Genomic DNA, 72,089 nt, shown 5'->3' on the forward strand with positions numbered 1-72,089 from the left:
TTTCTCTTTTTCTCATTTTCTCTTTACCATGATCCTTCCCTCCTGTTTTGGTCAGGGCACAAGTCCTAACATAGGAAGTGGAGAGACTAACCAATTAAGCATTATGCAAGGGACATCATGGTGAGTGACATCAGTGCATGTGACATCGCAAATGTCATCACAGGAAGTGGCATCACAACCCATGTCCTCACAGGAAGTGACACCTCAAGAATGGACATCAGATCTTATGATGACCTCACTCATATGTTTAGCAGGTCCGTCATGGGTAAATGTTAGAGCTTTGCAAAAGATAACAAATGTGAGTGTATGTTGGGGTTGTGCCAACTTATACATCTATTTTTTTTTTTTTAAATCTGCCACAAAGAAATTGGCAACAAGGAGAAACATTGCAGTAGATCTGTTTGTTTAATTGAATGCAAGTGTGGATTTTAAAACATCTTATCAGGTTACGGACCTGCTGCAGAGATCTTTGTGTGTCAAGTATCTCGGGGAATAATAATAATGGCAAGATACCTCTGATGGTTAACATATTTGCTGGAGAGATCTGTGTTTTGCCTAATCCCAGTTTTGATTCAAAGTATCATAAAAGGTGTATATGTCTCCAGTAAAGCACATCATGTAAAACACAAATGACGTTAGTATTTTATGCAGATGGGTAAGTGGGTTACTGCTTTTAGAACAGAGATACTGTTCATAAATTTGTTATCTTTCTAATATGAAAAAGTGATCTATGGAGTACATGTGACTCCTACATCTTGTAACCCTCACTGTCTTATGTAACACATCCTATGATTACTAACATATGATTTATTGTCATTGTATAATGTGTGTGTGATGGAAAGCTCTTTGACACCCTCAATTGGGATAGGCAGCACTATAAATGAAACAAAATCAAATAGTGATATTTCAATTATTATTTGTGTAAATTCTGGGACAGACCAACACATTTCACATTCTTACAGCGCATGCATATCTCCTATATACAGAAACTGGAGAAAAAAAAACATGACTCTCAGAAGCACTTGTGAAGTGAAAACAAGCTTTGAGCCTTTGTTTCCTCTCCATTCCATTTGCAGGGTGATGGGTATGAGGTGCCAGATAGATAAGCTGCCAGGCAGGGTGCTTGAACAAAAGGAGGTCTGATGGTCCTTTAAATTCGGCCTTTGTTTGGGGCCTAGCTGGAATTTAAAATAGCAAATCCCTTATGTCTACACATTACTTCTCCTAATGAAGAAATACAATGTGCAAAGGCTGCTGATTATGTCCCGTGTGTCTGAAAATGACACCAGGCGATTTAATCATATTTATGTGGGGCTCAATGCCTTGGCAGGAGTGGAAAGTGGGTAGTCACTGATGCCGTGTAAAATTGTTCATTCTTTACACAACATTTAAATACACAATGAGAATGAAAATCGACATGTAAATAAAATGTGCACATTGCCCACCTTTTTAGAAGAATGTTAATGAATATCAGTAAATGAAATACGTGTACCGTGAATGAGTGCTTATATAGTGTGTTACTAAATATGTCTAACACTTAATTTTCATAAAGGTTTTGAATCATGCTAAACATTCTAAACAGCTATGCATTTAGGTGAGTAGCCAAAATATCGAGTTTAAAATATCGATATACAACAATATCGATGTTTTAATTTCGATGGCACAGAATATCGATGTGCAGTAATATCGTTGGACAGAATATCAACTTTAAGGTAAGTAATAGCGAAGTTAGTAATATCGATATCAAATATATCGATGTTACTAATATCAAAATTTTGTTTAGTGTTATGTAGTTTTATATGTATTTTATATGTTTGTTAAACATGTTTTTTAATGTATGTTTAGAAATTAGTAATTTTGTTTACATTTTGCGTTTTAGTATCAGAGCAGGTTGTGGGTTTATAGGGGAATAGGGTGGGAAGTAATTTAAACATATTTAATTAATTTTTTTTATACTATTGATTAATAGTTAATTGTTAATTAATATTTAATTGGTAATTAATTATTATTAATTAGTTAATTAAATTAATTAGATTTAATGTATTAATATTTTTAATTTTTGTTATTGTTAAACAATAATTAATTGGTAATTAATTATTATTAAGTGATTAAATGATAATTACATTTTTGATGTGATTTATTTATGTGTAGTGGGTTTTGTGTTTATAGGGGAATAGGGTGTGAAATGATTAAATTTAATTAATTAAAGAAAATTGTATTAATATATTGGTATTTATTAGTAATTAATTGTTAATTAATTACTTGGTAATTAGTATTTTTTAATTCATTTTATAATAATAATTATAAATAATTTATTAATAAATATCGTTTATTCGTATTGTAAATTTCTTGTTAAATAATTATTTGGTCATTAATTATTAATTGTTAATTAATATTTGTTAATTACCAAATTTATATTTACATCAATGTAATAATATTAATTGTAATCAAGTGATTAATTGATATTTTGATTAATTGTGTTTGTTTGTCTGTGTAGTGTGTTGTGTGTTAAAGGGGGAGTAGCGTGGGAAGTAATATTCTGTTATTTAAGTAAATATTACTTATAAATATTTGGTATTTAGTGATATATTTTTGTAAATAAAATATTACATTTTTTTTTTTAAATATGTAATTGATAAGTATGTTAATATAATGCCTACGCTATCCAACGCTTTACCTACTGTTGCACCCTCTGGAGTGGGAATAGTAATTTTTAACCCTACGCTATCCAACGCTTTCCTTACTGTTGCACCCTCTGGAGTGGGAATAGTAATTTTTACCCCTACGCCATCCTGCCCCTTTCCTACTGTTGCACCCTCTGGAGTGGGAATAGTAATTTTTCCCCCTACGCCATCCAACGCTTTTCCTACTGTTGCACCCTCTGGAGTGGAAATAGTAATTTTTACCCCTACGCTATCAAGCGCTTTCCCTACTGTTGCACCCTCTGGAGTGGAAATAGTAATTTTTACCCCTACGCTATCCCGCACTTTCCCTACTGTTGCACCTTCTGGAGTGGAAATAGTAATTTTTACCCCTAATCTATCCAGCGCTTTCCCTACTGATGCAATATGTGGAGTAAGTATATATATGTATAAATTTATATGTAGAGTTTTTAATTTATTTTAAATGTATTTGTATTAGTTATTATTTTTTAAATATGTCTCAATGTTTATATCTATAATTATTTTAATTATATGTATTTTTATATTTTACATTACTATTAAGATATTTTTTAAAAACTATACTTTTTACTTCGATATTTTTTACTACGATATTTTTGTTGTTGATATTTTTGTACTTACCTTTATGTAGATACAACTTTGATATTTTTGATGTCGATATTTTTGTGTCGATATTTTTGTATGTCTATATTATGTCTGTTGATATTATGTCATACAACCGTTGAAGTTGGTGCAACTTTGCTGTGCTTAAAGTTAGAAAGCTAAAACTTTCAAGATCTTCCATGTACAAGAGGACTCTCAAATTTCCTAAAACGTAAATTATTACTAAATGTTGTTACACATATGTGTTTTCAACTATGTGTAGCAGCAGTTTAGCAAGCCTCTTTTGAAAATCGATGACATGTAAACCGAATGGAAGATTTCATTATTTCATGATTTACTTTTTTCCAGTGAAACGTATATTAATACTGTTTTCCATGTGAATTACCTTGACTTCATTCTTTAGGCCTGCACTTTTTGATGATGTCTAGGAGAAGGGATGTTGCTCTAGTTTACACTCATGTAGCTTTCTTGTTCGTTTTCATGAGTCATGAAGAGACTTGATACTTATGGCTTTAAAGTTATTGATACTCCTTCTAGAACAGGACATCTACGATAAGCACACAAGAAAGATTTAGAAAGGAATGGCCTTTTGTGATTTAACCATGTGCCTGAAATATATTTCCCATGTCATCTCATGAGTGGATGATTGCCTCATGGATGTTGGACGATGGTGGTGTGACAACGGGTGTTACATCTGGACTGATGAACTAGAATGTTAAAATACACCCAGGAGAAGGGGGTTCTTTCTCTCTGACTGGCTCGCTCCCTGGCTCTCTGATCTGACTCTTCCCTTGCTGATTTTGATGTGGTTGGCCTGCTGGCTTGCTGCCTACCTCGCTTGAGACAGCCAAGAACTTACAAAACTCTTTCTGGCCAGGAAAAGGCAGGAACCTCCTGCCAAGCTGACTTTCTTTGGACTCCTGGCTGAACCAGATCCCAAATGTCTTGTCGTTATTTCATTTTTTGAACTTGCCAAATTAGAGATGCTTTCTTGATTTATCTACTATATGGACTTTGAGAACTTTACTTTTAGACTCTATGGGCCCACATGCATCATTGTTACATTTTGCACTTCCTAATTTGCGAAAAATAAGGAATCGCAAATTAAGAAGTGCAAAATGCTATGCATCATTGTTTTCGGTATTCATTTGGGATTCGGTAAAAATCGCAATTTTTACCGAATCCCAAATGAATACCGAATTCTTAAGTGCATTTTCGCAATTCCTATTGATTCCTATGGGCCAAAAGGCCCATAGGAGTCAATGGGAAGGCATCAGCAAATTGCGAGTCGCACTTTGAAAATTTCATGGGTGCAGGGGGGGTCCAAAGGACCCCCCCATGCACCCCGGAAATTTATTTTTCGCATCATGTTTCACAAACACATGTCCTAAGGACATGTGTGTGTGAAACATGAATGTAGAAAAAAAACCATTTGCAGCATTTTAAACACTTTTTCCAAATTTACTGAGTGGTTCAACCACTCAGTAAATTTGGCACCCTAATTGCGACTTTGCACTTGTGAAAGTAATGATGCATTGCTTTTAAGAAATCGCACATCTGCGACTTCTTAAAAGCACCCGCAATTTTAGAACTCGCAACAATGTTACGAATTCTAAAATTGCTTCATGCATCCCAAAAAGCACTTTTGCATTCGCAAACGGCCGATTTTAAGTCATCGCACTGTTTGCGACTACAAAAATGCTTGATGCATGTGGGCCCATATCACACTACACCTGCAACTGGCTTATTTGAATTAATTAACTAACTTCTTAATGATTGTTTGATGCATTGATTATATGTACTAATTGTTTTTGTTGCATTTTCTAATTGTTCTTTTCACAGGTGCTGTGCTTCAGATAATAAGTTTCTAAATACATAGCAGAATTCATCCTAAATTATTTACAGAACAGCAGGTTCTGTTATTACTGTTTTACATTGCAGTAGCCAGGTTATTAGTCTGTGTGTTGTTGCTCCATTTAAATTTCTTTAGGAGATTTGGACTTCCTGTTACCGTTCTGTATATTTACAGTATGATAGAGAGAGTAATTTATTTGAACCTGATTACTAATGTATTAGTTAGTTACCAATTCCTGGTCCTCGTTAGGTAGCCAACATTGACACCCTAGAGTCGTTCACCCTTCAATTCGATGAGTAAGACCTTTCGAAGGACCAAGTGAAGAAGAGCAAATAAAATAAGGTTAAGGATATATTGATATTTAGGCGCATTGCGAGAAGAGAGAAAAAATTCTGCATCAACGCTGTCTACCTGCATGTACCCTCATCTTGTGCCTTACTTTTGGTTTGCTCAGCAGAACCGTGTTTTCCTCAAGGTTTTTAATGAAGCCGTCACTGGATAAGGCTTTTGTGCATGGTTGCATAATTGTGATGCTCTCAATAGAAACGCGTTTTAACCTTACCTTCAGTGTCCTATCACAAAATAATGGGCCCCCAGCAGAATGTGATAGGGGGCCATGGGTGTCTCATATTTCACAGCTAATTATTGGCCTTGGGCTGAATGGAGCTACTTTTGAAAGTGGTGAGGGCTCACTTGAATGATGGAGGTCCAGCTTCTCCACAAGAGCTGCAGGAGCGAGCGTTATGCCCCTGCTTACCTATTAACTGTCTTTGCTCCATACAACAGAACAATCATTTCCTCTAATGACAGTGACAACTTTAGAAATGTGTTTACAGAATGTGGTTATGCATGTTGGTGTTTCCTGATGATAGTTTGTCCCATGCATATGACACTGTGGAGGACAGAAATCGGAGGCATTCAAACATGTGACATGACGCTGAACACTTTATCAAGTCATAAAAGTTCTTTTTGAGGTATACCCCTTTTGTCGTTAGGATCAGTACTATTTAAAAACGTCACTTAATTGTGGCTCAACAAACATAATTCAGCAACACTTACATGTTATTGTAAGTGTTTTTTAATGCTTATGTGGCATGTTAGTATTATGTGTTAACAGTAAAATCTTTTTCAGATTATCTGTTCTCACCTCCAGTGCCCTAAGAATGTCAGTTTGTCATGTGCCCTGTATTTATGGACAGTGTTGTTGTCATATGTGGCAATAGGGGTAAAACCCCAAAACCAGTCACAGGATGCTTGTTGACAGTCCAGGGAGGACCTGGCCTGGCAGTTTGGGCTGGACTGTTCCCATGAAGAACAATGTCAAGACTGATTTCCATGTAGCTGGATTTGAACTGGGTGCCATAATGAGCAAAAGAACGATGTATTCAACTCAGATCTCTTGACTAAGAGTGAGAGTTTGAAATGTTTTAGCACTCAGTCCATGATCTTGTTGTGTTTGCTATGTTTGTTCTAAGTGGCCAATTGTATGCCCAGGCATCTGTCCCTTGCTCTCTGTGCTACTGGATTTAAGCTAGCCTGGCTGATGAGGGGCGAAACCCCTAAACTGGTGCCAGAATGCTTGTTTATGGTCCAGTGAGACCTGGCCTGGCCTAGCAGCTTGGGCTGGACTTTTCCCATGAGGAGCAGGGTCAAGACTGATTTGCATAAGGCTGGATTGGAACTGGGGTGGCATAGTGAGCACAAGAATGATGGATTCATTCCAGATCTCTTGACTGGGGGTGAGTGGTTGAAAAGTTTCAGCACTCCATCCATCATCTTGTTGTGTTTGCTATATTCGCTCTAATGTGGCAGAAGGTATGCCCTGACATGGCTGCCTTGCTTGTTGTGTGACTGGATTTAAGCTAACTTGGCTGATGACAAGTGAAACCCCTAAACTGGTCCCAGGATGCTTGTTTAAGGTCCACTGAGGACGTGGTCTGTCAGTTCGGGCTAGACTGTACCCATGAGGGGCAGGGTCAAGACTGAATTGCATATGGCTGCATTTGAAATGGGGTGACATTGTGAGCAAAAGAACAATCGATTCAACCCAGATCTCTTGTCCAGGGGTGAGTGGTTGAAAAGTTTCAGCACTCCATGTATCATCTTGTTGCATTTACACTATTTTAATACGTCACTAATGAAACGACCTCCAAATCAACACTCAGAGAATTCAAAGGAGTTTTTCCGCCATCCATGTACAACTTCCTGGAACCATAATTTGTTGTTTTGATTTGAAGAAAATGTGTGTAAATACTGGGGATAGAATGTGCTGATTATTCGCACAACTTTGTCAACTTTGACTCACTAAGACTGCATGTGTTTTGTGCTATTTTGACCTCCTTACAAACAATAGGCCCAAACATGCTTTTCCTCATGGTTTCCACATGAACCCTCTATTTTCAGAAATTATAAATAAGGGTGTAAGTAGTTTTTGATAGTTGTTTCTTTAAACTGGTACCATTAATCTCTGACTTCAGGAGATTAATTATACGGGTCATCCCATAAATGTTGCCAGCATCCATTCTTCCCTGCAGTTAACTTTTACAGCACCATTCTGTGAAACATGATCTTCTCATGCTCTAGCACATCAGGCTTTCTGGTGCAAGTTCTCCAGTAGGCAAGGGGGTATCCTGAACAGACCCTACACATATGTCCAGGAAACCCCTTTTTGTAACAAATCATATGGCATAAATCTTTAAGTAGAAGGCAGCAACAGCTCATACATAATGCAAGGATCTACCTTTCTTTGCTTTTGTCTGAAATGCTGGGCTGGACAGGCCTTTTATTCCCCAGGGCATTTTTCTGGAGGGCTGGCACCCTTGAAGGCTGGTTTTGAAAGTCCAGAGCTGCTCTTGGTGCCTCTCTCATTTTCCTCAGCACCCAGAATATATTTTACAGCAAGCTTGGGAAATTTCAAGACAGAGAAAAGGAGAAGGAGGGAAGGTGATATGGAGAGTAATAGATCAGAGAGGGAATGGGGAGAGAGGAGGCACGTAGGAAAGGGAGATTAAGAGAGCAGATTGGCAGGAGCATTAATGGGAGTGCTGCTTTTGGTTCCCCATGCAAAAACCACAGTTGATGGACAGAATGCAGAACAATTTCATACATTCACCCCATTACAAAGATCTGGGCCAAAATCCATCATTTTTTGCACTCCACACCACCCCAGTTCAGACATGGCCATATGCAAATCAGTCTGACCCTGTGCCTCATGGGAACAGTCCAGCCCGAACTGCCAAGCCATGCCTTCCCTGGACCGGAAACAAGCTACTGAGGACCGGTTTCTGGCATTCCAGCCGTCTTCAGCCCGGCTTGCTTGAATCCAGTGGTGTGGAGTGCATGGGACTCATGTCTGAGCATACCCATCCCACTCGGGGTTGACAAATGCAAAAACCACAGTTGATGGACAGAATGCAGAGCAATGTCATACATTCACCCCAGTAAAAAGATCTGGGCCCAAATCCATCATTTTTTTGCACTCCACACCACCCCAGTTCAGGCATAGCCATATGCAAATCTGTCTGACCCTGTGCCTCATGGGAACAGTCCAGCCCGAACTGTCAAGCCATGCCTTCCCTGGACCGGAAACAAGCTTCCGAGGACCGGTTTCTGGCATTCCAGCCGTCTTCAGCCCGGCTTGCTTAAATCCAGTGGTGTGGAGTGCATGGGACTCACGTCTGAGCATACCCATCCCACTCGGGGTGACGAATGCAAAAACCACAGTTGGTGGACAGAATGCAGAACAATGTCATACATTCACCCCAGTACAAAGATCTGGGCCCAAATCCATCATTTTTTTGCACTCCACACCACACCAGTTCAGACATGGCCATATGCAAATCAGTCTGACCCTGTGCCTCATGGGAACAGTCCAGCCCGAACTGCCAAGCCATGCCTTCCCTGGACCGGAAACAAGCTACTGAGGACCGGTTTCTGGCATTCCAGCCGTCTTCAGCCCTGCTTGCTTGAATCCAGTGGTGTGGAGTGCATGGGACTCATGTCTGAGCATACCCATCCCACTCGGGGTTGACATATGCAAAAACCACAGTTGATGGACAGAATGCAGAGCAATGTCATACATTCACCCCAGTAAAAAGATCTTGGTCCAAATCCATCATTTTTTTGCACTCCACACCACCCCAGTTCAGACATAGCCATATGCAAATCAGTCTGACCCTGTGCCTCATGGGAACAGTCCAGCCCGAACTGTCAAGCCATGCCTTCCCTGGACCGGAAACAAGCTTCCGAGGACCGGTTTCTGGCATTCCAGCCGTCTTCAGCCCGGCTTGCTTAAATCCAGTGGTGTGGAGTGCATGGGACTCACGTCTGAGCATACCCATCCCACTCGGGGTGACAAATGCAAAAACCACAGTTGGTGGACAGAATGCAGAACAATGTCATACATTCACCCAAGTACAAAGATCTGGGCCCAAATCCATCATTTTTTTGCACTCCACACCACACCAGTTCAGACATGGCCTTATGCAAATCAGTCTGACCCTGTGCCTCATGGGAACAGTCCAGCCCGAACTGCCAAGCCATGCCTTCCCTGGACCGGAAACAAGCTTCCGAGGACCGGTTTCTGGCAATCCAGCCGTCTTCAGCCCGGCTTCGTTGAATCCAGTGGTGTGGAGTGCATGGGACTCACGTCTGAGCATACCCATCCCACTCGGGGTGACAAATGCAAAAACCACAGTTGATGGACATAATGCAGAACAATGTCATACATTCACCCCAGTACAAAGATCTGGTCCCAAATCCATCAGGGGGTATCCTGAACAGACCCTACACATATGTCCAGGAAACCCCCTTTTGTAACAAATTATATGGCATAAATCTTTAAGTAGAAGGCAGCAACAGCTCATACATAATGCAAGGATCTACCTTTCTTTGCTTTTCTCAGAAGTGCTGGGCTGGACAGGCCTTTTATTCCCCAGGGCATTTTTCTGGAGGGCTGGCACCCTTGAAGGCTGGTTTTGAAAGTCCAGAGCTGCTCTTGGTGCCTCTCTCAATTTCCTCAGCTCCCAGAATATATTTTACAGCAAGCTTAGGAAATTTCTAGATAGAGAAAAGGAGAAGGAGGGAAGAGGATATGGAGAGTAATAGATCAGAGAGGGAATAGGGAGAGAGGAGACACGTAGGAAAGGGAGATTAAGAGAGCAGATTGGCAGGAGCATTATTGGGAGTGCTGCTTTTGGTTCCCCAGTCTGGTCCTGCAGGGGTGTTCTGGACATCCAATGATTTATATTTGGATTTAAGGAAATGTTAAATATTTGATTTATGGTTGTCCCGAAAGAATCCATAGAAAATCCCTACAGTTTCCAGTTTAACTTGTTAAAAAATAAGCTGCTTTTCCTCCCCTGATGGAGTAACATATGGTGCAAAACTTTTCAAGCATCTCAGTGTCTGTGTGCAGTTTGGTACTGCCATGTCAAACTGGCAAGTGCTCCCACTTGTCAGGCCCTAACCTTCCCTTTCCTTATATGTATGTCATCCCTAAGGTAGGTCCAAGGTAATCCTGTGGGCAGAGTGCTGTGGATGTAAAAGGTAGGACGTGCCCTGATATGCATGGCATGTTCTGATAGTGAAATACTGCCTATTTTGTTTTTCACTATTCTAAAGCTATCTGTCTCACAGGATAGAATGGGGAGTTTGCTCATACCATCTTGCGAGTATTGCTACCCATGGGAACAAGATTGGAAAATAAAGTTTGATATGCCTGAACTCAGAATGTTAAGATGCCTCTTTTAGTGAGGGGGATTTTTACATGCTGGGTTTGAAAATACCACTTTTAGAAAGTAGGGATTTTTTTAACTAACGATTCAGTGTGCATTGGCAAAGAGACCTAGGGAACCACGTCTGGGCATCGACTGCCAACTTAGGGCAAACAATGCAAACACCCCAAAACCGGTCCCAGGATGCTCGATCCTGGTCCAGGGAAGACTTGACTTGGCAGTTTAGGCTGGACTGTTCCCATGAGAAACAGAATAAAGACTGATTTGCATATAGCTGGGTCTGAACTGGGGTGGCGAAGTGAGCTAAAGAAATATGATGGATTCAACCCAGATCTGTGACTGGGGTTGAGTGTCTGAAAAGTTTCAGCGCTCCATCCATCATCTCCTTGTGTTTGCTTTGTTTGGCCTTAGTTGGCAGGGTATGCCGCGACATAGGTCCCTTGCTCAGTTTGCCACTGGATTCAAACTAGCCTGGCTGATTAGGGCTGTTACCCCTAAACAGGTCCCAGGATGCTTGTTTCATGTCCAGGCTTGGCAGTTCAGGCTGGACTGTTCCCTTGAGGCACAGGGTCAAGACTGATTTGAATATAGCTGTGTCTGAACAAGGGTGACAAAGTGAGCTAAACAACAATGATGGATTCAACCCAGATCGAATGGTGACTAGGGGTGAGTGTCAGAAAAGTTTAAGGATCACTCTCTATATGCCACCCATATTAGTTATAACCAATCAATGCTTCCATGCTCCAGTACATTTTACTTCCAGCTCTAGTTAATGTTATCTTTTTCATTTTTTAAATGATTTTTTCTATAATTGAAAATACCAAAGAAGGAAAATAATATTTAATAAAAGAACCAAAACAAACTTTTAAGAGAGTAATTCAAGTGCCATAAAACATCAGTAAGTTACTATCTTCCCTGCTTGCAGCAGATGATCTTTCCAGACCTCATATACCTAGGAATGTGTCGTATTTTGGCATCCAAAAGATACCTTTCTCTTGGAAGCAGAGTTAAAATTTCTTAGCACTATCTCTGGAAGGACTGTGATTGCAATTTCAGGTGTGCTCTAGCCGATATGAACCCTCTAACTAAAACTAGATAGATCAATGGATGCAGATCCGACATGACTTTATATCAAATTCCATAATGTTTGCTTCCAACTGTGAATTAAATTGAAACTCTGGATGCTTGCCCAAAGCTTTCTTATGATGTCTTGCAGAATGGTGTAGCTTTGCATGCTCTGTAAAACAGTGTGCCTTTGTCCCCTAATCATTGCTTCTCTTGCTTTAGATCTGTCTAGGTTCTATTAGAACACTAAGCTGTCACTGAGACAAGTCAAAATAACTTACTAGTTTCAGTATGTATACAGGAAAGACTGCTCTGGTGCTTAAGAGCCAGGGTGACAAATGTGGTACAGGATAAATCATGCCAAATTGTTGAACCTGATCCTCCCTCAGGGGCAAAACCAAACTGTTTTCTTCATCTTCTACTTATTGCTGAATGCCTTTTTTCTGGCTTTAGAACCCTGCACACTTTAACTCTGCTAGTCCCTAGTGATCTAGCACTACATGTTCCCAGGCCCTGAACGATAAATGCTACTATTGTGCCACCCACTTAAGTAGCCTTTAAGTAGGTCTCAGGTCTGCCAAAGCAGGCTGTGTGTGTGGAGTTTTAAACTGCTGTTTCAACTTGACAAAGTAACCCTTTTGTCAGGTTCAAACCTTCCTTTTTAATACATGTAATTCACCCTTAGGGTAGGCCTAAGGGTAGTCACTGGAGGTCAGGTTGCTATGTGTTTAAAAAGTAGGACATATACTTTTAAGGTTCTCCTGTAGTGAAAAAATCATAAACGTATTTATCACTACTACTAGGCCTACCTCTCCCATAGAATAACATTGGAGCTATATTATTACATTTCATAAGTGCAGTTTCCAAATTGGAATAGGGAACCAGTCCATGTTTGGTGTCTCTGGGAATCAGATTTTAAATTACTTTTTTGAAAGTTTTTTTTAGAAAGTTGGCATTTTCCTACCTGAGCCATTTAGGGGCCACATGCAAAGCCTTTTTTGCCCGTCTGTGTACGCAAAAACATATTTTCAAATGTACAAAGCCCTAATTATGATTCAGCAACTATTATTGAATCACAATTTGGGGTTGTGAATAGGAAAAGGAAAGGGACTCTTTACAGTGCCCCTTTGTGTTCGACCTGGCACCATTTGAGTGGGTCTTCCTCCCATTTTTGCTGTTGCCTCATGTATTTTTGCTGGTGTTAGATGCTTTGGGCACTGTGCCACTGCTATTCAGTGCCGCAGTGCAAGTGCTCCTTTTTGTAAATTCAGGTGTTAATCAGTGGTTCCATGTTTGGCTATTTGGTTTACTTGTCAGACACTAGTCTAGTGCACTGAGTGTGCCCTGGGCGTGTAAATCCAAATGCTGCTGGTGGGCCTGCAGCACTGGTTGTGCCACCCACAAAAGCAGCCTTGTAAAATGGGTCTAAGGTCTGCCCTTGCAGAGCCTGTGTGCAGTCTGGTAATATCACATTGATAGGGGAAGTGCACCCACTTGCCAGTCCCTACACCTTCCCCTTTCTTCATATCAGTCATCCCTATAGTAGACCCAATGGCAGGGTGCATTGTAAGTATAAGGTAGGACATGCCCTACTGTGTTTGGCATGTCCTGATAGTGAATTACAGCCATTTTCATTTTTCACTATTGCAAGGCTACCTGTTCTCCATAGGCCAGAATGGGCTGTCAGATTATTACATATTTATAATCCTAACTGTCTAAGAGAACATGGTAGAAATACGAGTTTAGTAGGCCTGAACTCAGAATGATAAAATACATCTTTTAGTAAAGTTGGTTTTAACATTCTGTGCTTGCAAATACCACATTTAGAAAGTAGGTATTTGCTTGCCTAACCTTTCAAGCTTGCCTCTGCTAGATTGTGTATTCCTTCGTCTGGTTTTGTGAGTGACAGGGCTGGGGTATTCCAAGAGACGGGATGTGAATAGAGAGATCTGCAACTAGATGGGAGGGAGGAGTTGCACCTGAACCTCGAATAGGGCTGTGCCTGCCTTCCACAATGCTGGCACCACCTCCTGGGGAGCGGCTGATGTTCTCTGCCCTGCACAATGTAAGAAGAGAAGGAGTCCTGTAAACAAAGTGCTCCAGGACTGTACTTGCCTTCCACAATGCTGGCTCCACCTCCTGTTGGGTGTCTGATGTTTCTGCCCTCCTCTGTGAAAGGAAATGAGAAGTCTGGTAAACAGAGTGTTTCAGAACTGGTTTGGACTGGGCAAAGGCCTCTCCCCCTCAGAGAACAAGGGATTTTGGGGTATAAATATTGGAACCCTTATCCCATGGAAGTAGATCACTTTGGACTAAGAGAAGAAACCTTTACTGAGGAGAGGAACCTGAAGAAACTGAGGAGAGACTATTCCCAAGCTGAAGTGCTGCTTGGGGGATTGGCCTGCAGTGGTTGCCTTAATGCCAAAAGAAGGAGAAAGCTCCCCAGAGTTCTTTTGGAAGTGTCTGCTGCTGTTTTGGGCCTTCTGAGGAACTGCGTGTCGCAAAGAGATGGAAGCGCGACTCATCGTGAAGAAGCGTGTTGCTGTGCCTACTGTCGTTACTCCGAAGGAGGGTGTCGCCGCTGGAACTGTCACACTGCACCGCATCGGTGAGAAGCGTGCCGCAACGAAGAGGAAGTGTCGCCATTGCTGCTGCTGCCGTCACAACTCCAAAGGAGGTTGTTGCAGCAGTAGCTGTCGCATTGCACCGCATTGAGAGAAGAGTCTTGCAAAGAGGTCGGAGCGTGTCGCCATCACTGTGCCTGCCGTCGCAACTCGGAAGGAGAGTGTCGCCGCTGGAACTGTCGCACTGCACCACATCAAAGAAAAGCGCCTCGCATCCCTGAGAAGTGCGCCACCGTCGGAGCTGCTGCTGTCGCATCGTGGATGTCACCGCTGTAGTTGTCGCATTGCGCGGAAGCTCCACGCATCATTGGAAAACAGTGTCGAAGTTGGAGCTCTTGTCATCGCATCGCTAATTAAGGGTGTCACCGCTGCAGTCCACGCATTGAACAGAGAACTTCCCGCATCCCCGGAGAAGCGTGCCACATCTGGAAGATCTTCACGTCTTTATTTCTTTGTACTTGAACTTTGCCGCATTTCCCTCGCTGCAACATCGCTTGTCGTGGAAGCGCAACACAACCTTAGGTACATTGACGCAAAGTGTTGCATCTTAAGAACTAAACTAAACTAAGATAAATCTACCATCTTAAAGTAACAGTGTTGTGTATTTTTGTTGTTTATGGTCTTGTGGTAACTCTATATAAAGTATACTTATTTTTTATATAAAAACCTTGTGTGGTATCCATCTGTAGTGTTGGCACTGGGTTACTGTATGTAGTCATAAATGTTTTACTCACTGCCTCTGAGATAAGCCTGTCTGCTCGTGCCAAGCTACCAAGGGGGTGAGCAGGGGTTATGTAGGACTGTAATCCCCTTATCCTGACTAGAGGCAAGGGTCCCTATTTGTCACAAGTACCCACCTGTGCCAACTAGAGACCCCAAATCTAACAATTCTGAATACCGATTTGCATTGCCATGTAAAAATGTTTTGCAACTGAAATGTGGTTGCAAAGCATTTGTACTTTACCACTAACTCAAAGTTGGTGGTAAGCCATTCGCAAATGGGTCCTTGGGACCCCTTCTTGGCTCCTTGGGACCCCTTCCCATTTGAGAATTAAAAAAAAACAAATTTAAGAGCAGGAAGTAGTCTTATAGACCACTGCCTGCTCTTAAAAAATGAAATGTAAACATTTTATTTTTTGCTTTTACAATGCATCCCATTTCATGTTGAGAAAAACAGGCTGTGTTTGAAAAAAAGCTTAATTTAAAAATAATTACAGACATGATGGTCTGCTGCCCCATTAGGCCACCATCCTTGTGATTTTTGTGATTCCCAATTGACCGAAGACTGAGACCTACCTCGTTAATATTCATGTGGTAGGTCTATTTGCAACTCAATGGGAATCTCAGAAAGTGCAAAACAAACTTTAATGAATTAGTGTTTGCAGTTACCGAATAGCGAATCACAAAAATTCTTTATTTCGTAATTGCAAACACTAAGCTTCATATATTTGGCCCATAGAGCCTGTAGGCTGTCTCTGGTCACATGACTGGGTGTAGCTGACTGTTGGGCTTTGCGTATTTCTCCTAGAAAGCCTCACACAAAATAGAGCTTAGGTGTGCTTTGATGGACCATCCCTGGCAGGATGGGAGGGAAAAGCAGGGCACAGTCTTACTTACACCTTAATAAAATATGTCCTGCCTCCACACAAAGGGCTGCATACTACCTGCAGTTTGTCTGGAGCCAGGACAGGGAAAACAGGATGTCTGGGGATTTCAGGGGATCCTCTCAGGGGCATAAAGGCTTCCCACCATCCTACACCAGGCCCTGGGTTGAGCTGTAGTGAATTACTGGCCTCTAAGTTGTGCCTTCCAGATACTGGATCCTTGGTGTGGCTCAAGGAAGCTGTAGTAAGAATCCTTTAGAATTAATAGTTACAAGTTCTGTGTATACCACTTTGTATCACAACTGGACATACCAATATACTCACGTTTCCAAAGTGATATTTTGATTTTCCTCTCTTAAGAACAATTCTTGCTGGAAGAAGCTTGCTGTAAGGTATAGTATGTTATGAGAATGTGCTGGACTCAAAGAGGGGTGCTGTCTACAGAGAACCCCGAACTCAGTGACTTAATGCAGACAAATTAGTGATGAATCTGTGCAAATCTGCAATTATCCTTTTTTTAATTTGCAAAACAATATCTACAACTTCTAACCAGGACGTGCATTGACATTTAAGCTATAAACCTTGCTTCAAAATGTCACTGTGGATTTTGCAACTATAGGTCAGGGGGTGCATGTGTTGTGGGGCATTGTAGCCCTTGTACTTATTTCTATCAGATGTATGCACTTCATCGAGTACCCCTGCAAGACATGTCTGATCGTCTTACAGCTCTTATCAGATAGAGCCTCTGGGTTGGACCCATGTGCCATAACTGATGTTAAGTGAAAAGGCGAAATACTTCACGGGGACACCAACAAGCATGCAAGTGTGAGCGCTGAAACCATTGTAATATGAGGTTCCTAAGTCCCTGTCAACTTTCTCCCATACACTTTGAAATATAATTAATTTTACATGTTCTCTCCTCCGGGCCTCTCCCTTACCACTGCTGCCTCTCGGTTAACATTCTTGTGTATTAAAGGAAGCGTGAGCTTGATCAGTACCGCGTTATGTGTGAAGGGTGGGGTGGTAGAGTCATGAATTGCTTGAATGTTTTTTTTGTGTTAGGGGAGTTTGCATTGCTCTTTGGAGTTACATGGCCATATAAGACACTCGGCCTGCAGCCTTGTGCCTCTCTCAGAACTTGTCGTTGGTTTGCAACATTTTAATGATATAATAATGGGGCTACTGATCCCCTGGATTTACACTTAAAAAACGAGCAGTTTGATATGACAGCATGGTTTATGTCATGCATGTTAACTAATATATTAATGGTATTTCAAAATAATATTTAATGAATCCTTTAATTTTAAAACTGGTACATTTTTAGAACCTGCCCTCAAATCAGTGAACTTTTAAAACGGTGCAGGTTGAGAGGGTCGAGACTCTTCACACATAGGTGTCACTTTGTATGTCAATCGTAACATGCCTGGAAACAATGTATATATGAGTGCACAACGTAAGATTCTCAAAAGTATTTAACTTCAATTAAGAAGGTACGTGTACTCTACATATGTGTAATATATGAAACACTTGCACATGTCATGCTAAAGTAGTCGCTGAATACCAGCCGCGCCTCTCACAACAACCCCATGGAAGTTTAGCAACAATGTACGTTTCACCAAACAACATAGCTGTCCCGCTGCAGGTGGGGAAGGTTTGAACCAACAGCACAATGCATTCCGAAACTTGCATTTTCGATGGTAACTTAAGTATGACCTCAAAAATCCCAGCATGCTTAGAACGCATGTCTATTCGCCAGGGCAGAATAAAAGCTTGCAGCATGACACAAAGTCGTTATGTAACTAGGCAAATGAACCTCGTGTAAATCGTGTAGAGTGCACCAATTCCTCATGGATTGCTTTCTAAATGTGGAAGGAGAGGACCGCTCATATGGCGAACTTTAATTGCTTTTTGAAAATCAATGCAAATTGAAAATTACCTTAATATTGGTCCAATTTCCTAGAATTTGATTGCATAACGTACACCGTAATGTGCAATGTATAGCTTTACACGATCTGATGCTCCTTCAGCACGCTTACGCATCTCGTTGAATAGAAACACTTTAAAAAATGTGGTACATATTTGTTTACGCAGTCTCTGGACTCTGTAACGTGATGGCAACACGATGATTCCGTTCTAGCCACTGTTGGCAGGCTGCAGGCAGAAGGAAGGGGGGATGTATAATGAGGTGCAACTAAAGTGATTCGGAGATGAGGAGCCCGGCTCATCATGAAAGATTAGCCCGACTTGGCCTACAGCTCAGCAAAAAAGCAAACCAAGGGGAGATTTCATTGATGTGTGTAAGAACCTGAAGGGAACAGAGCGGATTGATGCCAATAAGCCAACCACTCAAAAAGGAGAGGTCACGAAGCGAAGTTACACAAGGGACGAAGCCATAAGAAATGCAAGCAGAAGTTCAGAAGTGTACTTGAAGGATGGTTGGAATATATAACAAGTTGCCAGAGGCAACAAAAGAGGCGAGCGGGAAAAGTCAGTTCGTGATAGACAGTCGCTCTTCTTTCAAGGAACAAATCCAAGGATTCGGATCAGAGCCTCGCTAGCCTTTTCTCCCGTGGGTATTCGTATTCGACTGGGGAAATGTTTACCCTTACCTCGGGTCATGTGAGATGACTAAAAGGTGAACTCATGCCATAATGAGCGGCGCCAAGTTACCAGCAATGATTTAACAGCAGTGCATGCTGCTCAAACTCCAGGGTCTGGTTACATGGGCCCTCATTAGTCCATTACTTTCACTGCACATATCAAAACGATCAGTTTGGTGATAAATATTGGCACGTCAAATCTACAGATAGATGTAGGGGGGAAAAGCCTGGTACTTACCCAAAGATGTTATGTTATAGTCATTTATAGAGCACGCGTACATGGGACGGTTTCTTGGTGCTAAACATAGATTCTGGTGCTGCAAACAGCAAAATATGCATCATATTCCCCACATTTTGGAATTGGGTGGTAAATATCACACCTTATATATTCCGACTCAGCAGCTTGATTTTTTCAGGTGCGATAAGTATCACACCAATTACTAGGCTGCGCCTATTCAGGGAAATGGATTACACAGCTGTCCCTGCAATTGTTCACCAATATTTCTGTAATTCACGGGTTACACTGGTCTACGTCCAGAATTTCACTTATAATTGTATGGAACATACGAACACAGCAAAGTATCTGTTTGGTGAAAACTACTCCAGCACCAATGTTACCTCTGAAGTCAAGAACTGTCTTCCAAGTTTTGCACCAGAACCTGCACAATCTATGTACTGAGAACTGAGGTGAGTATTGCAATTTACCGATTAGTCTCAGTGGCCAACACACATGGCATAACCATATCCAGAAGTAGGCACTTAGTGAATGAGGGATGTCCATGCAAAGAATGTGTCAAGAGTGTGATGGCATGTTCACCAATAAAAACTGAATGGACTTGAAAAAGTAATTTAGCACCTGGCAACATGTAGCAAAACAAGGTTGTATAAGTGGTACCAATTATTAAGAAGTAAGCCTTGGTTGTGCAACCTGATGTGATGGGTGTTATTATTTGATCTTGAAAGCATACGTCACAGAAATAAAAAGAAGAAAAAAATAGAAAGCGTACTGCTGCCTAAAATTGGCGACCATATGCTTTCATAAACGTTTTGTATGTGAAAATGAGTCCAGGGTCAATGCCTGTCCAGCAGAAGGTGATCGCACCTCCTCCATCAGGATGGCTAATAAATTAGCATCTCAAGGCCATAAAAGATTAGTGTTGAAAATTAGTATAGTAAAATATGAAAGTAATTTGAGTGGTGGATATTAATCAGTTATTTGGAGTGAGAAGGATAGCGGAGGGATGGAAGGGAAAAAAAGGTTTGCATTTATATAGCGCTTGTAAACCTGATGAGGTGTTGAAAAGCTTTGTTGGCGAGTAGCACGCTACTCTGGAACCCATAAAGGATTAGAGGTGAATTAGATTGAATCACAGACCCAGAAACCAATCAGAACCCTCAAATACCCAACTAATGAGGACACCAACCCTAATCAAATAGAAACATCAGATTCAAACACCAATCAGTGTACACATGTACTAAACAATATCAGACTATATAAGGTCCCAGCTACCTCAGACAAGGTTTGGCGGACAGGGAGTTGGAAGCTTCTCCTCTTTTCAGAAATCTTCTAGAAGACAGACCGGCTCACTTCACACTTTGGACTTCTCCAGGTAAGGCCCCAACAAACTTGTCCTCAACAAACAAAGTGCACAGTCCCTATTAAGCACAGTTTAAACAGCTTACAGCAGATGGATTACTGCTGTCTCTGAGGGGAAGGAGCGTTTGGTTTCACTGACTTGTTAACACAAATTGGTTCCTGGGGGTGCACTGCTTAACATACAGGTCTTAGCACAGAGCAAAGAAGACATTTGTGGGGAAAACTGATAGTCACAGGGAATGAGAAGGAAAAATGACAGAGTTTGGACTGCAAATCCCACAATTAAACAGGCTAAATGGAAGCAGTCACAGGCAGGAAAAAACACAAGTTTAAACACAAAAACATGGGATAAATTATGCAATCACTGGCAGGTTAAAACAAAAATGTTATACTGTAACAACCACAGGTAAATACAGGTTAAGACATTTAAAAATAAAAAGATAAGATGACACACTCACAGCTAGGGAACATCGTTTATTAAACCTTTTTAGGAAAGAGACAGCACTAGTCTGCCTCCTTACCCCTTCCTGGACTCTGCTCACCGCAATCTGGGGCACAGGTAGGCTGCAACTCACAAGATGGAGGAGAATGATTTGGGGTGCACCCAGCAAAGCCTTAAGGGGCCTGGGTAGGTGTGAGAAGAGGGCTCACATTTGCTTGGAGTTTGGGAAAACCAATAGCAGTTCTAGGTCTATTGGCCTAGGGGTGGGGATGGAACTGGGGAGCTGCTCTATTCACAAATCTCTCTGGAGACAGACAGTCTCAATCCACACTTTGGTGAGGCCCCAACAAACTTGTCCTCTAATAAAACTAGTTGTATAAAACGTTACTCCCTCTCCTGGCCAAAAATCAAAGTGCACAGTCCCTATTAAACATAGTTTAAACAACTTACAACAGATTATCGCTATCTCCGGGTAAACGGGGGGCTGGTTTCACTGACTTGTTAACACAAAATGGTCGCTGGGGGTGCACTGCTTACCATACAGGTCTTAGTGCAGAGCAAAGGAGACATTTGGAGGGAAAAACTGATTGTAACAGGGAATGAGAGGGAAAAACTACAGAGTTTTTTACTGCAAATCCCACAATTCAACAGGTTAAATCGAAGCAGTCACAAGCAGGAAAAACCACAAGTTTAAACACAAAAACATTGGATACATTATGCAATCACTGGCAGGTTAAAACTACAATTTTACACTGTAAAAACCACAGGCAACGACAGTTAAAGAAATTTTATACGAAAAAAATAAGATGATGCAATCACAGGTAGGGAAAATCGTTTTTTAAACTTTTTTAGGCAAGAGACAGCACTAGTCTGCCTCCTTACCACTTCATGGACTCTGCTCACTGCAATGTGAGGCACAGGTAGGCTGCAAGTCACTAGATGGAGAAGAATGATTTGGGGTTTACCCAGCAAAGCCTTAAGGGACCTGGGCAGGTGTGAGAGGAGGGCTTACATTTGCTTGGAGCTAGGGAAAAACAATCGCAGTCCTAGGTCTACTGGCCTGGGGGTGGGACTGGGGAGCTGCTCTATTCACAGATCTCTTAGGAGACAGACAGGTTTAATCCACACTTTGGAGAAGGCCTCAACAAACTTGTCCTCTACCAACACTATTTGTGTAAAACGTTACTCCCTCTCCTGGCCAAAAAACAAAGTGAACAGTCCATATTAAACACAGTTTAGTATTAAATCTGTTTTATTGACAGAATAAAGAGCAAAGAACAAGCTTAAAGTTGCATACAACCCAGCGGGCCGGCCAGAGAAAAATATAATTGTGCAGTCAATCAGTAATAGCAACAAAGCTCCAAACGTTAAAGACAGCAAGCCGCCTACAACCCCGCAGGGCCGGTCGCAAATGAAAAAAGAGGAAGGGTGTTGAAGAAGCTAGGTGCTAACACTACTATTTGTTAGATCGGCTGAGGGTCGTCAAATGTCGCTGGAGGCGATAATCTTTACATATCAGTCCCAGTGCAATGATAAAGCCCCTGAAAGGGTAAAGGGAGTATGCCCTGTCCGAACGTCCATTGCAAACACTGATGGCACCCTATTAGGCACCTCTTAGGTAGGGAACAAGAGCGGCCAGGACATATGTTGGAGTGCCACTGTGGCGCAACTGAGACTGAAACATGCGCTCTTGTAAACTCTAGAAAACAAAATAAGAACACATAGAAAAAAACACATAGCCAAAAACAACCCGCCCTACCCCCCCCTGACCCTCCCACCACAGTTTAAACAGCTTACAGCAGATTACTGCTGTCTCAGGGAGGAAGAGGGGGCTGGTATCACTAACTTGTTAACACAAAATGGTTGTTGGGGGTGCACTGCTTAACATCCAGGTCTTAGCACAGAGCAAAGGAGACATTTGGAGAGAAAAACTGATAGTCACGGGGAATGAGAGAGAAAAACTACAGAGTCTGGCCTGCAAATCCCACAATTCAACAGGTTAAATGTAAGCAGTCACATGCAGGAAAAACCACAAGTTTAAACGCAAAAAACATGGGATAAATTATGCAATCACTGGCAGGCTAAAACTATAATTTTATACTTTAACAACCACAGGCGCAGAGTGTGGAAAGTTGAATAATTGAAGCCAACAGTTTTTAGCAGAGTAGGCTCCCTATACAACGGTGGGCTATGGCTTAATAGTTAAATGGTTCCCTATAGGGGTCTAAAGAGAGCTGACAATGAAACTAATGCCTGTTCATTGTAGATTGGACTATAGCATCAAGACTACAAATATTGAACTTGACTAGAAAAAACACAACACTGAATATTAAGAATGGAAATGAGAAGTCATAAAATAGTGATAAAATGCAGACTTAGGGCCTCATTACGATGTCGGTCAGAAAGACTCTGAATTCCATTCTGATTTTCCTAACCCGTGTCTCCGAACCCATGTTTCCGGCCGACTCAGAAACATTTCTGTTGGACTCGGCCTTGTTGGCTAGAGTTCACTTAAACATTTTGCTTTTCCCTTAGACTGATACCTGACAGAGAGCTGTGAAGTTAGTTGCTGTAGGTACTTGCCACTGCTAATCAGTGTGCAAGTAAAGATGTTTCCTGTATACATTGTAGTGGTGTTTGGTTGTCTCTGATTGGTATGTTTGCCTTACTACCAAGATCCCTAAGTGATGTGCACTGTGTGTGCCAAGGCTAGTACTAAAGATATGCCCAGAGAGGGAACATAGGTCTTCAGGCAGGGCCAGCACACATTATGCTAAATTAGCATGTTGTCCTGACAAGTGCTACCACTTGTCAGGCTTCCTTTCCCTTTTGCATACACATGGGGCACCCCTGTAGGACGTCCTGTGTAACCCCTAGGCAGGGTGTAGTGTAAGTAAAAGGCAGGACTTGTGCCAATAGGGGTGCTAGGCCCTGACAGTGGAAAATGCTCCATTTCATTTTCCCTGGTGAAAGGCCATCCTGCCCATAGGACAGAATGGGGGAGGCTGGGTGTAGTATTGTTAGCTTATTTTCCCAAGAATTGGAAATGGAACAGTGAAGTTTGGTATGTCTGAACTCACAGTGTCATAACACATCTTTTTGGGTAGATGTTTTTTTAGCTGTTTGTCCAGAAACGGCTCTTTGAGAAACGGCTGAGTTTGTGCTTTAGACCTTTTTGCGTGTCTCAGCCGAGTGTGAATTGCCTGCCTGGATCTGGAAGAGGTGAGAAAGGCTGAGGGAGGTCATGCCCCAGGGGAGGGGTGGAGATGGCGCCAGGCTGCCCTGCACCTGAAGCGGGGAGAAGGAGATGCCTTGCGAGGTGAAAAGGCCTGGTTCAGAGCCATAAAACAATAGACCCATCTCCCTCCGACTAGTTAAATATTCAGGCCCCCAGTATCACAGAGAGAATGGACACTGGCGTGGAGATATGCAAGACTGATTTAGGGAAGGGTCGTGGACCCCTGAGCACAAGGAAACCTCAAAGACAATGAGGGTTATAACTGGAAGAACTGTAACCCCAGGACTTTGATTAGGTTTTTGTCATGTTGATGATGTTGTTGAGAATGGTATCGGAATCGTTCAGAGAAGTGTTGGGAGCACTTTGAAGACACCATGGACTGGTCCAGTCTCTGGCTGCTTTGACCTGTCCACGATCGGGAAGAAAACCTCTGCCTCAGGAAGAGTTGCTGAATAGGCTGCGGGAGACACTTGACCCTTGCTTCATGATCTGGGGCTAGTGGGCAGTTTGTAGCTCTTGACCGAGGAGAGACTGAAGGGACGCTGCAGTGGGTCATGCTCCCTCTTCTTCCTGAGCAGGACTTTGCTGTAAGCTGCGTCCTGAACTCCAAGGGCCCGAGATGAGCTGGCTCCCTGTTCAGAAACACAGGAACATAAAAGTTTTTAGGAAGTCTCAAGAGACAGGGTGGTGGGACAATTTTGTGGCAGCCTGAGACCTCCGAAGGGGTGTCTAAGGTGACCGTGGGCACCTGGAGCGAATCAAGACTCTGACGCGCAGGGTGCGTGTCTTAGTACGGCTACAGGTGTTGGAGTGCCTGTGGATTGTGGGCATCGTGGAAGAGAGCTGAGATTCAGGACGTGCAGGCGGTGCATGTCGCAGTGCAGTCCGGGACCTCCTGGGCACTAAGTAGGAGTGAGTCTCTGACACGCGGGTCAGCATGTGGTGGTGCATCTAGGGTATTGGTGGAGACCGCCTGGTACCTAGTGTGCACCAAGAGGAGAGGTGAGACTCAGATGCGCAGTGTGCATGTCATGGTGCAACCCGACCATTAGTGGAGAACGCCTAAAGACCAGGTGCACCAGGAGACGGAGAGGTCCTGACAGCACTGGAGAGGGGGGCCAAGTGATCGTGCCCTTGAAGGCAGCGTGGGGTAGCCCCAGCATAATGGGAAAGGCTTTGTGTAAGACGTTTGTGCTGAACATTGATGGCCCGGACCTGCAGCCTTCACAGGAGCTGAACTACCGGCCCGAGCGCACCTTGCCCGTGGTGACCTGGTTCTGGAATGAGGCCAAGCCGCTGCAGCAGGAGAGGAGAGTGGGTTCGCACCCCCACAGCTAAAGTGGATCATCGCTTGAGTCGGGGTGCAGGCCCGGAGGTACACTCTCTCGGCCTCTCACTGCTGGCAGCTGTGTGCGCATATTGCTTTGGCCCAGATCTCGGTCCGTGCTGGTCCCGGATGGGGCAGTACAGGGGCCAGGGCCCTGAGTGGATCTTGTGTGTTATCGTTGAAACAGTCAAATAACACTTTGCATATTTGCTGCTAATGAACTATGGAACTATTGGACAACGTTTGACACTAGAGGTGCTTAAAAATCTCAGGGGTTAGTGCGCTACACACTACGTTATGTTTCTCTTGCAGGATACGGGATCCTGGCGTAGCGCATTGCATTGGCTATTTACTGAACTGTACTGAATTGCACTGTGATGCATTACCTTATTCCTTCCTTGCACAGGGCATGCTGGTGGTGATACGCATTGCATTGTTTTCCTATCGCACTGTGCGTAATTGCAGCGTGACGCATTGTTGTATTCCTTCCTTGAACAGGGCATGCTGATAGTGAACCGAGTTGCATTATCTTGTGTTGACTCAGTACATGATCTAGGCGCTTCGCATTGCATTGTTTCACTGTGGCACTGTACAGGAACCCATTGTTAAGTAGGGCAGTATTTCTTGTATTTTGCAACATGTGTGAATCTAGTGGTACGATGTACCTAACCTGTTGAGAATGGTTAAAAGTCAGCGTAACTGTTGGTTAGAAGTGGTGGTTGGGGGTTAGGACCCCCAACGCACCGGAAACAATATTACCCAGTGTATATATGTGGGAGTTGTATCGTCTGGCCATTTTGTATATCTTTTTATATAAAGTATACTCGTTTTATACAAACTCGTGTGGAGTACATTTGTGGTGACATAATTGGGATTGCTGTGGGTGTGGTTGCACATACTGAACACTCGTGCATTGGACGGTGTCCTTTCTTGGCCTATCCTGGGAGCAGGGGGGTCCTGGTCATGCACTTGACCACAACGGTGCACACAGGAATGCCGGCTTCTAACAATTTCCGACCGACTGATTATGATAGAAAGCAACAATTTGGTCTTTCTGACTCGGTTCCTACTAGCATTCAGAGAAACCGGGTCAGTCAGAGCCGAATCGTACAGCTATATGGACTACATTTTGATGGACGTATTACGGGGTCGGATTCGGACAGACTTTCCGACTCTGTTTGTCTGTCACAGAACGGCTGTTGGAAATTGAATTTCTGGGCCCCTAGCAGGACCCCCTTCACCCAGAGGCCCCCGGTTGAAGTCCATGGGGATACCCATGAGAACCCTCTTCACAGCCATGCACAGTGTGGCAGGCACCATTGACTGCCTGTTACAGGGTGCAAGGCCTTTCACAACCACACCTTTCTTCAATAGGAGCCTGTTTTGTCTCTCGGAACACAGGCTCCCATTGAAGACAATGGGAATACAACCGAACTGTGTTCAGAACCATCTTAATTTGACGGTCGGACTCCCCGAACTCCAGTCAGTTGGAAACGATTCCGACAACGGGTCGGTCGACATGCTTTCTGACCGACATCGTAATGAGGCCCTTAAATGGTCACAAGACTCCAGCGAGGAGTCTGCCATCTTACCATATTTTCATTTCCCTGCTGTGTTGATGAGGAATTTCATCAAGCATGCTCCTGCAAATAGAGAATGAGCACTTTCAATGAAACTTCATGGCAAGTGGGTCAAGAGGGAAAGGTTTATGCCTGAAGGCATGCTTGATGGAAGAGGACCTTCTGGAGCTATGAAGCTGTCTTATCTGTGTTGAATGGGCTGTTTGCAAAAAGAAGACTTTTGACTGGCTGAATTAACTTATGCCATGTGTTTGGATACATGTCCTATCCTTTGGAATAGATCAGGGGTGGGTGCAATGTTTCATTCTGCCTACAGAACTGGTGGAATTTGGCTACTCCACATTACTCTTATTACGCTGAGTTCCAGCCAAATTACGCCAACTGCTGAATAGCATAATGTTTTCCCACAAGGCTCCAGAAATATGAGCAAGATTTTACTTACCCCAGTGCAATTTTCTAACACAGGCAGTCACAAGCGGTCAGAGGACGTCTTCTCGAGTAGATTTGCTGGCACTTGAGTAGATTTTCTACATGAACGGTAGCAAAATCAACTCGTATGGCCACAAGCTCTTGAGCATGACATGGTGCTATTTGTGGTGATTTTCATCGCTGCTTGAGATACTGACACTAAATTACAGCTACAGCCGCATAACATGCATATTTTCTGCCCATGGTGGAACTCTGCAGAATCATGCAAAGTTTATATGTAACCCAGAAGAAGTCTATGGAGTGAAACTCGGCGAGTTACACCCACCCCTAATTTTGGTATAGTGCTCAGGTGTGTTCAGTTGGTTCACTACACTCTGTTTATACAATATACACAGTTTTTGTGTTTTGAGTGAATTTAATTATAGCAGCTGGAAAGAACAGAGATCTCTCAGAGGAGATGCCAGCATCTATCAAGGGTTCTTAACAGAATCTGCAAATATAGAGCAGAGCAATCTTTGCAAGAAACAGTTTTCTCATGGGACAGAACACAAATACTTCCATGGCACCACAGACATGTGGAGACACATGTGAAGCATCTATCCATGACACCTTGCCAGAGCAGAGCTGGACCTTGTTGCTTCACAAGCATCAACATAAACAGATGGGAGTACCAGAAGCTGTGGGAGACACTGTTCACCGCATGTGTCACAGATTGTTCCAAAAAATGTACCTTAGTACCAAAACATGATAATATATTGTTTCAGATGTGGCAAAATCATTATCATCGGGGAGCAGTCTACTTCTACCCGGATTAAAATGATGCTTACACACAGGTGTGCAAAGAAACAGGTTTTGTTTTTGTTGAAAGACCTGGGATTTGATGCACTTTGTTCTGTTTTTGCTAAAGTCCCTTTCTAAAATTACAAAAATGAACCAAAAAATTATAAAATATTTCATAAAAGAATAACATTGGTTTTTTTTTAGTTGCTTATTCTGGATTATAAATAGACAGATTGCATATGTTTGCCCTTATGTTAGTATATGTTAAAAGTCTGCAATAGATTTGTCTCACAAAAATGAAGATTTGTTCAGGTTTGTGTTCTGTTCTTAACCCCTTGGACGCTGATGACGGAACCGCTCCATCATCAGATGCGGGTGCGCTGTGCTGATGACGGAGCGGTTCCATCATGGCCCGCTCGGCGCGCCTGCGCGGTGCGAATTTCGTGCCTGTGCTGAGCGTTCCATTGAGCGGGGCGGGCCATGACGGAACCGCTCAGTCATAAGCACAGCGCAACCGACGCTGGTGACGGAGCGGTTCCGTCACCAGCATGCGGCCGCTGTGCAGCCGCCCCACCCCCTTAGCACTGCGGCGGAATAGCTGCCGCAGTGAAGGGGTTAATTAAGACCTGACACAAAATTTAAATCTGTATTTATAAACTTACAGAAATTACTTTTTCTATTGGTTTACAAGTAACAGTAATTGAGGGCCTGATTTGAAATATGGCAGAGTATCCATTCTACCGTACTAAACATCTGCCTGCCTCATTTAGAGTTGGGCGAACCTTCAGTATGAAAGTGATAGAGACTGTTCTGTGTCCGTCGCTGACATACACCTCAGATGGAGAAAGGACCGGGCCATACAAGATTTTGCCATTTCTTCAACCACCCGATTTGAGTTAATGAACCCATAGCGAACCAAGCTGTTGTATATAGCATTTATGGACCTGTCCTCGGCCTTTGACCGAGTGAACAGATCCAAGCTATGGGGTTTGCTCCTAATGATCGGTACCGATTAAAACATAGAATATTTTTTAGCCGATCTCCATAGGGACCTCACAGCCACAGTGAGATATGATCGTAAGAGGAATTGTACGGGCAAGATAGGTATAACCAAAGGGGGCAGGCAAGGCTGTATTTTAGCCCCCCTATTAGTTACCTTATACATCAACGAGTTGGCCAGTGTGTTAGGAGCAGCTTGCAAGGATATCAAAAGGGCAGGCAAGTTCCCCATTCCCGCATTATTATATGCGGATGATGCCGCTCTTTTAGCGCGCATGTCAGTAGGGCTACAAAGTCTTTTAAACTCATTTTATGAGTTTATGTCGTTCTTGGATCCTAGCGTTAATTATACCAAATCTCATGTCATGGCTGTGGGTACAAAGGGCAGGCATAGGAAGCTGATGACACTCCACTGTAATGGGAATAAGATATCGAGGGTAACTAGATTCCCATATCTGGGGGTGGTTTTTGATGAAAGTTCCACCTGGCTTCCCCAATTGTCTGAGAAAAGAAATGCTTTTGTCCGGTCCATTTTTGCAGTTTTGGGTTTTTCCCGTAAATTGGGGGTAAAACCGTTACAGGCAGTGTTAAAGGTTTATGCCGCCAAATGTGTTTCCATAGCCATGTATGGCGCAGATCTATGGGGTTTTAAGAACACTAAGTTGTTACAGGTGGCAGAGGATAAGTTTTTGAAGGCCATTTTATCAGTACCACAATCGACCTCAGGTTTCATAGTGCATCAAGAATGTGGGGTGGAATATCTAGAAGACCGGATTGCCATTGCACCCCTATTAAAGTGGATTGCGGTTTGGATGAATCCGGATTGGAGGTGAACCATGAGATCCTGAGGGACTGTCTTACTTTAGAACATTGGGAATCCATTCCATGGCTAAAATATGTCAAAAAGCTTGCAGCCTCACTAGGTCGCCCAGAATTATTTGATGAGCCGTCCAAACTGGTTAAGGGAGACATGAAATGGGTCAAGACCGCATTCAGGCTGCATAAAGGGATGGATAGAGAAGGCCATGAGTTGACTAAGTCAACCGTGAGAGCCCATCAGTTAGTTGTAACAACAGACCATGACCTAGAACCATATCTGAAGGTTGTTAATAATGCTAATCACAGATATCTACTAACCAAGTTTAGGCTGAATAAACTCCATCTCCTTCTCTCTGGGCGCCCATGTTGGACCAAGGTATCAGAATTAGAATTGTGTACTTGTGATGGATTTTCGATAATGGACACTGCTCACTTCATGTTCTTTTGTGGTTATTTTACGGACATCCGGAAAAAAATCATTGTACCCCTATAAAGGATAAAGGGTTTAGACAAGTGAAACCGGCCCTATTGTATCTTCAGCTACTGTCCAATACGTGGGAAATCATTAATGTTGCTACATTTTTAACCATAGCCATGAGATTAAGGAAAAAACTAGTTAGTCTTAGATAAAAGTCTGGCATGGTCTATTTTTAGAGTTTGTAAATAATGAATTTTAAGTGAATTTGATGATCTATGTATGCCTTTTAAATTTGCACATGAATTTGGTATATATTCTGTACAGTTTTTATCTTTTTTTATATATTTTGTGCTGTCTGTTAACCATATTGTAATTTGGTACCTCAGCCCTTCTTTTCTTTGGGACTTTATATACTTTTATGGTTTTTGTTATGAACCGAATAAAGTATTTCTGACTGACTGACTGACTGAGTTAATGAATAGCAAGATTTTACTTTTACAGGCCACCATACAAAACATGGCGCACCATGTGAGAAAACTACCATCACATGAATATTCAATCATTATTTCATTTTAAAATATGCAATCCCACTTTGGGATTTTCCTTTTGGAAATTAAAAAAGACATTGAAAGTGTGTCATATAACCCTAATACATTGACAGAGCTGAACAATACACTTTCAATGCATTTAGAAGAAATTATATGATAGTGGTCCCGGCTAATTTAAGAGACGTTCACTGGGAAAATGAATATCCATAAATATTTGGCATGCAGACTACCTGTGGGATGGCAATTGTAAAGATTTCAACCATAACGGCAGACTATACTGCACCCACCATAGTCTAAATTAGGCCTTCAATGCAGTACTGTGAAGTTTATTCCATTACTTTACATCACATAATGGGACCGAGTGTAGTGATGGACTTTCTTCTTTCTATAATTTGGTGAGGGATTGGCCTCTCTACAAATCCCTCTGTTCTGGCGGCTGTGCATAGTGGATTTGGGTGAGGTAATGACCTATCTGCAAAGACCTCTATAGAGTGTGGAGGCTGTGCATACTTGGGTTTGGTGAGGGACTGATCTGTCTACACGACCTGTGACCTGTGTACACGACGAAGGCTGTGTGTATTAGGGTTTGGAGGGAAACTAGCCTGTAAACAAAGATCTCTTTGCTGGGCAAAGGCTGTATACTATAAAGTTAGGTGAGGGCCTGACCTCTCCACAAAGATCTCTGTACAGACAAAGATTGTACGCAATAGTGTTTGGTTAAGGACTGGACTATCTGCAAAGACCTTTGTTCAGGATAAAGGCTGTGCATAATAGTGTTTGATGGGAGACGGCCCTGTCGCCAAAGACTTGGTGTAGGGCAAAGGCTGTGCGGTGAAAGGTTTTGTGAAGGACTGGAATGTCTGCAAAGTCCCCTATACAGGGTGAAAACTCTGCTTAGTAGTGTTTGGTGGGGAAGTGGTCTGCCTGCAAAGACTTCTGGGTAGGGCAAAGGCTGCTTGTACCAGTACCTGGTGTGTGGCAGGCTGTATGCAATCACCTTTGAGCAGGGTGAAACCGGTCAGTAAAAGGGTGTGGTGTACGACTGGCCTGACCGCAAGCACCATTGTGCAGAGCAGGGTTGTGTATGTTAGGGTTTGATGCGGATTTTCCTGTCCACAAAGATCTTTGTACTGAACGATGACTGGGCATAGTAGGCCCTGTCCACAAAGACCTCAATAGCCGGTGCAGGCGGTGCCTAGTAGTGCTTGATGGGGAAGTGGTATTCCTGCAAATACTTCTGTTTAGGGCAAAGTCTGCGTGTGTCGGGTTCTTGTATGGGACTGGCCTGTCTACAAACATTACTGTGCAAGGTGAAGGCAGTGCATACTAGGGTTTAGCATCTGGTCTGTCCACAAATAAATTTGCGCATGGTAAAGGATGTGAGTTAGAGGGTTTGTTGAAGGACTTGCTTGACCGCAACCAACTCTGTGCAGGGCCCAAAGGTTGGGCGTTGTGAAGTTAGGTGCGGACTGGCCTGTCGACAAAGAACTTTATAGAGTACAAAAGCTGTGCATATTGGAGTTTGGGTAGGGACTAGCCTGTCCACAGATACCTCTGCACAGAGAAAAGGATGTGCATACACGGGTTAGGTGTTGAAGACCCTAAGGGCTTCTGTACCTTTTTGTATGCCTTTCTGGAAACAAACCGGCCTGATCCACCTTAGTTAAATGTAAATGTATAGGCATTTATATAGCGCACTACTTACCCGTAGGGTCCCAAGGCGCTTCGACCGCTGCGAAACCCTTCCTGGCTTCCCTGAGAGATGGTCCCTTAATGGGTATCTCCAGGATGAGACCAGGCATCCCCGGCAGTCTGGTGGGGCCGTTAGTGAAGATGAGGCAAGCTAATGCCCAGAGTTGCCGAGTGTGATCGCTGATCAGAGTGGGCACCGAGGCGAGAGAATTATGGAGTCCGCTGACCCTGGTCCAGAAACCTGCCGCGCCGGGAATCGAACCCTGGTCCCGGGCCGTCCTCTGCTCTTGGGTCTGCCGCCTCTAACCAGTGAGCCACACTACTTCACTTGTGGAATTTTATACACCAGGCAGATAAACAGGATGTGAACAAGGCTTTCCAGTTGTGTAATGCAGAAGGGGCACATAGCACCCCCACCAGTGGACCATTTGCATTAAAAAGGTATTAATTGGCAGAGTGCCCACCCTGTATTGGTGAAACCGTTTCCTGTCCTCAGGGATTGTGATAAGGTCTCAATAGGGTTCATAGGCTGGAAGGTGTTTACGCTCAAGAAACTCACATTGTAATGAGGGCACAGTGCATCTTCGAAAGTCTTGTGAAGAGACCATCGACCAATACAGTACTTTAAGGATCTTGCGTTAGGGAAAATTGTTTTGCGCTGGGTTTTCCCATAGATCACCAAGGCCCATGGCGATGTAGATGGCCTTGGAGTCTCGGAACCATTTTATTCTCTTAGCTGTGTCCGAGTCCCTAACCTCAAGGAGTGCCTGTGCATTGTGGGTGAGTTCTGGGGTGACCCAAATCCTCCGCCAGTATGCAATAGGTCTGAATTGCGCTACATCCTCTATCCGCTGACAGCCCAGATCTATATATAGAGGTAAAAGTGGGGTGGATGGAGGTAACCTCACTAAGCCTCTAATACATTTGTTTTGGGCAGTTGCCAGAGCAGAAATGTTACATTACCCCCATATTTCTGCCCCATACAACACAGATGCTCGAATTTTTGTGAAATAGATTTTAAGCACCGAGCTATGGGTTGGGTGGCCGAGGAGCGCAATTCCCTTAAGAGCACTTCTGCCAGCTGGGCGTGTCTGGGGTTTCCATTCGAGCCTTGAGCCTAGTGTAATGCCCAAATATGTGAATGATTGGGCTTGCTCAAGTGGCTCCCCATTCATTATTACTCTTCCTGTCACATACTTATGCCTATGCATTACCATAAATTTGGTTTTAGATACATTAATGACAAGGCCATAGTCATTACAGAAGGTCTCAAAACGCCCAATTGCTCTTTGAAGGCCTTGCTGGGTCTCGGAAATCAGAAGGGTGTCATCTGCGAACATCAACAGGGGTATCGACACACCACTAAGCTTAGGAGCATCAGTTGGAAAGTCCTTGTAGTAGTCGATAACCCTGTTGATCTACAGAGAAAGCAGTGTTGGAGCCAAGACACATCCTTGTCTTACGCCTTTCAGAATCGGGAACATATCTGTTACCTGTCCTTGTTGACCCCACCAAACCTGGGCATAGTTATTATCATGAAGTTTAACTAAAAACGCAAGTAGTTCAGGTGGCATGCCTTGTTCCGGGAGGACTTGCCACATCTTCATTCGGGGCACTAAATCAAAGGCCGATTTTCGGTCGACGAATGCAGCCTATAAGGTGCCCCCTCCAAGAACTACCCACCTCCAATAAATAGTGACAAATCTAAAAACCTGGTCCACCGTGCTTGTATGTGCACGGAACCCAGCTTGCAGAGGTGACAAGGCTTCAACATCATCAATCCAGCTTTGAATCCTCAATAGAACTAGCCTGGTCACCACCTTTTGAATCTGGTCTATTAGGCTAATTGGCCTGTAGTTGGCGGGGTCAGAGCGGTCACCTTTCTTAAATACAGGAATTATCTCCGCTCCCTTCCAGGTATCTGGAATGGGGGAGCCTTTGGCAATAGCGTTAGCAAGGTGCATTATATACTTTGCCCATACATCCATCGCATGAATGAAAAGGTCCGCTGGTATGGTATCCAGACCTGGCGCTCTGCCTTTCGGGACAGTTTTTAGGACGTTAAGTTTGTCCAAATGGGATCCCAGCTTAAAGACTACCTCTGACTGTTTGCCACCCGGTTTTCCCCTCGCGTAAACATTGATGATGTACAGATCTCTGGCATTTGGACATTCAAACCTTATAATGAGAATGTCATTACAACCAGAATCTATCTGGGTAACCGTGTAACTATCATCCTGCTTGACCCAAGTAGTTAAGCCCCCCATTGGTCTGCATCTTGTGGTTCGGATTGCAGGAACAAAAAAATTCAAATAACCCTGCCTCAACTGGGGGTCCACCAGCCAGGTGTCCTGGAACAAAATGACCGTATAGAGGTCAATAAATGCTAGCCAGTCTAAGGACGATAATTTGCTCTTTATACCTGCCATATTCCAGGAAACTATTGAGTGAGCTGACAAATTATTTAGTAGGCGCTTGGTAACCTGCAGATGAGTGGGAGTGGAGGTATTAACAAGCGGGTACTGATCCTTGTTTGGGGTATGGATACACCAGACTGACCAATACATCTTGGGTCAAGCCTATATTCTCTCGCTAATTCTAAGACCTGGGTTGCGGGGTGTTGATCCCTTAACGCGAGGGGGCTCATACCATCTCCCTTGACTCCATCTCCTTCGCCTGGGCTGGCCTCTGATATGACTGCCTGGGTTATAGGATAAGGCTCACTGGTTTGTCTCTTAGCAAGTCAGTCTACCCCCTCTAGTCCTGACAAGAGTGAAAAGCGATTGGACGTTCGGATAATAAAACCTTTGCCGGCTAGATTTCTTGTGTGTAAATTCCAGGGTCTTTGCGATTTGGCCACCAGGGATGCAGGGTAGAAGTAGCTAAGGTCATATGTTGATATTACCCCCTCCCCGCTTTCATATCAAGATGTACAAGTAGCGTCATCTCCTCCCAGCAAGTCTACGCTGTGCAGGCCCAGAGAGCCCCCATAAGGACAGTGGGAATAGGCGGGCAATGAAATAAAGAGAGACGGGGCTATTAAGGGGCATCACCTGAGGTCGGACACATCGCTCCAGTGTCCAAGGTTGGAACAGAGCTGTCAGACAGAGAACCATCCACCATCAGTCGGCCCCCTCGGACCACACTTGGACAGGCCAATAAATTGGTATCCCAGGCAGGCAGTATCGGAATCCTCCGGACACCCTGTGGGGGCACGCTTCCTGTTCAAGGTCTGCCTTCATCTTCAGTTCTGACCACCAGTGATATATATTAGGTCCCCTGGCAGACTTCCAACTCATAGTCTGCAGGCAAGGATCAAGGCCACATCTAGAAATCAATTGATAGCCATTCTAGCCTCCAATTGGTCATGAAGGCCCAGCAGGCATAACGTAGGGCTCACAGGGAATTATCTATCCATGACCCTCCCCAGACCACCTGGAGGATTGTTGTGCAGTGGGGCAACAGAAGCTGACAAGACCAGACCAGACCATATGGAAAAAGTCAGCGTCCTCAGCAGTGCACAGGAAACACTCCAACATCACGGCTGAAAAAATAGCAGGTGTGCATCGGGGAGTCAAGTTGGCCTGATGTAAATAAAAGAATTGAATGAGTCAGCGTGATCCGAGATTTGAGAGATCTTGACGCTCACCCTCCATAGGACCATAAACAGCAGAATGACTGCTTTTATTTGATCTGAGGAGGCATAGACAGTCATTCTTTGGGGTTTCCACTACCTCAGCACCCCAACATTTCCATATCTTATGAGTCAATGCTCCATGAAGAATGAAATGGCCCACTGGCATATCATAAGTGTGCCAGAGGTCCAAGAAAGAGCACAGTTTACCCCCTACAAAAGATCTCCCAGGACATTGATTCCTGTTGCTGGCCATTTATAGAGACCCACCCACCCTCCAGGATGACCCCAACATTGAATCATCAAAGGAGGGAGTTTACAGGTATTCGGGGTCAGCGACCAAGTGTGGTATAAAGCACAAGCCCATACATAACATGGTGTTTTGATCAGGATGTTCGAGGTCCGCACTCTTGAAGCGGGTGTAGGTTTCAACAAGAAACACCAAAAACAATCCTTGGAGGGAGAGTCACACTCAGCAGCTCCCACCCCATCCCACAGAGAGACCCACCAATGAGAAAGGCATTGGATCTGAACTGCTAGGTAATATAACTCCAGGTCTGGCGCAGAAAAGCCACGACCAGACACTGGCAAGCAAAACTTCCAGAGCACCAGGAGACGGTGTGAGGAGCCCCAGTAAAGTGAGGGAAGTAAACCATCTAGTTTCCTAATGAATTTTTGAGGTAAATCCAACAGCAGGGCAGTAAAAAAATAGACACAGCAGCATGATAATTTTGGATATGGCCATGCGCCCATTCACAGATAGAGGCAAGGTAGACCAGAAGGTAATGGAGTGATGCATCCCAGCCCACACACTTCCAAAATTCCCAGCATATAGCAAGTCCAGGGAGTGGTAAACACCCTCTCCCCAATACGTATGGTATCACGTTCCCATCGCAACAGTGGAGACGGGAGGATAAGGCCATGTGTCAGGGGATCTCTTTTTAAGGGATAAATTCAGGACTTAGTACAATTGACCTTGTATCCAGAGTGGCTCCCAAAGTCCAGCAAGGTTGGCATCGCTCCCAGGAGGTCAGTATCCCTTCCCCCAACATTTTACAACATTTCATCTGATAGAGAGAAGGATAAGTACAAGTACAGGTGATGCTTAAGTCCTGATAATGTGTTCCCCAGTGGACTGTTCAGACAAAAGGTTCCATGGACAATGCAGCCCTCCTGAGTACCCTGCTTCACCATGAATGCCTTCATGATCAAGGCTCCAGTATGAATCCCAGCCAGATAGTTGGTGGAAAGAAGCATAGTCCACCTAAAGAATGGTAGACACAGGCCCATGTTAAGAATGGTAGCATAAAGAAACTCCCAGTTGACCAAATCGAATGACTTCCTAATATCCATTAAGATAATCAGTGCTTCCGGTGGGAGGAACTCCTGACAGTCCAAGACCAGAAACAATCTCTCATTACTTGCCTCCCCCAAGGAGTACAGATCATCGTAATACTACAGGAAGATGCCATAGATCTCTTTCGGTATGAAGACATCCTGTCCTGAAGGAGCTTACAACAGAAGGACAGACTGTCACCCTCCCCAAAATCTCGCACTAGGCATGCCAGCATCCTGCCCAACTTATCCTGCTGTGCATGAGCCCTCACCGAATACGCCTTGAAATCAAAGTAGGGAAGATGCTGTACCAGCGTAAATAACCTCTCGCCAATTTAGAATGCATCTCCTAACATCTGAAGTCCCCTCTAGCTCACCCAGAGACCCTCTAACATGCCTCTTGTATATCAGAGAGGAACTGGGTAGGAACTCTCAACCTATTAGAGATACAGTACCCCCGAATCACCATTCCATGCCCACTGATGAGGCTGTATCAGGGTTATCATTCTAATATTGAGAGATCTGCCGTCCCAGCAACCCATCAAAGACTTGACCATCTAGAAGTGTTGAAGCAAATCACCACATAGACATGCTAGTGCTGAAGGAAGCCCATTTGAACGTGCCCAACACAGGAGCATGATCCAAATGTATTTTTGCTAAGTATTCTAGCCCAACCACTCGATTATAGAGTGCTCTACATGTATAGAGTCACTGGAACCTATAGTGGGAAGTATCCTAATAGCCCTTAACTGTTACAGAGCTGCATGTGTCTTTGAAAGGCTTGCCATCACTTGTCTTAAGGAATGTTGGCACTTGGGGCACGAGGAACAGATAGGACCAGACGTCTCTGGATTCCCTGTGTTATTATTGTAGAGTTCAATTCAGTCCCACAACGCAGATGGATCCGAAAAGAACTGTATTTTAACCTCAGACTGGACCCGCAGGTGAGCGGGAAAGAGTAAGAAATACAAGAGGCCCATTTCATGCAGCTTCTCTTTCACTGCCACAAAGGATGCCCTCTGCAATTGAATCTGAGTAGTAAAGTCAGGATACAAAGACTCCTTGGAATTGTCCACCACTAATTGTCCCTGGTATCGGGCCTGCTGTAGAAGATGATCCCGGTCCCTGAAATTAAGAAGGCATGCCGCTAGAGGCAGTGGCTGGGCATTCAAGCTGGTACCCTGAGCGCACATTACAGGGCACAGAAGTCGGAGAGACCCTTGGGGCTACAACCTCCTGGAAGTAGGACTCAAGAAAGGCCAACAGTGAGACTCCACTCAGGGCTTGGGCAGTCCAAAAATGTGGACATTTTTGTACTAGCCCGTCCCTCCTGACCATCTAGGGGGCCGGTCAGGCATTGAGTCTGTGCCTCAAGGGCCAGTATAGGGTGATCAGCTGATTAAACCACTGGTTTGACCTCCGAGACCTTCAGTGAGTCCTCACGGAGAGGTACCTGCTCAATGTATGACATGTCTCCACTGCCAGCGCCCTGCTTGATCCTTGATGGATGGTATGTGTGCCAGCCTCATCATTTTTAGTGAATTGTGTGTGCCTCTCATTGAAACCACACATAAGTGGAGGCCCCCAAAGAACACCTGAAGTAGTGGCACAGGATGAATAATGAAATGGGGGGTGAATCAATTTGCGGGCCATCAACAGTACGTCAGGGAAGGAGGTGAACCAGTCATGCAAACCACACCACTGAGACTGGGAACGTATTAGAGGTCGGTCCTGATGGGATAAGTTGGGGGCAGCAACAAGACGGTAGAGCCCACAGGCACATAGTGCAGTAGGGCAGGATACAGCTCAGTCCATGTGTCCCCTGCAGAAACAAGTGGAAGGGGCTGCACATCTCACCCCCACAGTCATGAGTACTCCAGAGTGTGATCTCAGTGTCCTGAGGGAGGTCACCAATTTGGGAAAATTCCCAGGCCAAGTACAGCCTAGTCCCTCATCATTCAAGGGGACCTAATCCCCCAATTTACAATGTAACAGGGAGTGTGTTTGAACACTTGTAATTTCAGGCCCCGCCCCTCCCTGCACCACTGTGCAAACGCACCTCTGGGCGTGTTTCTAAGTTGGGGGATTAAGTCCCCTTGAATCCTGAGGGTCCCTTGGGGCCAATTAGCCCACTAGGTACCTCAAGTAAGTGCCACAGAGCTGTGGTGGAGGGAGGGGTAAAAAGGGGCGTGACCTTGGACCAGTTCTATGCAGCTTACTGGAGGTACCTGGTGGGCTAGTTCACCCCCAGGGACCCTCAGGAGTCAAGGGGACTTAATCCCCCAATTTACAACACACCAGGGGGTGTGTTTACACACTTGTAATGTCAGGCCCTGTCCCTTCTCTGCATCACTGTGGAAACACTCCACCTGGTGTGTTGTAAGTTGCAGGATTAAGTCCCCTTGAATCCTGAGGGTCCCAGGGGGCCAACTATCCCACCATGTACCTCCAGTAAGCGCCACAGAGCAGTGTTGAAGAGTGGTGTAAAAAGGGGGTATGGCCTTGGACCACCTCTCTGCAACGCAGCTCCCTGTTGCAGACTGGAGGCACATGATGGGCCAGTTGGCCCCCAGGGATCCTTAGTATTCAGGGTGCACGTTTGCAGTGTGCTGCAAGGAGGGGTCCGGGCCTCCGGTGCGATGCCAGCTTTTTTTATTTTTAGAAGTAGGGGGGCTGGGTGCCCCCCCTTCTTTTACAATATTTGGGGCCCTGGGAACCCCATCCCCCAGGGCGTGACCCATTTTTTTCTTGAAAAAACAAAAACGGGAAGGGGGCCGCGAGGCCCTGTTCCCAAGGCCAATTTCGGCTCCGGGTACCCAAGCCCGCTGGGCATGGCCACATATATATATATTTAAAAATGTATTTTTTAAGGAGGGGTGCCGCATGGCCCCTCTCCTGAGGGCTCTATCGATTTTATTGATGGAGGGGGGCTGGGTGGCCCCCCTCTGGCCCACTTCTGGCTACGGGGACCCCATTCCCCCGGACCAGCCCTTTGTGTTAGGGAAGGCGGGGGAGCCCCAATGCCCCCACAGTCCTGCTGGCTCCCTGCCCCCTGCTGGAGCCGGCAGTGCTTTTCCACAAGGGGAGTCGCTGATATGCAGCTCCCCTTGTGGAAAAGCAATCCTGTTTAGCTTTATTGAAGCAAGAGCAGGTTTCCCTGCTCTCGCGTCAATGAAGCAAAGCAGAGTTTGCTATGGCAGGTCAGCAGCCGCACGGCTCTTGCCCTGCCATAGCAAACAGGAGCGTCCAGGGACACTACAGGAGCCAGCCCTGGGGGATGGTGGTCTACAGCGCTATCAAGGGCTCCTGGAGGGGGGCCACACGGCCCACCTCCCAACATTTAAAGCCCCAGGAGTTCGTGATACCCAGGGGAACAGGGGGCCGTAACGGACCCCTGTTTTTAAATTCAAAGTGCCCATGGGAGGTGGTGGTCCCCGGGGCAGTGTGGATGGCTCAAGCCCCTCAAACTAATTAACTTTGACAGCCCCTTGTAGGTGGCAGTCCCTGGGCTTGGGGGGCCGATGAGTCCCCCATCCTTATTTAATGAAGCCCTGTGGAGGTGGCGGTCCCGGGGTAGCATGGAGGGGGTGGGACCCCCACACAATATTTTTTTTTAAAGCCCCAGGGAGGTGGTGGCACCTGGGGAGGTGTGGGGGCCACGTGCCATGCACATAATCAACATAGCCCTGGGGAGGTGGTGGTCCCACCACCCCACTACAATAATGAGGATTGCCTCCGAGGGCTTTACAAAACGAAGCGTGGGAGCCTGCGCTTCAATTGTTTTCATTTTCAACGGAGTTCGCGCACCCAGCACGACCCAGCCGAAAAGGTAAAAAAAACAAATGTGGGCCCTGGCGGTCCTTGTGTGAGGCCCTGAGAAGGCCTAGGGGGTCAGGGTATTTATAATCTGCCCCCTTTTCTTATTTTCTATACTTGTTTTACTGTTTTATGTGACTCAGCTCTACCAAGTCACAAGATGGCTGCCGCCAAAACTTCCCGATTTGGAGTGTTGGCAGCCAATCAGAGTGAATCTCATGCCCTCCTTGGTGCTCAGATATCAAAACTTTCTTTTTCTATTTTCTCAGCAAATACTGAACAGATTTACACCATTTAACAAAAAGTGCTCTTTCTGAAGCAAGGGCTACCTTGTTGCAAATTTGGTGTAATTCCGTTCAGCAGTTCGGGCTGTAGCTTTGTTAAAATTTTCCTATGGAGGACAGATATTGAACCCATTTTTTTTCTAATATCTCACGCACTACGGATTAACACAATTTTCAAAAAAGGGCTCTTTCTGAACCAAGACCTAACGTTTTGCTAAATTTGGTGTAATTCCACTGAGCAGTTCAGGCTGTAGCTTTGTCTAAAATTTCCTATGGGAATTAACATGGGAAAAACAGGTTTTTTGGAACCCCATTATTTCTCAGCCCCCGCTTGACGAATCACCCCGAAACGTTTTTTAACATATAGCAGACTGAACAGAAAAAATATTTGCAAAGCTAGATCCTCACTTGTATCCTGAAAATGAATTAACAAATATGAAAGGGAGCAGAGGGATCACACCCTGAGCCCAAAGGGTATGTTTGCAGGGGGGAGGGTTCAAAAGCACCCTCCATTTGATTGGCTGGCTACAACATGGAGACCATGTTGTGGCAGCCTACACAGATATCTCAGACTTGGTCCCCCTGGAAATGCAGGCTTTGTGGGTCACAAAAAGAACCACATATAAAGTGTGATAACAGATTTTAATCACATTAGATAACATTTATTGGTGGTACCATACTAGTTTTTGTAGTTGTAGTGTATTCTAAGGTGATATTAGCCTATGTAACAGGAAGGGCAGGGGTAACATAACAGATTACATATGGCATGCAGGAGGAACTTTGGCATAACAACAGACCAATGGTAGAGGGGCAGTTGCAACATGCTAAGCATGCAAAACTGAAAAGAGAGGCTGCGGTAGCACTAAGGACAATGAATAGTATGAGGGAGGGGCAGTGGCAGTAAAACAGACTACGGACAACAGGAGGAATGGTGTAGGGACACAGACTCAGACACTGAAGGGCAGGAGTGAGGTGGCAGGGGCAGTGAGCTGACTCTGAAGGGCAAACAGCAGGGGTAGTGGCAGAAAAATAGACCCTACAGGGAAGGTGGGTAGGCATTGGCAGCACAACAAATAATAGAGGGAGTGGACAAAAGGATGCACACGGAGGTGAGAGGGCAATGGGTTGGGGGCAGGGGCAGGTAGCTGACCACACAGGGCAGGTGAGAGTGACTGTGCCAGCACAACAGACCATGGTGAGCAATAGGGAAGAGACAGCACAGGGACAACAGAGGGCAGGAGGAAGGGAGCACAATAGACCATGAAGGGCACGAGGAAGGAATCAGTGGCACACTGTCATTTGAAAAAAGACAGTAAGCAGTGAAGGCCCCACAAACATATACAGCATGAATTTACTATATGTACATGTGTGCAAATTATGAAATATAAAATAGCATGTTCCTGGAGATTAATACAGTGAGGTAAAGTGTATATTGAGCATAGTTTAACTTCTAGCAAAATTTTAACTGCAAACATCACTTCATTTAAATTAGGTTTAGCCCGAGCGCAACTAGTTTGAATTTCAGATGCAAACTGCAGATAGGTTGTGGCTTAAATCAATGTCAAAATATGTGAGAAAAATAAAAGCTTATTCACCTATTGATTTGTGTACATATTAAATAGTTGGCATACAGTGCTATTGACAATTCTTATATAAAATAGAGATTTATAAGGAACAAATATTTATTTCTAGATGTTGAATGAAAATTTGGACACATTTTGCGTGATGGACGTATGCATAAGCTATGGGTGAATCGCAAACAGTTCAATTCCAAAAATGATTTTAAGCCTTATGATGATGGTGTACAGCACTCTGCTTATTTCAAGAATAAGTGTAAGGTATTTTTACAATCAGATATATACCACACAAAGAGAGGTCGAGGTCTTCAAACACCACATACCCTCCACATAAGCTGGGACGTCAGTAGCGGCTGTGGCAGCAGAACAAATATGGAAGGCAGGTTGGAGGGGGCAGGGGCATACCAACATACCAGATAGTGCCTGGAAGAGGAGATAGCGGCACCGACTTGGACAGTGGTAGGGGCTGTACAACAAGCTGACAATGTGGGCAGAAAGGAGAGGCAGTGGCAGCACAGCATGCCATGGCAGGCAGAAGGGAGGGAAAGTAGAAACACACAATCTCTGAATGGCAGAAGGGGGGTAGGGTCATGGACTAAGACAAAGTAGGGCTGGGGAGGGGGCTGAGACAGAAAGGTGACAACACAGGGCAGACATGAGAAGGAGTGTCAGCACAACGGACCATGAAGGGCAGGTGGGAAGAGCAGTGACAGCACAACGCAGCATACAGGGCAAAATGGAGGGGGCATACACATGAACAATGAAGGACAGGGTGCAGCGTCAGCACAACGTACCATGCAGGGCAGGTGAGATGGATAGTGGACTTTGAAGAGCAGGAAGGAGGTACAGGGAAATGCACACACACACCAGTGGCTCAAGGGAAAAGGAAAAGGACAGTAAGCTGGCAATTCAGGTTAGACTGGAGGGGCAGTGACAGCTCAATGGACCATGAAGAGCTGGAGGGAGGTGGCAGGGGTTGCACATGGACAACAGCAGGCATCGAGAGAGGGGCAGCGACAAGTGCAGCAAGATGATCATGTAGGACAGGTGAGGGGGTGGTGGAAGCACATCAAAACATGTAGGACAGGAGAAAGGAGGGAAAGTGGAAGGACAACAGGAACAAAGACTGCAAGATGACCATGTGTGGCAAGTGGGAGGGACAGTGGCAGACCAACAGGCCTTCGGTGGCATGCTAAGAGTTAGCATTATCACAACGGACCATGGTGGGCAAGAGGGAGGGGCAACGGCATGTCCAAAGCACCTTGGAGGACAGAAAGGAGGGGGGTAGGGGCTGGACTCAGCAAACAGAGATCTCAGAAGCAGGAGGAGCAAGCTGACCATGCAGGTAGAAGGGGCAGTGGCAGCACAGTAGACCGCACAGGTCAGGGCAGGGGGGAGGGGCAGTACAATGAACCATGGAGTTCAGTGGGAGAGGATAGGGGAATGGATTTGAATGATGGAATGCAGGGTGGAGGTAGCAGAGGAGGGGGCAGCAAGCTGACTATGTTGGGTCAGAGGAAAGAGCAGTGGCAGCACAACAGGCTGGCAGGTAGGTGGGGAAATGGCAGCACAATGGTCCATGGACCATGGAAGGCCACAAGGATGGGGCAGGGTGACATACAAGGACAACAAAGTGCATAGGGGGAAGGGCAGGGGTAGCAAGCTAAGCGTAGAGGGCAAATAGGAGGGGCTACTCAACAGACCACAAGGACTGGAGAGAGAGGGCAGAGACATGGACTCAGACAACTGAGGGCAGGGAGTAGGGGAACAGGGACAGAAGGTTTACCATGAAGGAAAGGCCTGCATGGGCAGGATCAGCACACCAAATTATGGAGGGCAGGAGGAAGGGGTGCGGGGCAAGCATACAGTGAACAAACATCAGGGAGGAGAGGGTAGAAGGAGGGGAGGTAAGCTGACCACGTAAGGCAGGCCAGAATGGACACAGTTTCTAAGCTGTCCATAGAGGGCTAGCGGGATGAGGTAGGGTCACACAGAAAGTGAACAGAGGGCATACAGAAAGGGGCAGGGGAAGCTACCTGAACACAGTCAGCAGAGCAGCAGGTGATGAGTCAGCAAAATGGACAATGGAGAGCAGGAGCTAATGGCAGGGGCATGCATTCGGAAAAAGGAGTGGGAGCGAAGTAGGGGTAGCAAACTGACCATGGAGGACAGGCCAGCAAGGGCAGGGGAAGGGACCACAGAAGTCAGGCAAGAAGGGACAGGGGCATGCAGATGGCGAAAAAAGCAGGGGAGGGGAACAATAGTAACAAGCTGACTACAGAGGTAAAATGGGAGGGACCCAAGAATGCAGACAGAGAACAGAAAACAGGTAAGAGGGGGTGGGCAGCAAGCTGACCATGGATGGCAGGGGATGTATGACGTTACAACGCATACTTTTACAACGCCTACCTTTACAACGCGGTTTTTACAACGCATACCATTACAACGCATAATGCTTTTAGGCGCTGGATAGTGAATAGTTTAATTTACTATTCCAACTCCAGTCCCCGTGGATAGTAGGGAAGGTTATTGGATAGTAAATTAACCTATTCCCTATCCTAGAGAGCCCCCCAGCGCAATGCGTTGTAATAGTTTGCGTTGTAAAAGTTGCGTTGTAATGGTAGGTCGTTGTAAAAGTTGCATTGTAACGGTTGTATACCATGGCAGGAGGTGGGGGCATGGGCATGCAGATGAATGATTAAGAGCAAGCAGGAGTTGGGCAGGGGCAGTAGCTAATCACATAGGGCAGGCTGCAGTGGTTGGCCACCAGCAGGGGGTTGGTTACATATTTGATATCCATATATTAATACCTATTTACAAAATATAATATTTACTGTAACCTAGTCCGTTATGAATTGATCAGAAAATAGTTAGTGGTCCATACATCTAGTTGAATGCCCCTTCACACCTTATGATACAGTTGATTATCATATGCTGTAGAGAACCCAGATTAACAGATACCATTTGTTTACAGATCCTACCACAATGCAGCTTGAATGTTATGTTATGTTATGTTATGTTACTGGGGGTTTTGTAAAGCGCTCAGCTGCTCCGAAGAGCGTCCTGGCGCTATGAATGGGCAAATCATTATACTGAGGTCACAGTGTGTGACTATAATTATCCGCAAACTGCCTAAGTGGGCAACTCTGTCAATTGACTCCATCCCACCTAACATGCCATTATCCAAATGTCATTGTGATCTAAGAAGACAAGGGTAGGCCGATCCGGCAAAATGGCTTCACCACATGTTTCTCAACATCCACATTGCTGATATGACATTCCCTTTCTTCTCCTGTGAGTAACATAAACACTTAAAACCAGATATAAAAATCATTATAACATCTGAACAGCAAGATGTACAAAGGATTTTGGAAAGATAACAGTTTCATACTCCGAAATGTACATAAAGCTGCTCATTCACATTCCAGCCAAAGAACCTTTCATTTCCAATTCCATTGTGTATTTTTACTCATTTCTTCTGAGGGATCAATTACAATGTCATGCGTAAAGGCTCCAAATGGGATTCGGAATCCGATACGGAGCCTATTTTTCCGACCGAATAGTACTCATTTACAACTTGACTTATTACAATGCACAGGTACTGTTCGGGCTGTCTGAATCGGTTCTGAAAGGCATTAGGGCAGCTCTGTTCTTTCAGAGCAAATTCGTAAAGCTCTATGGACACGAGCGATTATGATGACTGATTTGAACAACCGGTCCTATTCAGTCTTCCTGACATGAAACAGCTGTCTGTGTCTGACTTTGGGGGCCATTAGCAGGTCTCCCTTGACCCTGAAGTCTCAGGTAGGGACCTGTGGGGGTACTAAAAGTACCACCCGGCTCAACATGTACATTGTGGCAGGCACCATGGGGTGCCCACCACAGGGTGCAAGGTCATCCCCAAACCCCCTTTTTTCAATGGGAGTCTGTGTTCTTGTTCCGGACATAGGTCTCCTTTAAGTCAATGCGAGTCCGATTGAATGATGTTGGGAAGCATCGTAATCTGTCATTCTGACTTGCAGAACCCAAGTCGGTCGGAAACGATTCCGAAAATGATTCAGTCGGAAGTGTCAATACTTTACCACCTTCCTAAAACCTTGAGGAACCTGCTCAAAGGCAAAGTACATGAGTTTACTCCTACCCCTAAATTATATTTCCATGAAATGTCTCGCCATGGGATAGTGTGGGTCACTGTTGTCAATTGTTTGAATGTGCTCCAGAATACAAATTTTGGCTTGATGTATTGTGTTACCCATGTACCGTTTGTTTCATGAGCATGTTAAGACATAGACAACCTATTAGAAGCTGCATGTGAGAAATTGTGTGATGGTTCACAAACCTTTACCATGGGATCCTGGAAACTCGTTCTTGGTTTTGCTATTGCCACATGCCTAGCACCTACTGCAAGTGTAAAATCCCTTTTGATCACATCCACTCTGATTATGTATGATACTTATGTCTCTATTGACTAATATGTCTCTTAGTAATGCATTTGTTCTGTACAGGATGCTCGCTTGGTTTGTCATTGAGAATATTGCCTAATATGTGATGACTGTTGAGGATTCTCCAATACATTCTTAACTCTACTAGAACTGCTTGTGAATGTAGTATTCAAATTGGTGTAACAGTGATCAATATCATTTCAAATTTGAAACAGAATATCCGCTCTACTCTTAGTCATGACCTTTTCAATGGCTCTGTTGAGCACCTGGTTCCCTTTGCGAATGCATAAAAAATATTTTTAGGTGAAGGCAGTGACCCACTGCTTACTAGTAAAACATGTTTTAAAAAATATGTAATTTTCTTCTTAACCTCATCTTCTTTTCTGTTTATTGAAAAGCAATCACAGACATAGTGGCCGGCTGACCCCAGCAGACTATCATGTCTGTGATTCTAACCAATCTCATTCATATTTTTGGTGATCTACCTCATTAATATTTAAGAGCTAGATCAAATTGCAACCAAGTACAATTCTGTATTTTGTAAACCGATCTGATAATATATAGATCAAATCGCAAAGTAGAAATCCATTCAGTAAAATTTGAAGCACTTTTATCAACAGCATTTTTAGTACATGAGGCCACAAGTTACCACTAAACATTTAGGGCCTCTTGTACTAGGATTTTAGCATTTGCAAACCCTCTGATTTGGTAAATCAGAGGTTTCATGTAGACCTGACAGCCTTATAATGGTCTTCACTTCAACTTTTTTACCTTGCTTCACATTTTTTTGTCTTCTTTTTTTTGGCCTAGGACTCTGCACTTTACCCCAGATAACTAGTGCTTAAGTGCATGTGCTGACTCCTTAAACAGGGTTACATTAGTGTGTCCCCAATTGGCATAGTTATTTTACTTCTCTAGTGAGTTCCTAGGAAAGGGGTACTACATGTACCTAGGGCTTGTATGCATCAAAAGCAAAAAAGAAAAAAGGTGCAGGGGAGGTAAGGCACTGGAAAAGCAAATCGATGCATTGCTTCCTTACTCCCAGTGGAGGTGATGCGTCCATTCCTTGCTGCCAGGGGAGGTGATGTATTGGTTCCTTACTGCAGTGTAGGGGAGGTGTTGTATCACTTTCTTACTGTCAGGGGGGGTAATGCGTCAGTTCCTTACTTTGAGGGAAAGTGATGCATCGATCTCTGATCATGCAGCCTTCCTTACTGCGGGGTAACGTCAATGGAGAACTTGGTGCACAGGTGCGATGCATCGAAAACCTGGATGCACTTACGTGATGTGGTGTTTGGCAAAACAGGCACTGCATCAATTTTCCAGCCACATGGTAGGAGATGCATTGATTTCTTTAGCCACACAGCAGGGCCTGTGCAAATGTTTTAACAGGTGCCTCAGACTTCGGAGACACAGGCCTAAGCACTCGGGCTGTGGAGATAATCGGGAAGCACGACAGGTGCTGCTCTTATTTTTCTGCCGCACTGCGACAATGCGTGGGTTTTTCAATCGCACGGCTGAGCTGAGTTGGAAAAAACAGGGGCTGAAGGGCGATCCATGGTATTTCTTCTCTTCTTTGCAGCAAAGCCACCTCCAAGGGCCCAGAACTGGAATTGGCATCACATGGCAGGGAAGAACTCCCAGCAGAGAAGTTCCAGTACTTATACCAGTTTCAGCCTTTGAAGTAGGCCAGCCTCAAAGGAATGACTTTGTAGTGCACAGGACCCTAGCTTTCCCTGTCCTGACTCCAGACACACCACATTTTGGTGGAGGAAGCATTGTGTGATGACAGACACAGCCTTAGTCAGGTGTCAGTGACAACTGCTTTCAGCACTCTAGCTCAGGAAGACCCATTAGCCAGGTAAAGGGCCACCAGGATATGCAGGGCAAACCCCAGCTCTCTTTGTGTGACTGTCTAGAGTGAATGCACAAATAGCTCAACTGTCAATCTAACCCAAATGTAGATTCCACGGGCACGCACAAGCACAAAAGTATAAATGTAGAAAATGCCCACTTTCTAAATGTGGCATTTACAAACTTGCAATTTAGAAACTAATTTCACTGAAAGAGGTATTTTAAATTGTGAGCTCAGGGACTCCAAACTCCAAATCTATATCTCTTCACAATTGAAAGGTATACTTTTTAATAGGCTGCAAGGCAGCACCAATAATAACCTATGGGAGAGATAGTCTTGGCAATAATGCTCATGAAGCTACTTTGGGCCTTCATAAGGGATTGGTTAGTGGTAGAAAAAGGGACGATTTGGGCCTGGCAAGTGGATGCACTTGCCAGGCCAATACAGCAGTTGAAAAATGCACTCACGGACACTGTAGTGGCATATCTGAGACATGGTTGAAGGGCTAATCACCTGAGTGGCCCAATAAGTACTGCAGGCACACTAGTAGCATTTGATTTACTGGCTCTGGGCACACACTGTACATTTTACTAGAAATTTACCAGTAAATCAAACATGCCAATCAGTGAGAACCAATCACAATTTACACAGGGAGTGCTTGCACTTTAGCACTGATCAGCAGTGATAAAGTGCCCAGAGTTCTAAAACCAGCAAAAACGATATGCAGCACATAGCCAAAAACAGGATGTCAGAAGCAAAAAGATGCCAGGTCCAACAAGTGCTCACACTGGTCATTTGAAAATACTATATTTTTCTTATTTTCTGGTATAAGCATAAATATGTACATTCGTTAGTGTTTGCACTAGAATCAATTAAATCTAATAATAACTGTAACCAAGAGTATTATTCTCTCTAATAAATACTGTTTAACCGTTAAAGATGTATGTTACCTATTGCCGTAACAAGATCTGTCTGGCTTGTGTTTCTTGAACTCTTATCTGTAATTATTTTTATTATAATGAATAACGATATTAAATATAATAGTATACATTTACAGGACTCATCAATTACTATTCCATACCATTATACAGCTTGCAACTATGACATATTTTCTCTGACAATATCTCATTTTCCACCTGCTATTTTCAATTGAATAATGTGGTTTCAGAGTTATCCATAAAAGCACATTCATATGTCTCCCCCTTGTAGGGCCCCAGAAAGAAAAGAGACGCCCTTTTCAACAAAAAGTCACCCGTAAGGTATGAAAATATTTCGAATTATTTACAAATAAAGCATTACTATTATTTAATTAAAATTATGGCGCAAAGTTCAATTACTTTATTCCAACACCACACACAAAAAATAAGATTCCATCCTTCAGATTCATAAAAATGATCGAATTCTTGGGTAAATATTTTTTTGATGGAAGAAATTTCACAAATGTTACAGAGATAATTGTATCCTAGAGACACCTGCAAAAACAACTGCAAATCATAGAATTCATTAGAAGGAAAAGGCGGTTAGAATCAGATTGATTTCTTAGGTGTTTACAAACAATATGCCAAGAGTGCATATTAAAAAAAAAACACCGGCAGAAAATGTTCTGTTATGCCTCAATGAAGTAACGCTTGACCTGTGGGCGTTCAGCACATCACTTTCATTTCAGCGTTGCAAGATCAATAATGATGGTAATTTATACCAAAATATGAACAAAAAAACTAATGCTTTTCGCTGAAGGCCAGCAAAAGGGATATATGATCATAGAAATTACAGGGAACAAGCTGTCACAATCAAGTGCATTACTAAATTCCCTTGGATGGTCATATGGGTTCCCTGGGGAGTTAATTTAACCCTCTTTCATTTCGGCATGTTCAATGCATGCTTGAAGCACTTTACTTTCACGTGGCAGGAGAACGCGTCCTAGCTAAATATGGCTACATGCTGTGAGATGGATGCTGTTTTCCTGCAACTTTAGAGATGTAATGCTAGGCTACGAGTTTCAGTGGTGTAGGCTTAATATCTAATGCTTTTTAAAACACATTTACTGTCTACCCCTGGCTTTAAGATCACTGATCTATTGCTGTGTCCTGACTCTTCATCTCATATTTCCAATTGTTGCTAAATTAAATTTGGCTCCAGAGATATCCAAGGCATCTGTCAAAGATGGGCTTTCTTGTGTCAGGGTGACTGTGATAGGACATGCTGTTGTGTCAGGGTGACTGTGATAGGTCATTCTGTGTGGACCTTTGCTTTACATCTTGCACTTAAATGTTAAGGCCCCCCTTACATCTCTTCTTCGCCAATTATTGAGCTAATGGTGTTCAGAGCAAGGGACATTTTACCAAGAGCCATGATACAGCTGGATGAGTCAGTAAGTCGAATGAGTTTTGTAGATGGCTTTTATGTCGTTTATTAGCCGAAAAAAAGCTCAATATCTTGACTTGTGTAAGGTGGATTGACCAAGATGCATGGTATGGTATGTGTAGGAATCTGGCTCGCTATATAGTGTACTAAAACGAAGTATGTTGTGCAGAGAGTCCAGTGATCCCTTACTGGTACACAGAGGTTAAAATAGATAAAACTAGTGCTCTTTGCAGTGTGTGCCAGCCAGCACTTTGTGGCTGGTGCACTGGCCTCCCAGTCAGTTCCATAGTGCAGGGCGTGTCTTCCTGTTGGACGGGCCTAATGGAAGGCACAATGTAGATGATGGATGGCTATTCAGGGGCTGTACTGGTGGTGCCCCCCAAGTACTTAGTGGCCTGTGTTGTTGCTTTCCTTCTGAAAAGGCGCTGATGCTTGTGGTGCGCTCTTGGGGCGTTGCTCTGACAGATGATGTGTTCTGGAGTATCTGCCTGCCCCACAGGTGAGTACTGCATAGTGGTTTGTCCATTTATTTCCTTGCTGATTACTTTGCAGGTGTTGGGCTATGGTATTTGGGCTTCATTTCCCTGTTGCCCTGGCGGTTCTATTCTTTGGACCTTCTTTGTACAGCCAGGAGCTGTTGGTCTGTGGTGGGGTCATGTGGCTGTTGGTGTCACATTCCCCTCCATTGCCTGTATTGATTCCTGCTACAGTGACACCACTGTGAGGAGGTCTTCTTTCTTTGGCCCTTGTGTGGTTAGCAGTCTGTGGGCTGTGCTGAAATTGCCCCTGGTATGCCGGCTTGTCAGTGGCCCAGCTTGTTGTTTGCTCGGGCACACAGTTTGGGCACACTGGTCTGACTGGTGGGGATATTATTGAGGCCCGCTGCGTTTTTAGGGTTCTACCAGCCCTGGGGAGAGTGTCACCTGGCAGTCCCCACCTTTTTATCCGTGTGCTGCCCCTGGCCCAGGGCTGTGGTATAGGGTGGTGTCCCATGGTCTCCGGCTTCCTTTTCTGAGTTTTCTTGTTTCATTTCCAAGGTCTCGACCTGATGGCTGGCCGGTTGGGTTCAGGTCCTTGTGGTGGTCGGATGGCCCTGCTGTTGATAGCCTCCGTCTGCAATTCCAGCTGGGCCGGTCTTTGCTCATGCAACTGCTCTTGTCCCCCCTGCATGCCCCGATGTGTTAAAGCTTCCGGGGCCTGCTTTAGAAGGGTGAGTCAGTTGGTCATCCTGCGGCCCTGCAACCCATCCAGGGGGTGCTGTCGCATAGTGTTTGTTCTTGCCACTTTGGGTGCCTGCCCGCCTTGTTGCTGGTTTAACCCTGTGCTTGCCACTGTGGTTCGAGGTGGGGTCTTGTGCCTCTGGTTTCTCTTGTACCTCCTCATCATGGGCTTTTGTTCTTCTGCCAGCTGCTCTGTTTCCTGGGTTTAGTTGGGGTCCTTGTTGCTTACTCTGTACTGTAATGTTGTGTCTGGCACCAGTTTTCCTGCCGTGGCCTGTTTCAGACTCTTCCTGGGCTTTTGTTTGCCCTGTTGTGGCTATGTGGGTCTGTTTTCTGACCTGCCCCACTCCTGGTCCCTGCTCCCTCACTGGGGATCTAGCTGTGTGACCGCCAGTCTCGGTAGTGGTGTTGTATATGGCTTTTGGTCTGGTGAGCTGGCTTTAGCTTCTGCCTTTGTCTTCTTTTGTGGCCTCCCTTTTCTGTATTAGGGTCCTTGTTGACCTGTGCAGTTAGGTTGGTGGTGCGTTCTCTGCCCTTGTCTCCTGGTTGGGTGCTTGCTGATTGGGGTTGGGGGGTGCTCAAGCCTTTGTGGTCTTGCTGCCTTTCAGGGCTCCTTTTGGGTGCCTGTCTATGGGCCTTTTTGGCTTACTCTTTCTGGTGGTTTGCTTGGGTATGGGTCTTCCTGGACCCCTGGGAGTCCAGAGGTTCTGTGCCTGGGGAGGCTGGGGTCTGTGCCAGCCTTCTGGCCCTTTCTTTCTTGAGTAGGCTCTGCACCGGAATTCCCTGGTTGCGGGATGGGCCATGGGGTCTTCATGCCCGGGAGGGCTGCTTGGCTTTGGCCCTGGCTTCTCAGCTGCTTTTTGCTGGGGTGTTGTTTCTGTGGCATTGGTGGTGGCTGGTTTTGGTGGCTTTTCTCTCTGCCCTCCGGTATTGAAGTGTTTCTTGTTTGTGGCTATTTGGCCCTGTGCCACTGTTTCTGGGTCTGGTAGGCACTGTGTTAGTGGCCTTCTGTTTCCGCTGCTGTGTCTGTGGTTCAATATGTTTTATTCCCAGTTGCTAACAGGGTTGTTGGCTGGCTTGGTCTTTTGCCTGCCCTGCTTGTCTCTCCCGTTCTTGTGATCTTGGCATGGTGGTAGATTCCTGCCAAGCTTGGGCCGGGGATCGGGTGCCGATGGTTTCCACTTCTCCAGTGTCTCTTGGCCTGTCCTGGATATTTGTGTTGGCCTTTCTCCGGCTGCTGCTGGGCCTCCCACAGGGTGGTCCCTGTTGGGCTAGTTGTCCCCTTGTCCAGTGGCACATGTCTGGGCCATTGGGTCTGGGGTGGGTCTGGGGTGTGCAGGCTCCTATCCAGTGGTCGGTGGGCTTGTCTTTCCCCAGTCCTGTTTTGTCTGCCTTGGGAGTTGCCCCAAGGGTTGGGCTTGGGGGGGTCATCTTTGGTGCGTGTTGATTGGAGTAGGGGTCTTCCCTATTGTTCCTAGTTGCTCTTTGGGTTCCCCTGGTCTAAGTGGCTTGGTGTTTGCCTTATACGGCTCTTGCAGGTTGCTGTGTCCTGGTCCAATTTGGTCCGTTCTGGGTCTCGGTGTCTGCAGGTTGGCATTGTCCCCTGTTGTGGGCCTATTCCGGGGGGGTGATGTGCTTCACTGGGGTCTGGCTTCAGGCATCCACTGTTTTTTTCCTGTTCCAGTGGGATGTGTGTTCTGGGTGCTCATCGGGCCTGCCTCCTTCTTTCCATGCTAGTGACTTTGTGGCACTGGGTTCTGTTAGTTGTATTCCTCGCCTTGGCCTGTTGCCTGTTCCTGGGCACTGGCTCTTTCCCCTGGCCTGGGTGCCTTGGGCGGTTGTCTTGTGTTAGCGCTGGTGTTTGGATCTGGACGTTCTTGCCTTGCGCCTCCACCTCCTCTGAGGTTACAGTGGTGTTGGTGGCCTCTGTGCTCTCTGGTGACTGGCCTGGTATGGTTGTTGGCGGTTTGCTCTTCGGTTATTATGTCCTCCCTTCCTGGTTTGAACAGTTGGTCCTGCCCTTGTTTGATTCTCTGTGTGTGGACCTTCACCCTGTTGGCGGGCACTCTCCTCTTTTATTGGACTGGTCTGTGGTGGGCCTCCCCAGTGATGTTGGGGTTTGTCCTACTGTTGTTGCCCTTCTGTGCATGATTGGGGATGGGGCTGTTAGGTGTTCTCCTGTTCCCCTCGGCTCTTTTCTGGAGCTGGTTGCATGACTGTTTGTCTTTGTTGGTCGGTTCTTCCTTGGTTTGCTTGCCATGCTCTCTATTGGTTCCACTGCGGTGACTCTGGGTCAGCTTGTTGGTGTTGGACTACCTAGCATTCAGAAAACTTCTGAAAACATAATTGTTCTAATCAGCCTTCATCAGCTCCTTAGGTGGTCCTAGCGCAGAGATACCCTTATGGGGTGATTCGGGAACTCTTTAATCTATTACAATAAAATTAATTGGGTGTGGATGCCTTCTGGACTGGTGGGCACTCTTGCAAGCTTTTCATTCCCTATGGGGTGCTTCTTCTGTTCTGGTCCTTTTTGTGCCGGTTGTTTTGCGGGTGTGGTTGCTTAAATCCCGCTTTCCCTTCTGAGGTTTGTCCTTTGGGCTGGGGGGTCTCTGTGGCGTGCACATTTTTCAGCGGAGGTTTTTATGTTGGTCCTTGCCTTGTTGTGGCTGGGTCCCTTCGGCTTGCCGTTTTTGGGGGATTGGAGGGCAGTGGTGCCTGGGTGCCCTACTTGTCCTTTTTGTCTGTGGTTGGCTGCCTTCTATGGCCTGGTGGTGCCATCTATTTCTGGGGTCCTGGGTTTTCAGGCCTTCATCAATTCACTGTTGGTCTGTCCCTGGCTTTGCTGGGGGACTGGCCATTTTGGGGTCTTCTTCGGGCTGTGGCCTCCTTGCTGTCCTTCTGTGGATGGTGGTCTCTGGTGCTTTTTTGGTAGGGGCTCATACTCTGCTATTGTTTAGTGGTTGTTTCTGGTGAGGGTTGGCTGTTCTCTGGGTGGTTACAACAAACAGGGGCAACTCTACGGGTGGGCGGATTTCACGAATCCATGATCCATGAATTTGCGGATTTGCGGATTTGGGGATCCGCAAAGTCCGCGAATTTGCGGATTCGTGGATTTTGCGGATTTTTTTAATGGGGCGGGTCATCTGTGCGAGTTCAAGTGCCTCTTGTGTGTATAAATGGTCAGAGACCGATCAGAGCAGCAGATGAAGAGAAAGAAGCTCCTGGTCACAGGAACAGCACGAGGATTGCGCTCGTGAAAGTCAAGGATACAAAGGCCTCTATCCAGCATCACAGCTGATTTTCGACGGTAGATTTGGGAAGAAGGCACACCTGCCCAGCCTCGACAACTCTCACGATTGTTTTTGGGCTGATGAACGAGTCACTGAATTTGAGCTTCAACTACTTCCAGCGACCATGTGTGTGTTACTATGCAATCGCAACAATGTGCGCAGGGGTCCCTTGAGTGACCTGTCCATCCATCATCTTCCTGTAACTATTTTAGGATGGTGCCGGCAAGCTACCAGCGCCATCCTAAAATAGTTACTAAATTAGCTTCACTAATAGATAAAATAAAGCAGGTGCTCGAGCACCTGCTTTATTTTATCTATTAGTGCTTCCTGTGCTTCCTGTTACAGCTAACTTTGTAACTATTTTAGGATGGCGCTGGTAGCTTGCCGGCACCATCCTAAAATAGTTACAACAACAACTTCAAGCTTGAAGGCTTGAACTTTTGCCCCCCGAATCCGCCGCTCGAGTATTCGCGGATTTTCAGTAAATTCGCGGGAGTTAGAAGATTGCAGATTTACCAAAAATCCGTGAAATCCACGAGCGGAATGGATTTTGCGCTCGCGCCTAGGCAACTCTATTACCCAAACCAGGGGTCAATGAAAAGTATTATACTAACAAAGGTTCAGATATATAATTATATAAAGCAATACAGTACAGTGGAAAATTAAATTACATATTACAGAAAAAATCACATCACAAAACAAAGAAAAAAAACTATGATACCCATTTAGAACATATATACACTTTTTACTAAGACCATAATACAAACTACAATCATAAATTTACGTTGTTGACATAATTACACAAAAAACAAAATCAGGAAACACAATTACAAGTGTAAACAGAAAAAGCAATAGCAGAGGCAAATGGATTTACAAAAGAACAATACTGATTAGACAAAACACAAAACCCGAAATGGTAATTAATACATCCTCTTGAATAACTGCTAAGAATGAGCTTTGACTGTGTTTCAACCAAATACAATTGAACTGGTCATCATAATTTTTTTTTAACATCATTTTTATTGCAGAACCAATTCTTACATATATCATACATTTATAAGCACTTTACATTACTATTAACAGTATTAATTATTTGCTCAGGTGATTCGTCTACACAGCCCATGGGCCCACAGCCCGGAGGTTGGGCAGCGTCAAACTATTGTTCGCCCCTCTCAACAGCCCCTGAGCATTTAAAATCCGCGTGCAATTATGTCTGCAGTCTGCTTTTTCATTTCTCGCCCCCTCCCTAAACCTCTCCTCTTCCCAAACTTCCCCAACTCCCCCACTCCACTCTTCTCCCAATGCCTACACCTATGCCTGGATTTGCAATTTATGTATGTGTGTGACCGCTGCCAGGAGGAACGTGTTATCCACAATGAGTGTGCACCTGGTGTGCCAGTGGGTCCTTCAGTGTCAGAGTCAGCACGCTCCTCACTCTCCTCCTCCATGCCATCTCGGAGCGGTTGCACTAGTGCCTCCCATGCTGTCGCCCTCTCTAGCGCCCTTTCATCAGCATTGCGTCGGGCTAGTTGATACCTAAGTGTGCTTTCGCTCGTCGCCCATTTAAGACATTCATTATACCACCGCTGGTATGTGGGTCCTTTTTTTGATTTTCAATTTCTAGTGATTTCTCTTTTATCCAGTATTAATCCCATATCTATAAACTTACGAGTTGTCTTTTTCTTGGGCGTGTGCGGAAACCAGTGCAGCGCTCCTACCGCCTTAGTGTAGTGTAGCTCCCTATCCGTAGCAGTATTCAAAATCTCTCCAATCTCCTGCCAGTAATCCCGTAGGTGAGGGCAATCCCATAGCATATGCCCCAAATCCGCCTCTGCTGTATTACATCTGGGACAAGCCACATTTTCCACCCCAAAATATTTTCCAATTTTTCCCGGCGTGAGATAGGCCCTATGGAGGATTTAGAAATGTATCAATTGAAATCGTGCATTTCTCGTGCTCTTCCTCGCTCGTTTCAGCAGTTGCGCCCAAGTAGTGTCGGGAATCTCCATCTGGAGATCCAGTTCCCACTTTGCCTTCAGTGTTAACAATGGTTGTAACGTTTCTCGTAGCATTCGAAAGTAAAGGCAGGTCACCGCTTCATATGTGCCAGCCGCTATCATTGTGTATTGGCAGGCCATAGATGTTGTGGGCTCCTGCAACCCTTCTCCCCAATGCGCCTGCATGGCTCTAGTCACAGCAACATGCATCAGATAGTCTCCTCTCGGCAGATCGAATCAATCCTGTAAGGTCTGGTACTGGAGAAGGACCTGGTCCTCATATAAGTCTCCTAGCATTTGTAGACCCGCATCTTCCCACCCCTGCAGTCGCGACCAGTCGCCTCCGTGAGGGAGTGCTGTCACCATGCCTAACGGTATCTCCGGTGCGTAAATACGTCTCACCCCTGCTCTCCGCCGCGCTCGATTTCAACAGAGCCGAAATGTCTGCTCCTCCAGTGAGAGCTCCCTGAGGAGGAGTCTCTGCTGCAGGGTGATGTAAGCAAGCACATGCCGGGGGGTGCCCCCATCCATTTCTTGCTCTGGGCCTCGATACACCCTCGACACCTCCTGTGTTAAGACCTGCAACTGAGCCGCCAGGTAATAGAGCTCAAAATCCGGCACTGCCATGCCCCCCTCATCTTTGGGTCTAAGCAATGTGTCTAAAGCTATTCTGCGTCTGCCTGCACCCCATAGGAATGATATCAGCAATGATCTCAGCTGCCGAAAAATAGAGTCCGGTATCCACACTGGCAACGTGCGGAAGTAGTAAAGGAGACGCAGTAGGGCCAACCATTTTTATTAAGGAGATACGGCCTGACACAGAGCGGAAGAGTGGCCCAAAAGGTCATGTTTCCCTTTAGTGCCCTGATACAACGGCCCACGTTGCCCTCTAACATGTCTGCCGCTGAGTGGTATATGTGCACTCCCAGGTATTTCAGACAACTAGGCTCCCATTTGAGTATCTGGAGATTGGCAGGCCGCTCCTCTCCCTGTCGTAGTGGGAATAAACAGGACTTGGCCCAGTTAACCTTTAAGCCTGATAGCTTCCCAAAAAGTTCCAGAAGTCTTTCTGCTCCCTTCAATTCCTCATCCGCGTTTTCCAGAAATAGTAAGAGGTCATCCGCATATAGTGAGATAGCCTGCGGGTTCCCCCTGTAAGCCAGGCCCTAGTAATAATGCCCCGTCTGTGTTTCCGCCGCAAAAGGCTCCATCGCCAGTGGGAACAGCAGAGGGGACAACGAGCACCCCTGCCTAGTGCCGCGGCCCACTCGATATTGGTTCGAAATCAAGGAGCCTATCCGAACTCTTGCTTTCGCCGACGTGTATAACACTTTGGTCCAACCAATATAATTATCCCCTAGGCCGAAACGCTTCATGACCCTATAAAGATATTCCCATTCCAGGCTGTCAAACGCCTTCTCGATGTCAATTGATAACACCAGAGGCATGCTCGTCTCTGGCATTGGGTCTCCAATTAGTCGTATCAGTCGGCGTATATTGATGGTAGTGTTCCGTGCTGGGATGAAGCCAGATTGGTCCCTGTGGATCAGCTCCGTCATGTGGCTCAATAGTCTATTGGCTAGTATTTTGCTCAGGACTTTATAGTCAGTCGTCAACATGGACAACGGACGATATGAAGAGAGTTTACTGCTCTCTCTCCCCCGCTTCAGCAACGGGATCATTAGGGCTTCGCGCATGGATTGAGGCAGCCTCCCTCTCGTCCTAGCTTCTTTGTATACCGCCTAGAGACGCGGAGCTAGGTATGTCAGGTATCTACTGTAGAACTCTATGGGCAAGCCATCCAGTCCCGGGGTTTTATTTCGAGCCATCTGATTCACTGCACTCCCTATCTCCCCCAGTGTAATGTCCCTACCCAAATCGTCGGACTGGGCTTGGTCTAGTTGCGGCAATTGCAGTCCCTCCAAAAAGGTATCAATCTCACACTCCCGGCCTTCTAATCCGCTCTCGTATAGCCTTTCATAATACGCCCGGAATCTATCCAAGATCTCAGCCTGTGTATTGTAGGTGTTTCCCCCTTCTTCCTCAATGGCCAAGATGGGGTGGCTACGCCTAGTTGGATTAGCCAGCCAGGCAAGCATCGTTCCCGCTTTATCTCCCTCGGCATGCGCCCTAGTCAAGTAGATCTTATGATCAAAACTCCGTAGCCTTTCCATTTCTACCGCCACTGCCTCCCTGGCCTTGCTAACCTCTTCCTGGAGCTCTGGATGATTAAGACGCGCTAACTCTGCTTTCCCGAGCTCTCTCTCAGCCCTATCCAGGTTGTCTAAGAGCGTCTTACGGGCCCCAGCATAAGCCCTGATACAATGTCCTCGGACGACAACCTTGAAGGCATCCCACTCCAGCGCCCTGGAGGTCGCGGTGTCATTATTTTCTTTAAAGTATTGAATAATTCTCTCGCCTAGTGCTTCTCTGAATAGTAAGTCGTCAAGGGCATCTGGTCGCAGCTGCCAGGTCGGGACTCGCGAAATCTCGGTCATCCAGTTTAGCGTCAACAATAGGGGATTGTGGTCAGACAGCGTGCGGGTCAAGTACTCAGCATTTGCTACATTAGAAAGTACGAGCGAGGAGCACAAAAACACGTCCAGACAGACGTGAAGATCTTGCAGACTAGAGTTGTATGAATAATTCCACACTGTTGGGTGTAGCGCCCTCCAAGCGTCCACCAATTCCCATCTCTCCTGCCACTCTAGTCTACGCTTCGCGAGCCTATGCACTGGTGATGATCGCAGTGGTGGGTGAGACCTATCTAATGTAGTGTCTGCTACAGAATTAATATCTCCTCCCATGATGATAGGGCCTGCTAAGTATCTTGCCAGTGTGCCTGAGAGCTTCGTCAGAAAAGCTGACTGATCAATATTGGGTGCGTGCACGCTGCATAGTGTTATGTCCCGGCCCGTAAGTTTCCCCTCTATGGCCACAAATCTGCTTGTCTAGTCACTTGAAAAGGTACCCCTGCCCGAATCCATATCAGCGCCCCCCTTGCGAATGCAGAGTACGTAGTGTTGTATAATTGCCCTCTCCACCGTCTCTGTAGCGCCATGCCCTCCTGTTTTGCCAAATGTGTCTCCTGTAATAGTGCAATCTGAACTCCTCTACGAACTAAGTGAGCATGCACCTTGTGCCTTCTCGCCATAGTGTGCAGCCCCCGCACATTCCAGGTCACACATTTCAGTACTCCAGAGCTAGCCATTGTCCCTTGCTAACCAATTCACAGTATTCACAGTTTGCTTCCAGGCGCTTATGTCGGCTCCCCTCTGACCCATCCCTCCCCCCATTCAACAGTACCCCAAACCCCGCCTCCCTCGCCTCAAGCCCCCCAACTACTCTCGGCAGCCTCCCCACCAGAACAGGACCCACCTTTACAAAAGCAGCTCCCATCCAAACTTCTACAAAATGGGTCAGCTACCCCAATCGCTATCCCTTTACTCCGCAGTCTCCACTACGGTGACCTTAGGGGCCAGTAGGGCGTGGCACTACTCCGAGGGTGGCTATCTCAATCCCAACCCCCCTGCCCCACAATCCACCCACAATCACTCACGAGTTTTCGTTCTTCTGCACCATAGTCTGTGCATCGAGAGGTCTCGATCCCCCAGGGCTCTCGTATAAACAATTCTACATGCTTTTCCCTCAGAAGCTTCTATGATTTCTTCCGATGTTTGTGGTGTTACCCCTGGTCCCCTGGCACCACCAAGTTCCGAGAGATCCGTTTCCGAGCCTGTGGCCTGGCCCTCAGAGTCTGAGCCCTTACATGATTGGGTGCGCACCGTTTCCGACAAGTCCGCCACCGCTTGTAATGTTGCCTTCCTCTCCTCCTCCGTTTGCGTTGCTGTTGGCTTCTTAGTTCTCTGTCTGCGCTTCCGGAGTCGCTGTGATTTTCTGGTCGGTTGTCTCCACTGCTCCTCCTCAGCTCTGACTCATGCTCCGTCTGTCCCGGCCTTGTATGTATCCCACCATGCCCAGGCATCCGCTGAGGTGGGGAAGAAGAGTGTTTTGTCATCCACCACAACTCTAAGCTTGGCCGGGAAGAGAAGGGAATACATTATGCCCTCTGCTCGCAGCTCACGCTTGAGAGACAGAAAGGAGGCCCGCAGTTTCTGTGTTTCAAATGTGAAGTCCGGGAACATTGTCACATTGTTATTGTCCACCTGGAGGGGGCCCGCTTCTCTGGCCCTTTGCAACAGCCAGTCCCTGTCCTTATAGGGCAGCAGTTTGATCACCACCGGACGGGGCGGTTGGCCCGGGACAGGTGGCCTGGCCGAGACCCGGTGCGCCCGCTCCAGCATGAAGAAAGGTGAAAGCCCCTCTGGCGCCACTTCTGTCCGCAACCAGTTATCTAGGAATCCCACCATGTCGTCACCCTCCTTTTTCTCCGGAAGGCCGAACAAGCCTACCATATTACACCTACTGCGATTTTCAGCGTCCTCCGCTCGCCGTTCCAATGCTAGTATTCGGTCTAGAGCATCCCCCAACCTTCCTTCAATAGATTTATGTTCTGGTACTATCTCTTGCAGGGTGACCTCCGTGCTCTTGACCCTGTCCTTCAATTTATCGTGATCCGCGCGTAGGAGCCCCAATCCTGTTGCTACTTGAGCTATATCCTGTCGTAAAGCTTCCTTTGTGGCCGTGATAGCGTCTAATATACGATCTTGCATTTGTTGTAATTCCGTAGGACCCTGTTCCGCGCCGTCCGTCGTCTCAGAGCCGGTAGCTCCGTCCCCTTTTCCTTTTGGTTTTCCCATCTCGATTCGTTCGCCCAGCGGCGGCGTCTCTCCTTGAAAACTCCAAAATTAGGGAGGGGGGCCCTCACACTGTTCTGGGACGGAGGCTCGATCGCCCTTTCGTGATCCTACAGGCTCCAGATGGCAAGTTTCGGCCAGCTCTCAATGTCGCATCTTCCGGCCAGCGCCCGTTATGTAATAGTCACCGTTTCAGAGGTGGCCCCTCACTATATTAGCTCTCTCCGTCCCGGGCTGGTCAGCTGTGATATATTAAGCCTTTCTTCAGCCGCTGCAGGGCCTACGATTCCCCAGTACCTTACTGATCAGCAGCGCACGCCGAGGCCCATGGCTGGAAATGGCCGCTCCCGCCGTCATTCACTATGTCGGTATTGCAAACAAAACAGGTGATGGACCGAATGTGGATCAATGTCACACATTCATCCCAGTCAAAAGATCTGGGCCCAAATCCATCGTTTTTTTGCACTCCACACCACCCTGGGTTAGACAATGGCGATATGCAAATCAGCTCTGACCCTGTGCCCCATGGGAACAGTCCAGTCCGAACTACAAAAGCCATGTCCTTCCCAGAACGGAATCAAGCATCCGAGGACCGGACCGGTTTCGAGGTAACACCTCTCATCAGCCCGGCTAGCTTGACTCCAGTGGTGTGGAGTGCCTGAGACCCACGTCTGAGTATCCCCAGCGCACTTATGGCGGTATTGCAAACAAAACAGGTGATGGACCGAATGTGGATCAATGTCACACATTCATCCCAGTCAAAAGATCTGGGCCCAAATCCATCGTTTTTTTGCACTCCACACCACCCTGGGTTAGACAATGGCGATATGCAAATCAGCTCTGACCCTGTGCCCCATGGGAACAGTCGAGTCCGAACTACAAAAGCCATGTCCTTCCCAGAACGGAATCAAGCATCCGAGGACCGGACCGGTTTCGAGGTAACACCTCTCATCAGCCCGGCTAGCTTGACTCCAGTGGTGTGGAGTGCCTGGGACCCACGTCTGAGTATCCCCAGCGCACTTATGGCGGTATTGCAAACAAAACAGGTGATGGACCGAATGTGGATCAATGTCACACATTCATCCCAGTCAAAAGATCTGGGCCCAAATCCATCGTTTTTTTGCACTCCACACCACCCTGGGTTAGACAATGGCGATATGCAAATCAGCTCTGACCCTGTGCCCCATGGGAACAGTCCAGTCCGAACTACAAAAGCCATGTCCTTCCCAGAACGGAATCAAGCATCCGAGGACTGGACCGGTTTCGAGGTAACACCTCTCATCAGCCCGGCTAGCTTGACTCCAGTGGTGTGGAGTGCCTGGGACCCACGTCTGAGTATCCCCAGCGCACTTATGGCGGTATTGCAAACAAAACAGGTGATGGACCGAATGTGGATCAATGTCACACATTCATCCCAGTCAAAAGATCTGGGCCCAAATCCATCGTTTTTTTGCACTCCACACCACCCTGGGTTAGACAATGGCGATATGCAAATCAGCTCTGACCCTGTGCCCCATGGGAACAGTCCAGTCCGAACTACAAAAGCCATGTCCTTCCCAGAACGGAATCAAGCATCCGAGGACCGGACCGGTTTCGAGGTAACACCTCTCATCAGCCCGGCTAGCTTGACTCCAGTGGTGTGGAGTGCCTGGGACCCACGTCTGAGTATCCCCAGCGCACTTATGGCGGTATTGCAAACAAAACAGGTGATGGACCGAATGTGGATCAATGTCACACATTCATCCCAGTCAAAAGATCTGGGCCCAAATCCATCGTTTTTTTGCACTCCACACCACCCTGGGTTAGACAATGGTGATATGCAAATCAGCTCTGACCCTGTGCCCCATGGGAACAGTCCAGTCCGAACTACAAAAGCCATGTCCTTCCCAGAACGGAATCAAGCATCCGAGGACCGGACCGGTTTCGAGGTAACACCTCTCATCAGCCCGGCTAGCTTGACTCCAGTGGTGTGGAGTGCCTGGGACCCACGTCTGAGTATCCCCAGCGCACTTATGGCGGTATTGCAAACAAAACAGGTGATGGACCGAATGTGGATCAATGTCACACATTCATCCCAGTCAAAAGATCTGGGCCCAAATCCATCGTTTTTTTGCACTCCACACTACCCTGGGTTAGACAATGGCGATATGCAAATCAGCTCTGACCCTGTGCCCCATGGGAACAGTCCAGTCCGAACTACAAAAGCCATGTCCTTCCCAGAACGGAATCAAGCATCCGAGGACCGGACCGGTTTCGAGGTAACACCTCTCATCAGCCCGGCTAGCTTGACTCCAGTGGTGTGGAGTGCCTGGGACCCACGTCTGAGTATCCCCAGCGCACTTATGGCGGTATTGCAAACAAAACAGGTGATGGACCGAATGTGGATCAATGTCACACATTCATCCCAGTCAAAAGATCTGGGCCCAAATCCATCGTTTTTTTGCACTCCACACCACCCTGGGTTAGACAATGGCGATATGCAAATCAGCTCTGACCCTGTGCCCCATGGGAACAGTCCAGTCCGAACTACAAAAGCCATGTCCTTCCCAGAACGGAATCAAGCATCCGAGGACCGGACCGGTTTCGAGGTAACACCTCTCATCAGCCCGGCTAGCTTGACTCCAGTGGTGTTGAGTGCCTGGGACCCACGTCTGAGTATCCCCAGCGCACTTATGGCGGTATTGCAAACAAAACAGGTGATGGACCGAATGTGGATCAATGTCACACATTCATCCCAGTCAAAAGATCTGGGCCCAAATCCATCGTTTTTTTGCACTCCACACCACCCTGGGTTAGACAATGGCGATATGCAAATCAGCTCTGACCCTGTGCCCCATGGGAACAGTCCAGTCCGAACTACAAAAGCCATGTCCTTCCCAGAACATAATCAAGCATCCGAGGACCGGACCGGTTTCGAGGTAACACCTCTCATCAGCCCGGCTAGCTTGACTCCAGTGGTGTGGAGTGCCTGGGACCCACGTCTGAGTATCCCCAGCGCACTTATGGCGGTATTGCAAACAAAACAGGTGATGGACCGAATGTGGATCAATGTCACACATTCATCCCAGTCAAAAGATCTGGGCCCAAATCCATCGTTTTTTTGCACTCCACACCACCCTGGGTTAGACAATGGCGATATGCAAATCAGCTCTGACCCTGTGCCCCATGGGAACAGTCCAGTCCGAACTACAAAAGCCATGTCCTTCCCAGAACGGAATCAAGCATCCGAGGACCGGACCGGTTTCGAGGTAACACCTCTCATCAGCCCGGCTAGCTTGATTCCAGTGGTGTGGAGTGCCTGGGACCCACGTCTGAGTATCCCCAGCGCACTTATGGCGGTATTGCAAACAAAACAGGTGATGGACCGAATGTGGATCAATGTCACACATTCATCCCAGTCAAAAGATCTGGGCCCAAATCCATCGTTTTTTTGCACTCCACACCACCCTGGGTTAGACAATGGCGATATGCAAATCAGCTCTGACCCTGTGCCCCATGGGAACAGTCCAGTCCGAACTACAAAAGCCATGTCCTTCCCAGAACGGAATCAAGCATCCGAGGACCGGACCGGTTTCGAGGTAACACCTCTCATCAGCCCGGCTAGCTTGACTCCAGTGGTGTGGAGTGCCTGGGACCCACGTCTGAGTATCCCCAGCGCACTTATGGCGGTATTGCAAACAAAACAGGTGATGGACCGAATGTGGATCAATGTCACACATTCATCCCAGTCAAAAGATCTGGGCCCAAATCCATCGTTTTTTTGCACTCCACACCACCCTGGGTTAGACAATGGCGATATGCAAATCAGCTCTGACCCTGTGCCCCATGGGAACAGTCCAGTCCGAACTACAAAAGCCATGTCCTTCCCAGAACGGAATCAAGCATCCGAGGACCGGACCGGTTTCGAGGTAACACCTCTCATCAGCCCGGCTAGCTTGACTCCAGTGGTGTGGAGTGCCTGGGACCCACGTCTGAGTATCCCCAGCGCACTTATGGCGGTATTGCAAACAAAACAGGTGATGGACCGAATGTGGATCAATGTCACACATTCATCCCAGTCAAAAGATCTGGGCCCAAATCCATCGTTTTTTTGCACTCCACACCACCCTGGGTTAGACAATGGCGATATGCAAATCAGCTCTGACCCTGTGCCCCATGGGAACAGTCCAGTCCGAACTACAAAAGCCATGTCCTTCCCAGAACGGAATCAAGCATCCGAGGACCGGACCGGTTTCGAGGTAACACCTCTCATCAGCCCGGCTAGCTTGACTCCAGTGGTGTGGAGTGCCTGGGACCCACGTCTGAGTATCCCCAGCGCACTTATGGCGGTATTGCAAACAAAACAGGTGATGGACCGAATGTGGATCAATGTCACACATTCATCCCAGTCAAAAGATCTGGGCCCAAATCCATCATTTTTTTGCACTCCACACCACCCTGGGTTAGACAATGGCGATATGCAAATCAGCTCTGACCCTGTGCCCCATGGGAACAGTCCAGTCCGAACTACAAAAGCCATGTCCTTCCCAGAACGGAATCAAGCATCCGAGGACCGGACCGGTTTCGAGGTAACACCTCTCATCAGCCCGGCTAGCTTGACTCCAGTGGTGTGGAGTGCCTGGGACCCACGTCTGAGTATCCCCAGCGCACTTATGGCGGTATTGCAAACAAAACAGGTGATGGACCGAATGTGGATCAATGTCACACATTCATCCCAGTCAAAAGATCTGGGCCCAAATCCATCGTTTTTTTGCACTCCACACCACCCTGGGTTAGACAATGGCGATATGCAAATCAGCTCTGACCCTGTGCCCCATGGGAACAGTCCAGTCCGAACTACAAAAGCCATGTCCTTCCCAGAACGGAATCAAGCATCCGAGGACCGGACCGGTTTCGAGGTAACACCTCTCATCAGCCCGGCTAGCTTGATTCCAGTGGTGTGGAGTGCCTGGGACCCACGTCTGAGTATCCCCAGCGCACTTATGGCGGTATTGCAAACAAAACAGGTAATGGACCGAATGTGGATCAATGTCACACATTCATCCCAGTCAAAAGATCTGGGCCCAAATCCATCGTTTTTTTGCACTCCACACCACCCTGGGTTAGACAATGGCGATATGCAAATCAGCTCTGACCCTGTGCCCCATGGGAACAGTCCAGTCCGAACTACAAAAGCCATGTCCTTCCCAGAACGGAATCAAGCATCCGAGGACCGGACCGGTTTCGAGGTAACACCTCTCATCAGCCCGGCTAGCTTGACTCCAGTGGTGTGGAGTGCCTGGGACCCACGTCTGAGTATCCCCAGCGCACTTATGGCGGTTTTGCAAACAAAACAGGTGATGGACCGAATGTGGATCAATGTCACACATTCATCCCAGTCAAAAGATCTGGGCCCAAATCCATCGTTTTTTTGCACTCCACACCACCCTGGGTTAGACAATGGCGATATGCAAATCAGCTCTGACCCTGTGCCCCATGGGAACAGTCCAGTCCGAACTACAAAAGCCATGTCCTTCCCAGAACGGAATCAAGCATCCGAGGACCGGACCGGTTTCGAGGTAACACCTCTCATCAGCCCGGCTAGCTTGACTCCAGTGGTGTGGAGTGCCTGGGACCCACGTCTGAGTATCCCCAGCGCACTTATGGCGGTATTGCAAACAAAACAGGTGATGGACCGAATGTGGATCAATGTCACACATTCATCCCAGTCAAAAGATCTGGGCCCAAATCCATCGTTTTTTTGCACTCCACACCACCCTGGGTTAGACAATGGCGATATGCAAATCAGCTCTGACCCTGTGCCCCATGGGAACAGTCCAGTCCGAACTACAAAAGCCATGTCCTTCCCAGAACGGAATCAAGCATCCGAGGACCGGACCGGTTTCGAGGTAACAACTCTCATCAGCCCGGCTAGCTTGACTCCAGTGGTGTGGAGTGCCTGGGACCCACGTCTGAGTATCCCCAGCGCACTTATGGCGGTATTGCAAACAAAACAGGTGATGGACCGAATGTGGATCAATGTCACACATTCATCCCAGTCAAAAGATCTGGGCCCAAATCCATCATTTTTTTGCACTCCACACCACCCTGGGTTAGACAATGGCGATATGCAAATCAGCTCTGACCCTGTGCCCCATGGGAACAGTCCAGTCCGAACTACAAAAGCCATGTCCTTCCCAGAACGGAATCAAGCATCCGAGGACCGGACCGGTTTCGAGGTAACACCTCTCATCAGCCCGGCTAGCTTGACTCCAGTGGTGTGGAGTGCCTGGGACCCACGTCTGAGTATCCCCAGCGCACTTATGGCGGCAATGCAAACAAAACAGGTGATGGACCGAATGTGGATCAATGTCACACATTCATCCCAGTCAAAAGATCTGGGCCCAAATCCATCGTTTTTTTGCACTCCACACCACCCTGGGTTAGACAATGGCGATATGCAAATCAGCTCTGACCCTGTGCCCCATGGGAACAGTCGAGTCCGAACTACAAAAGCCATGTCCTTCCCAGAACGGAATCAAGCATCCGAGGACCGGACCGGTTTCGAGGTAACACCTCTCATCAGCCCGGCTAGCTTGACTCCAGTGGTGTGGAGTGCCTGGGACCCACGTCTGAGTATCCCCAGCGCACTTATGGCGGTATTGCAAACAAAACAGGTGATGGACCGAATGTGGATCAATGTCACACATTCATCCCAGTCAAAAGATCTGGGCCCAAATCCATCGTTTTTTTGCACTCCACACCACCCTGGGTTAGACAATGGCGATATGCAAATCAGCTCTGACCCTGTGCCCCATGGGAACAGTACAGTCCGAACTACAAAAGCCATGTCCTTCCCAGAACGGAATCAAGCATCCGAGGACCGGACCGGTTTCGAGGTAACACCTCTCATCAGCCCGGCTAGCTTGACTCCAGTGGTGTGGAGTGCCTGGGACCCACGTCTGAGTATCCCCAGCGCACTTATGGCGGTATTGCAAACAAAACAGGTGATGGACCGAATGTGGATCAATGTCACACATTCATCCCAGTCAAAAGATCTGGGCCCAAATCCATTGTTTTTTTGCACTCCACACCACCCTGGGTTAGACAATGGCGATATGCAAATCAGCTCTGACCCTGTGCCCCATGGGAACAGTCCAGTCCGAACTACAAAAGCCATGTCCTTCCCAGAACGGAATCAAGCATCCGAGGACCGGACCGGTTTCGAGGTAACACCTCTCATCAGCCCGGCTAGCTTGACTCCAGTGGTGTGGAGTGCCTGGGACCCACGTCTGAGTATCCCCAGCGCACTTACGGCGGTATTGCAAACAAAACAGGTGATGGACCGAATGTGGATCAATGTCACACATTCATCTCAGTCAAAAGATCTGGGCCCAAATCCATCGTTTTTTTGCACTCCACACCACCCTGGGTTAGACAATGGCGATATGCAAATCAGCTCTGACCCTGTGCCCCATGGGAACAGTCCAGTCCGAACTACAAAAGCCATGTCCTTCCAAGAACGGAATCAAGCATCCGAGGACCGGACCGGTTTCGAGGTAACACCTCTCATCAGCCCGGCTAGCTTGACTCCAGTGGTGTGGAGTGCCTGGGACCCACGTCTGAGTATCCCCAGTGCACTTATGGCGGTATTGCAAACAAAACAGGTGATGGACCGAATGTGGATCAATGTCACACATTCATCCCAGTCAAAAGATCTGGGCCCAAATCCATCGTTTTTTTGCACTCCACACCACCCTGGGTTAGACAATGGCGATATGCAAATCAGCTCTGACCCTGTGCCCCATGGGAACAGTCCAGTCCGAACTACAAAATCCATGTCCTTCCCAGAACGGAATCAAGCATCCGAGGATCGGACCGGTTTCGAGGTAACACCTCTCATCAGCCCAGCTAGCTTGACTCCAGTGGTGTGGAGTGCCTGGGACCCACGTCTGAGTATCCCCAGCGCACTTATGGCGGTATTGCAAACAAAACAGGTGATGGACCGAATGTGGATCAATGTCACACATTCATCCCAGTCAAAAGATCTGGGCCCAAATCCATCGTTTTTTTGCACTCCACACCACCCTGGGTTAGACAATGGCGATATGCAAATCAGCTCTGACCCTGTGCCCCATGGGAACAGTCCAGTCCGAACTACAAAAGCCATGTCCTTCCCAGAACGGAATCAAGCATCCGAGGACCGGACCGGTTTCGAGGTAACACCTCTCATCAGCCCGGCTAGCTTGACTCCAGTGGTGTGGAGTGCCTGGGACCCACGTCTGAGTATCCCCAGCGCACTTATGGCGGTATTGCAAACAAAACAGGTGATGGACCGAGTGTGGATCAATGTCACACATTCATCCCAGTCAAAAGATCTGGGCCCAAATCCATCATTTTTTTGCACTCCACACCACCCTGGGTTAGACAATGGCGATATGCAAATCAGCTCTGACCCTGTGCCCCATGGGAACAGTCCAGTCCGAACTACAAAAGCCATGTCCTTCCCAGAACGGAATCAAGCATCCGAGGACCGGACCGGTTTCGAGGTAACACCTCTCATCAGCCCGGCTAGCTTGACTCCAGTGGTGTGGAGTGCCTGGGTGTGGAATTCTAGTTTGTGAGCTAAACATTATCTGCGCCAGCTTGTCACCCACGTACAACGTGCACGATCACCATTTTAGGCATCATGGTCTCCCTGTCCACGATCGATCGCCAGCGCGCCCCTCTGACCCAGCAAGCATCCTCCGCGCACCCTGGCTCCCCCTCCCTCCCCTCATGAACATAACCCTTCTGCATGACCCTGTCCTTGGGAGTCACGCCAGCGCCTGACCAACACCTCCTCTCCTCCGATGAATGCCCCTCTGTTGATCAACCTTCCCTCCGCACTGGATTGTCCACGA

This window comes from Lissotriton vulgaris, chromosome 5 (assembly GCF_964263255.1).
Source record: "Lissotriton vulgaris chromosome 5, aLisVul1.2, whole genome shotgun sequence".
NCBI lineage: Eukaryota > Metazoa > Chordata > Amphibia > Caudata > Salamandridae > Lissotriton > Lissotriton vulgaris.